This window comes from Scyliorhinus torazame, chromosome 24 (genome assembly GCF_047496885.1).
Source record: "Scyliorhinus torazame isolate Kashiwa2021f chromosome 24, sScyTor2.1, whole genome shotgun sequence".
Taxonomy (NCBI): domain Eukaryota; kingdom Metazoa; phylum Chordata; class Chondrichthyes; order Carcharhiniformes; family Scyliorhinidae; genus Scyliorhinus; species Scyliorhinus torazame.
Window position 1 is genome coordinate 48,229,390 of NC_092730.1, and position 72,089 is coordinate 48,301,478.

General features: G+C 46.4%; 8 non-coding genes across 8 annotated transcripts; 4 read left to right on the forward strand and 4 right to left on the reverse strand.

Moving 5' to 3' along the window:
• Positions 1-17,094: 17,094 nt before the first annotated feature.
• trnak-cuu (transfer RNA lysine (anticodon CUU)) lies at positions 17,095-17,167 on the reverse strand. Its single transcript has one exon. It is a non-coding gene; the product is annotated as a tRNA-Lys (tRNA).
• A 7,339-nt stretch (positions 17,168-24,506) lies between these two features.
• Positions 24,507-24,588, forward strand: trnas-gcu (transfer RNA serine (anticodon GCU)). Its single transcript has one exon. It is a non-coding gene; the product is annotated as a tRNA-Ser (tRNA).
• Positions 24,589-33,213: 8,625 nt separating this feature from the next.
• Positions 33,214-33,296, reverse strand: trnal-caa (transfer RNA leucine (anticodon CAA)). Its single transcript has one exon. It is a non-coding gene; the product is annotated as a tRNA-Leu (tRNA).
• A 3,991-nt stretch (positions 33,297-37,287) lies between these two features.
• Positions 37,288-37,359, reverse strand: trnag-ucc (transfer RNA glycine (anticodon UCC)). The gene has a single exon. It is a non-coding gene; the product is annotated as a tRNA-Gly (tRNA).
• Positions 37,360-42,439: 5,080 nt separating this feature from the next.
• Positions 42,440-42,528, reverse strand: trnar-ucg (transfer RNA arginine (anticodon UCG)). The gene is given in 2 exon segments: positions 42,440-42,475; positions 42,492-42,528. It is a non-coding gene; the product is annotated as a tRNA-Arg (tRNA).
• Positions 42,529-47,213: 4,685 nt separating this feature from the next.
• Positions 47,214-47,285, forward strand: trnag-ucc (transfer RNA glycine (anticodon UCC)). The gene has a single exon. It is a non-coding gene; the product is annotated as a tRNA-Gly (tRNA).
• Positions 47,286-47,717: 432 nt separating this feature from the next.
• trnaw-cca (transfer RNA tryptophan (anticodon CCA)) lies at positions 47,718-47,789 on the forward strand. The gene has a single exon. It is a non-coding gene; the product is annotated as a tRNA-Trp (tRNA).
• A 17,117-nt stretch (positions 47,790-64,906) lies between these two features.
• Positions 64,907-64,978, forward strand: trnag-ucc (transfer RNA glycine (anticodon UCC)). The gene has a single exon. It is a non-coding gene; the product is annotated as a tRNA-Gly (tRNA).
• The last annotated feature ends 7,111 nt before the right edge of the window (positions 64,979-72,089 follow it).

Genomic DNA, 72,089 nt, shown 5'->3' on the forward strand with positions numbered 1-72,089 from the left:
CACTAAGTCCAGTATGGCCTGTTCCCTCGCGGGCTCCATCACAAGCTGTTCCAAAAAGCCCTCCTGTAAACATTCAATGAATTCCCTTTCCTTGGGTCCACTGGCAGCATTATTTACCCAGTCCACCTGCATATTGAAGTCCCCCATGATCACTGTGACCTTGCCTTTCTGACATGCACTTTCGATTTCGTGGTGCATTTTGTGCCCCCGGTCCTGACCACTGTTTGGAGGCCTGTACATAACTCCCATCATGTTTTTTTGCCTTTGTGGTTCCTCAACTCTACCCACACAGACTCCACATCATCTGACCCTATGTCGTTTAGTGCTATTGATTTAATTTCATTCCTAATTAACAAGGCAACCCCGCCCCCTCTGCCCACCTCTCTGTCTTTTCGATAGGTTGTGAATCCCTGGATGTTTAAATGCCAGTCCTGAGCCCCCTGCAACCATGTCTCTGTGATGCCTACCACATCATACCTGCCAGTCATAACCTGGGCCACAAGCTCATCTACCTTGTTCCGTACACTGCGCGCATTTAAATATAGCACCTTTAATTCTCTATTGACCGTCCCTTTTTGTTTTCTTAGTGTGGTGGACCTTGGTTTACCGAGCCTTTCCATACACTGTGTCATATTTTGTGGGATGGGGACTATCGTAACCTCTCCTGAGCTTTGTCTTTTCGTGCTTTTTTGTATTCCTAAGCAGCTACGCTTCCCACTGATTACTTCACCTCTTGTTTCCGTGAGTTTCCCTTGCCCCCCAATCTTTAGTTTAAAGTCCTATTGACCACCCTATTTACTCTTTTCGCCAGAACACTGGTCCCAGCTCGGTTCAGGTGGAGACCATCCCAACGGTATAGGTCCCCCCTGTCCCAAAACTGATGCCAGTGTCCCATGAAAAGGAACCCCTCTTTCCCACACCACTCTTTCAGCCACGTGTTAACTTCCCTTATTCTTGCCTCCCTATGCCAATTTGCACGTGGCTCGGGCAGTAATCCGGAGATTATGACCCTTGAGGACCTGTTTTTTAATTTGAATCCTAGCTCTTTATAATCTCTAAACAGGTCCTGTTTCCTAGACTTGCCTATGTTGTTGGTACCGACATGGGCCACAACAACTGGATCCTCCCCCTCCCTCTCCAGTATCCTTTCAAGCCGGTCAGAAATACCAGGCAACGTACCATGCGGGACTCTTTATCATGCTCACAAAGGATACTATCTATCCCCCTGATAATCGAATCCCCTACAACTACAACTTGCCTATTTACTCCCTCCCCTTGAATGGCCTGCTGAACCACGGTGCCTTGGTCAGCGGACTCATCCTTCCTGCAGCCCTGTTCGCCATCCACACAGGGAGCAAGTGCCTCACACCTGTTGGACAGGGTCAAGTGCTGAGACTCCTGGCATCCTGACTGCTGGTTCCCTTTAACTGCCTGACCTGCAGTCACACCCTGCTGTCCCTGGCCACTGGCAGGATTTAAACTAGTTACTTTGACAGGTGTGACTGCCTCCTGAAACACAGTGTCCAGATAAGTCTCCCCCTCCCGGATGTGCCTCAGTGTTTGAAGCTCAGACTCCAGCTCATCAACTCTGAGCCGGAGCTCTTCGAGCAGCCAAAAATTACTGCAGATGTGGTCGCTGCAGCTCGCAATGGGATCTGCCAGCTCCCACATCAAGCAGCTCAAGCACATCACCTGACCAGCCATCACTGATTAATTAATTAGTTTAATTTAAGTTTACGAGTTAAGCTGTGTTTTGTTTTAAATGTGGTGCCGATTTGCTATCAACCACAATATGAAGGCACTTTCTGGAAAGTTTACCTTTCAACCAGCAATAGTCTCATCCTGCCACAATAATTTACCATTAATCTGCTCCAAGTATACTTTCACGTCTCGCTGAAAGAATATAATCCCTATTTCCTGGGGAATAAAGCCAGGCAGGAGTAGAAACCTGTAACTGAATGATCAGAAAATGTCCATCGTGAAATGTGTGTTCCGATGATCGACGGATTCCTCTGTGAAGCCGGGAGCGTTTGTTTTTGCTGTCAAATGCTGGTTGATTCCAGTCTTTCAGCGGGGGCCTTTCACACTGTGTGGAAACCTCTTGGAAATAATATTGAAGTGTTTCACATCAGTCCATTCATAAAAGTCCCTGAATGTGATGGGAATTCATTTTATTGAAAAACACTGCATTTCCAACATTGAACACGGGGCTGGAGTCAAAGATCATAGAATTTACAGTGCAGAAGGAGGCCATTCTGCCCTTCGAGTCTGCACCGGCTCTTGGAAAGAGCATCCTACCCAACGTCAACACCCCCACCCTATCCCCATAACCCACGAACCCCACCCAACACTAAGGGCAATTTTGGACACTAAGAGCAATTTATCATGGCCAATCCACCTAACCTGCACATCTTTGGACTCTGGGCGGATATTTTCCATCAGTTCATGGATGCAAAACGAATTAAGACGTTTCGACGCATGCACTTGTCGGTTGAGGTGGCCGAGTTGTGAAGGCGATGTACTGCTAGTCCATTGCGCTCCGTAACGGCGTTCGAATCCCATCCTCGTCGATTTTTCATACGCTGTTTTCTCGGAAGTGGGACTCATTTTCCGATGATGGATCTGCAATCACTGACGTGCAAATCCATTCCAGGTTGTGAGGCCGGATTGCATCGAGCTGTGTTGGAAAAACGAGAATTCAAAGTTCAGTCTTGTTCTGATTGAGATGAATTGATCGGGGAGGGAGAGAGGAACCACTTTGATTTGACTTACTGTCACATGTACTGAAGTACAGTGAAAAGTATTTTTCTGCTACCAAGGCACATACACATTACATACAGAGTGGGCAAAAAAAGAATAATCGACACAGTGCATTGACAAATGGTACATCGACAAACAGTGATTGGTTACAGTGCGGAACAAGTGGACAAACAAAGTAAATCCATGAGCAAGAGCAGCATAGGGCGTCGTGAATAGTGTTCTTACAGGGAACAGATCAGTCCGAGGGAGAGTTGTTGAGGAGTCTAGTAGCTGTGGGGAAGAAGCTGTTCCTATGTCTGGATGTGCGGGTCTTCAGACTTCAGTGCCTTCTGCCTGATGAAATAGTCTGTAAAAAGTCAAAACCTGGGTGGGAGGGTTTCTGATAATGTTGTCTGCTGTCCTGCGGCAGCGGGAGTTGTCGGCATAATCACTGTGCGGGTGGCATGCTTGTGTGATGGGTTGGGCTGAGTTCACCACATTGCAGTTTCTTGCGAAGTTGGACCGAGCAGTTGCCATACCAAGCTGTGATGCAGCCCGATAGGATGCTCTCTGTGGCGCATCTGTACAAGTTTGTGAGAGTCGAAGCAGACATGACGAATTTCTTGTCCTTCCTTCGGAGGTAGAAACGATGTTGGGCTTTCTAGCTTGTTGCATCAACGTGAGTGGACCAGGACAGACTGTTGGTGATGGTGACCCCCAGAGATGTAAAGCTATCGACCATCTCCACTTCGCACCCATTGATGCAGACGGGTGTGTGTGTTGTGCAACGCTTCCTGGCGTCGATGATCAGTTCCTTGGTCTTTCCGATATTTAGAGACAGGCTGTTTTAGGTACTGTTATGGACGAGGCGTTTTCCGAACCCCAAAATGTACCAGAAAGTTCTACCGATCTCTCCCTTTAATGGATTTGTTGCTTTTGCTAGCACATGGCTTTTTCCCTAGGTGTGGGATTACAATTATGGACACGTGGGTTTTTAAACACAAAATATTGTTTATTCCATGAACTCAACTGAACATCTTAAATAAACATTGGATCTCTTACCACAGCTTACTTCAAAGATAACTCAGAAAATATTGCAACAGTAAATAATTCCTTAAACTGTTCCTTCAAACTTCCAAGAGACTTAACACCTTGAAACAGAATCACATCAGGTTAAAGGCTTTACAATCATCAGTTTAAATCACCCAAATGATCCAAAGATGGTCTTTTGTGTCAGAGATCCAGCTCCCTGCTAACACAGACACTCCCAAGCTCTTTTCAAACTTGCAGCTCCCTGGAAACACACAGACACACACAAGGTGCTTTTTAAACTGAAAGTAAAAACCTGAAAAATGGCTGACCTAAAGCCCAGCTCCACCCACTCTCTGGCATCACTGTTTTCTTAAAGGTACATTGCTCAAACATCCATGTCTTAAAGGTACTCTTACATGACACCTCCACCCAAGAAAAAAAAACTTCAATTTCAAGATGGTTTCATTTTTCACTTTTGCACCATTCACTAAGAAATATACACAGTAAATATACACTTTCGCTTAAAAAAAAACAACACATGCAAACAGGTATAATAATATAGTCCATTTTTTCTTTGTTCTTCTTCCTCCAACCGAAATCCTTCTCGATTGACAGTCTCTTTGAACAAAATCTCTGCACGAGATCTCTGCACGGGGGCAGCACGGTAGCCTTGTGGATAGCACAATTGCTTCACAGCTCCAGGGTCCCAGGTTCGATTCTGGCTTGAGTCACTGTCTGTGCGGAGTCTGCACATCCTCCCCGTGTCTGCGTGGGTTTTCTCCGGGTGCTCTGGTTTCCTCCCACAGTCCAAAGATGTGCGGGCTAGGTGGAATGGCCATGATAAATTGTCCTGAGTGTCCAAAATTGCCCGTGGGGTTACTGGGTTATGGGGATAGGGTGGCGGTGTTGACCTTGGGTAGGGTGCTCTTTCCAAGAACCGGTGCAGACTCGATGGGCTGAATGGCCTCCTTCTGCTCTGTAAATTCTATGATAATGATCCATCCATTCCTCTACTACTCTGCATTTCTCTTTAGAATCAGATACTTTAGTTCAATCTGACCACATAGTCCCTTGCAATTCTCCAATACAGGGACATTGGTGATCACAGCTTTCAGGCAGTCAAATGCCTGTTGAAAGTACGCTGTCCATTGAATATTTTTACGTTTCTTCAGCAATTCCATCAGTGGAGTAATCACGCCACAAAACGTTTGCACTAAAGTTCGATTAAATCCACTCATTCTAAGAAATCGCATTATTTCCCTTCCTCTTGAGGATATCAGAAACTCCTCAAGGAAAGTGACTCGCGCTCCTGCAAATTCACTTTCGGCTAGTTTCATTACCAACCCCGCCACCTGAAGTCGATCGAAGAACTCCATACGATGCTTTAAATGTTCTTTCCATATCTGGAAGTTGGAAATAAAAGCAGATTGTCCTACTTTCTCAATGCAATCATTCAAACGTGGGATAGGGTAAGAGTCAGTTCTTGTAACTGCATTCACCTTTCTATCGTCCACATACAACCGTTGGGTACCGTCTGGTTTAGGTACCATCACTATGGGTGAGCTCCATTGGCTGCTACCCACTTCAATTATGCCATTTTAAGCATACTCTCAATCTCTTTGTTATCCTGTGCCAATTTTAAAGGATTAAGTCTATATGAATGTTGTTTGATAGGAACAGCATTTCCTACATCTACATCATGTATAGCCATTTTAATACTACCCAATTTATCACTACAAACTTGCCCATGTGATTTCAATGACTCTCTCTGGTCAGTTCGTTTTTCCTCTTGAAGGTAACTTAACAATTCATACCAAATTTTAAGAACATCCTCATTATCCAATTTAATTTGAGGATGTCAAATTCACAGTCATCTGGATTTGGTTCGTCACTTTGAGTTAGAATCATTAAAACCTCCTTTTTCTCTCCTTCCCTTTCAAAGTACCTTTTAAGCATATTCACATGACACACTCGGTGAGTCTTCCTTCTATCTGGTGTTTTTACCACTTAATTCACCTCATTTAATTTCCTTTCAATCTGATACTGTCCACAAAACCTAGCTTTTAAAGGCTCCCCTGCCACTGGTAACAACTTTATCCCCACTGGCAAAACTACGAACTTTGGATTTCTTGTCCGCTACCCGTTTCATTCCATTTTGTGCAACTTTCAAATGTTGTCTAGCCAATTCACCTGCTCTATTTAATCGTTTCCTAAAATTTGACACGTAATCCAATAGTGTAACTTCCGATTTCGCACCCACCAATTTTTCCTTAATCAATTTAAGCGGTCCTCTTACCTCATGACCAAAAACTAGTTCAAAAGGACTAAATTTGGTAGACTCATTAGGTGCATCCCTAATTGCAAACAATACGAATGGGATTCATTTATCCCAATCCTCTGGATAACCTTGACAGTACGGCCTCAACATTGGCGTTAATGTCTGTTGCAACCTTTCTGACGCTCTCTGCGATTCTGGATGGGACGCAGTTGATTTAAATTGCTTTATTCCTAAGCTATCCATAACTTCTTTGAATAACTTTGAAGTAAAATTAGTTCTTTGATCGGATTGAATTTCTGGTGGTAGTCTATATCTAGTAAAGAATTGAAGTAACTCCTCCACAATCCTTTTAGCTGTAATATTACGTACTGGAATGGCCTCTGGAAACCTAGTAGACACATCCATTACAGTCAAAAGATATTGATTCCCACTTTTTGTTTTAGGAAGAGGTCCTACACAATGGATTAGGATCCTTGTAAAAGGTTCCTTAAATGCTGGAATGGGTATTAAGGGCGCTGGTTTTGTCACTGCTTGAGAGTTCCCTATCATTTGACATGTGCGACATGATTTACAAAATTTAACTACATCTTAATGTAGTCCAGGCCAATAAAAAAATTCTGTATTTTAGCTGGTGTTTTCCCTATTCCCAAATGACCTCCCACTGGCACCTCATGTGCAACTTGCAACACCTCCTTTCTATACCCTACCGGCAATACTACTTGATGATCTTCTGCCCACTTTTCATCTGCCTGCATATGTACAGGTCTCAATTTTCTCATCAGGACATCATTTTTACGGTAATAACACACTGGTATACTCTCAGATTCCTCTTCTGTATCTGCTTTCTGATATATCCGTTTTATTTCTACATCTTTCTGTTATAACTCCGCCAATTTTCCTGAACTAAAAATATCCGCCTCATCCTCCACCTGTTCCTGTTCTTTTTCAACCATCTGATCAAACATTGTTGCTGATAATTGCACTTCAACTTCATCTTTACTCTTTGATTTCTCCTCTTGCCTTAACCTGTAACTTTGCGACCTTGTTACTACAAAATCCGGACAAATCCCAGGATATTCGTCCTTCAACACTTCAGTTGACTGATTTTCCATTGTCTTATCAACCACAGTAGGCATCACTCCCACCTGCGATGCAGCTATATCATTACCCAAGATAAACTGTATTCCTGGACAAGATAGTTTATCTATTACTCCTACTACCTCTGCACCATTCTTCACTGGACTTTCCAACCTCACCTTATACAATGGAACGCGACTCCTTTCATCCTGAATTCCACATATCACCACCTTTTCTGGCAACATTCTTCCCAAACTACATAATTCCTCATCTCTTACCATTAAAGATTGACTAGCCACTGTATCTCTTAACATTGTGACTTCTTCACCTGCGCCTCCTAATACACATAAGTAAAGTTTACCCACACAAGTAAATTCTTTAAATACATCAGGCACCTTCTTAACAATTGCTTCTTGAACAGGCTGTACAATTGTTTGCACCTCCTTCGCGTCCCTTGGGATTTCCTTTACCACTCTTACAAACCCCACCATCTTATCCTGTTTTACCACATCACCCTTCTCGGTGCTTTTCTTCAACCACCAACACTGTGACTTTACATGGCCTAGTTTATTGCAGTGAAAACATTTGAAACTTTTCATTTCTTTTCCACCCTCCTGGATTTCTTTTTCAATCAGAGGTACACTCCCTTTATTGTCTCCCATCATATCACCTTTACCTTTACCACTTGAGTATTTCTCATGTCCCCAGTTTCTATCCCTCATCGGCTGAAACTGATGTCGGAAAACAATCTTTGAATTATGAACTAATTCATAATCATCTGCCATTTCTGCTACTAATCTCGCAGTTTTAACCCCCTGTTCTTCCACATGAGATACAGTTTTAGTGTGAGTCATCCTGAAGTCTGTATAAAAGTCAGACAGAAAGCGCACATTAGTAAGCATTGCGCAGGTCAAGGAGACACAGCCTGAGTGAGAGAGAGACCGAGTGAGAATTTGGTAATTTGGTGCAGTGAGGTAACCAGGAAAGGTAAGTGGTTCATCTAATTTTGCTGTTTTTCAGTTAAAAGTGCAGTGTAGATTAGTGTCTGATTGGCTGAAGCTGCCCCCACCCTAATTGCTGAGAGGCAGTTATCTGGCAGTCACCTGAGGCCTGTTAAGGGGCACATAGGTACACATTGTATTCTTCTCTTTGAAGTTTTAGTGTGAGTCATCCTAAAGTCTGTATAAAAGACAGACAGAAAGCGCACATTAGTAAGCATTGCGCAGGTCAAGGAGACACAGCCTGAGTGAGAGAGATACAGACCGAATGAGAATTTGGTAAGTACTGCTTAACAACTTCCTTACCTTGCAGGTCAGCTGTTAGTTTCGGGAAATCAGTTTCGGGAGCAGGCCTATTGGCTGACTAAATCAGGAAGGATACAAAGGGTGTGGCTGAAGTGCCTATAGAAACAGAGTGCTGGAGGCAAACAGAGTGTATCTGAGTTTGGGTAAGGCTGAGTTCGGGTAAGAGGTGAGTGAGGGCTGTGTTTTTTTGGAGTTTGGTGTTTGGGGTTGAGTTTCAAAAAAAAAATCCAATTAATTAAGTAAATTAATTAACTAGTTAAGGGAATTTGGTGCTCATCTTAAGGAGGTGCAGAGAAGCAGACCTGTGAGGGAGTCTCGGGAGCAATTACATCACAGCCAGCAGGTAAGTGATTGGCTTGTGACTGGTAAGTGATTTCTCTCTCTTTGACTTTCTCTTAGCTGTGTAGTGTAGTTCAAATTTAACTTCAGGTTTAAGTCATGGCAGGAGAGCTCAGACCCGTGTCATGCTCCTCTTGTGAGTTGTGGCAAGTCAGGGACCCTTCTGGTGTCCCTGACTCCTTCATCTGCAAGAAGTGTGTCCAACTGCAGCTCCTGTTAGACCGCTTGACGGCTCTGGAGCTGCGGATGGACTCACTTTGGAGCATCCGCGATGCTGAGGAAGTTGTGGATAGCACATTCAGTGAGTTGGTCACACCGCAGATTAAGATTACTGAGGCAGATAGGGAATGGGTGACCAACAGACAGAGGAAGAGTAGGAAGGCAGTGCAGGGATCCCCTGCGGTCATCTCACTCCAAAACAGATTTACCGTTTTGGAAACTGTTGGGGGAGATGGCTCACCAGGGGAAGGTGGCAGCAGCCAGGTTCATGGCACCGTGGCTGGCTCTGCTGCACAGAAGGGCGGGAAAAAGAGTGGCAGAGCTATAGAGATAGGGGATTCAATTGTAAGGGGAATAGACAGGCGTTTCTGCGGACGCAAACGAGAATCCAGGTTGGTATGTTGCCTCCCTGGTGCAAGGGTCAAGAATGTCTCGGAGCGGCTGCAGGGCATTCTGGAGGGGGAGGGTGAACAGCCAGCTGTCGTGGTGCATATAGGCACCAACGATATTGGTAAAAAACGGGATGAGGTCCTACAAGCTGAATTTAGGGAGTTAGGAGTTAAACTAAAAAGTACGAAGGCAGTGCAGGGATTGGCCGGGGCATTGAGTATAAGAATTGGCAAGTCATGTTGCAGCTGTATAGAACCTTAGTTAGGCCACACTTGGAGTATAGTGTTCAATTCTGGTCGCCACACTACCAGAAGGATGTGGAGGCTTTAGTGAGGGTGCAGAAGAGATTTACCAGAATGTTGCCTGGTATGGAGGGCATAAGCTATGAGGAGCGATTGAATAAACTCGGTTTGTTCTCACTGGAACGAAGGAGGTTGAGGGGCGACCTGATAGAGGTATACAAAATTATGAGGGGCATAGACAGAGTGGATAGTCAGAGGCTTTTCCCCAGGGTAGAGGGGTCAATTACTAGGGGGCATAGGTTTAAGGTGAGAGGGGCAAGGTTTAGAGTAGATGTACGAGGCAAGTTTTTTACGCAGAGGGTAGTGGGTGCCTGGAACTCACTACCGGAGGAGGTAGTGGAAGCAGGGATGATAGGGACATTTAAGGGGCATCTTGACAAATATATGAATAGGATGGGAATAGAAGGATACGGACCCAGGAAGTGTAGAAGATTGTAGTTTAGTCGGGCAGTATGGTCGGCACGGGCTTGGAGGGCCGAAGGGCCTGTTCCTGTGCTGTACATTTCTTTGTTTGTTCTTTAGGACCTCAAAGGTAGTAATCTCAGGATTGCTACCAGTGCCACGTGATAGCCAGAGTAGGAATGACAGGATAGCTAGGATGAATACGTGGCGTGAGAGATGGTGCAAGAGGGAGGGTTTCAAATTCCTGGGACATTGGGACCGGTTCTGGGGGAGGTGGGACCTGTACAAATCGGACGGTCTGCATCTGGGTGGGACCGGAACCAATGTTCTCGGGGGTGTGTTTGCTAGTGCAGTTGGGGAGGGTTTAAACTAATGTGGCAGGGGGATGGGAACCGATGTAGGAAGTCAGTGGGGACAGAAACAAAAGGCAGGAAGGGAGAGTGTGTAAAGCATGACCAGAGAAAGCAGGGCAGAGAGCAAGGAAAGTCTACATTAAACTGCATTTATTTCAATGCAAGGGGCCTGACGGGCAAAGCGAATGAACTCAGGGCATGGATGGGCACATGGGACTGGGATATTATAGCTATGACTGAAACATGGCTAAGGGAGGGGCAGGACTGGCAGCTCAATGTTCCGGGGTACAGATGCTATAGAAAGGATAGAACAGGAGGTAAGAGAGGAGGGGGAGTGGCGTTTTTGATTAGGGAGAACATCACGGCAGTACTTAGAGGGGATATGTCCGAGGGTTCGCCCACTGAGTCTATATGGGTGGAAATGAAAAATAAGAATGGAGAGATCACCTTGGGAGGACTGTACTACAGGCCCCCAAATAGTCAGCGGGAAATTGAGGAGCAAGTATGTAAGGCGATTACAGATAGCTGCAAGAATAATAGGGTGGTAGTAGTAGGGGACTTTAACTTTCCCAACATTGACTGGGACAGCCATAGCATTAGGGGCGTGGATGGAGGGAAATTTGTTGAGTGTATTCAGGAGGAATTTCTCATTCAGTATGTGGATGGACCGACTAGAGAGGGGGCAAAACTTGACCTCGTCTTGGGAAATAAGGAAGGGCAAGTGACAGAAGTGCTAGTGAGGGATCACTTTGGGACAAGTGACCATAACTCCATTAGTTTTAAGATAGCTATGGAGAATGATAGGTCTGGCCCAAGAGTTAAAATTCTTAATTGGGGCAAGGCCAATTTTGTTGGTATCAGACAGGAACTTGCAGAGGTAGATTGGGGCAGACTGTTGGCAGGCAAAGGGACGGCTGGTAAATGGGAGGCTTTTAAAAATGTGTTAACCAGGGTGCAGGGTACGCACATTCCCTTTACAGTGAAGGGCAAGGCTGGTAGAAGTAGGGAACCCTGGATGACTCGAGATATTGAGACTCTGGTCAAAAAGAAGAAGGAGGCATATGACGTACATAAGCAACTGGGATCAAGTGGATCGCTTGAAGAGTATAGAGATTGTCGAAATAGAGTTAAGAGGGAAATCAGGAGGGGAAAAAGGGGACATGAAATTGCTTTGGCAAATAATGCAAGGGAGAATCCAAAGAGATTCTACAGATACATAAAGGGGAAAAGAGTAACTCGGGACAGAGTCGGGCCTCTTAAGGATCAACAAGGACATCTATGTGCAGAGCCACAAGAGTTGGTGAGATCCTGAATGAATATTTCTCATCGGTATTCACGGTGGAGAAAGGCATGGATGTTAGGAAACTAAGGGAAATAAATAGTGATGTCTTGAGAAGTGTGCATATTACAGAGGAAGAGGTGCTGGAAGTCTTAAAGCGCATCAAGGTAGATAAATCCCCGGGACCTGATGAAATGTATCCCAGGATGTTGTGGGAGGCTAGGGAGGAAATTGCGGGTCCCCTAACAGAGATATTTGAATCATCGGCAGCCACAGGTGAGGTGCCTGAAGATTGGAGAGTGGCGAATGTTGTGCCCTTGTTTAAGAAGGGCAGCAGGGAAAAGCCTGGGAACTACAGACCGGTGAGCCTAACGTCTGTAGTAGGTAAGTTGCGAGAAGGTATTCTGAGAGACAGGATCTACAAGCATTTAGAGAGGCAAGGACTGATTCGGAGCAGTCAGCATGGCTTTGTGCGTGGAAAATCATGTCTCACAAATTTGATTGAGTTTTTTGAGGGGGTGACCAAGAAGGTAGATGAGGGCAGTGCAGTAGACGTTGTCTACATGGACTTTAGCAAAGCCTTTGACAAGGTACCGCATGGTAGGTTGTTGCAGAAGGTTAACGCTCACGGGATCCAGGGTGAGGTTGCCAATTGGATTCAAAATTGGCTGGACGACAGAAGGCAGAGAGTGGTTGTAGAAGGTTGTTTTTCAAACTGGAGGCCTGTGACCAGTGGTGTGCCTCAGGGATCGGTGCTGGGTCCACTGTTATTTGTGATTTATATTAATGATTTGGATGAGAACGTAGGAGGCATGGTTAGTAAGTTTGCAGATGACACCAAGATTGGTGGCACAGTGGATAGTGAAGAAGGTTATCTAGGATTGCAACGGGATCTTGATCAATTAGGCCAGTGGGCCGACGAATGGCCTTTTGGCAGATCGAATCAGGCCAGGACCTACTCAGTTAATGGTATGGCGTTGGGGAGAGTTATAGAACAAAGAGATCTAGGAGTACAGGTTCATAGCTCCTTGAAGGTGGAGTCGCAGGTGGACAGGGTGGTGAAGAAGGCATTCGGCATGCTTGGTTTCATTGGTCAGAACATTGAATACAGGAGTTGGGACGCCTTGTTGAAGTTGTACAAGACATTGGTACGGCCACACTTGGAATACTGTGTGCAGTTCTGGTCACCCTATTATAGAAAGGATATTATTAAACTAGAAAGAGTGCAGAAAAGATTTACTAGGATGTTGCCGGGACTTGATGGTTTGAGTTATAAGGAGGGGCTGGATAGACTGGGACTTTTTTCCCTGGAGCGTAGGAGGCTTAGGGGTGATCTTATAGAGGTATATAAAATAATGAGGGGCATAGATAAGGTAGATAGTCAACATCTTTTCCCAAAGGTAGGGGAGTCTAAAACTAGAGGGCATAGGTTTAAGGTGAGAGGGGAGAGATTCAGAAGGGCCCAGAGGGGCAATTTCTTCACTCAGAGGGTAGTGAATGTCTGGAATGGGCTGCCAGAGGTAGTAGTAGAGGCGGGTACAATTGTGTCTTTTAAAAAGCATTTGGATAGTTACATGGGTAAGATGGGTATAGAGGGTTATGGGCCAAGTGCGGGCAACTGGGGCTAGCTTAATGGTAAAAACTGGGCGGCATGGACTGGTTGGGCCGAAGGGCCTGTTTCCATGGTGTAAACTTCTATGATTCTATGAGTTCACACTACATCAGGAAATGAATTTTTAAACTCCTCCAAAAGTATAATTTTCTGAGAACTTCATACGTTTGGTCTATTTTCAAAGCCCTTATCCACCTATCAAAATTACTCTGTTTCAGCCTTTCAAACTCCATGTATGTTTGACCAAATTCTTTCCTTAAATGTCTAAACCTTAGTCTGTAAGCTTCAGGCACTCGCTCATATTCACTTCAGATGGATTTCTTCACCTGCTCATACGTTCCAGATTCCACCTCCGGTCGTGATGCAAACACTTCACTAGCTCTACCTACCAGCTTTGTTTGAATCTGTAACACCCACAAGTCCTGTGGCCATTTCATTTGTTTAGCTACCTTCTGAAATGAAATGAAAAAGGCTTCCACTTCCTTCTCGTCAAACCGTGGCAATGCTTGGACATATTTAAATAGATTCCCACCAAGCCTTCGACTATGACGCGCTTTCTCACTATCCTCATCACTATCATCCAACTGTACGTTTCCCTTTACGTCTGCCAATTTTAACTGATTGTCATGTTTCATGGCCATTTTCTGAAGTTCAAACTCGCTCTCTTTATCTTTTTCCCTAATCTGTGTTTCCCTTTCTTTTTCTTTTTTTCTCCTAGGACTATTCTTTCTTTTCTCCTTTCTGCTCTCTCCTTTTCTTTTTCCTCTCTCTCTCTTTCTCTTTCTTTTTCCTCTCTCTCCCTCTCGTATTCAAGCCGCTTTCATTCTTTCTCATGTTCCATTTGTTTAATTTGCAACTGAATTTTTGCCATTTCCAATGAGTCAAACTCTATCGCATGCAACTTTAAATGCTTAACCACCGCCATAATTACTTCATCTTTTCGCATTTTGTCAGGTAAGGTTAACTGCAATGTTCTTGCCAAATCTAACAGTCTGCTTTTCGTTTCTGCCCGTAAAGTACTACGTGTGACATTCTCCACCACCAAAAACTTCTGAGCCTCTGAAAGAGACATTGTTCACAACACTCTCCCCACGTAAACTAAAATACCACACCGGAAAAGCAACAATCCTTCACTGTCTTTAAGTTCACAAAAGCCAATACAATAGATAGACTTTTATCCCGGATGAGCCCCCAATTTTTATGGGTGAGGCGTTTTCAGAACCCCAAAATGTATCATGGAGTTCAACCAACCTCTCCCTTTAATGGATTTGTTGCTTTTCCTAGCACACGGCTTTTTCCCTAGGTGTATTGTTATTATACAATTATGGACACGTGGGCTTTTAAACACAAAACACTGTTTATTCCATGAACTCAACTTCACATCTTAAATAAACATAGGATCTCTTAACACCCCTTACTTCAAAGATAACTCAGAAAATATTGCAACAGTAAATAATTCCTTAAAATGTTCCTTCAAACTTCCAAGAGACTTAACACCTTTAAACAGAATCACATCAGGTTAAAGGTTTTATAATTATCAGTTTAAATCACCCAAATGATCCAGAGATGGTCTTTTATGCCAGAGATCCAGCTCCCTGCAAACGAAGACACTCCCAATCTCTTTTCAAACTTGCAGCTCTCTGGAAACACACAGACACACACAAGGTGCTTTTTAAACTGAAAGTAAAAATCTGCAAAATGGCTGACCTAAAGCCGAGCTCCACCCACTCTCTGACCTCACTGTTTTCTTAAATGTACATTGCTTAAACAGCTAGGTCTTAAAGGTACAATCACATGACAGTGCACTATGCAACCATGTGATTTATCTACGTCCTGTATCTGATTCGTCATTGTTTGCGATACGACCTACCGCAGTGGTATCATCCACAAACTTATAGATTGAGTTGGAGCTAAATCCTGCCACACAGGATATGCCTCCATATTCAGCGGGTCCGTCCATGATAAGACTGAAGAACGATCACTCGTCTATCCAATCAGTGAGGTTTGCCTCACTGTGAGACAAGATTAGCAGAAGGAAAACCAAATTAATTAGATTCAGATCACACGGTTATACTCGACCTGAAACATGAAAACCCCGCCATCTCACAATTCCCGTTCCAGCCTCCCCGAACCGGAGCCGGGATGTGGCGACTCGGGGCTTTTCACAGAACCTCGATTGAAGCCTACTTGTGACAATAAGAGATTATTAGTATTATTATTATTGCTCCTCGCCTGAAGTATGGTGATCCTCAGGTTAAATCACCACCAGTCAGATCTTACCCTCAAAGGGCCTATGGTCATCAGGGACTAGAGTGACTTAATTTACTTTAGAACTGGATCAATGTATGACATTTCCAGGATGTGACTTCACTCAAGACTGGCCAAATGACTGACAGCCGGGACATTAACGACCATTGAGGAGTTACCGCTACCTGAGGCTTGGTGGGATTGCTGGTTTTAAAGGTTCATCATGAAATCTAGAGATAAAAAGCCGGGAAAGTGGACATGAGGATTATCATGAGATCATTAAAATGTAAAAGGAGGCCATTCTGCCAATGGACTCTGCAACGATATTCTGAAAGAGTTTCTGTGTCCCCACCACATCCCTGTAACACCACCCAACTTTCTGAACACTAAGGGGCAATTTAGCATGGACAGTCCACCTAACCCGCACACATTTGGACTGTGCGAGGAAATCGCAGCATCCGGAGGAAACCCACACAGACACGGAGAGAAAGTGCAAACTCCACACAGTCCGTGGCTAAAGGCTGGAAATGAACCCGGATCGCGGGCGCTGTGAGGTAGCCACTGTGACAACGTGCCACCGTATGAGGTCATAACACGTCAAATATCAGATCAAGCATGATCTCATTGCAATACGGAGCATATTCGATGGGCTGAATGGCCTGCTTCTGCTCCTACGTCTTATACCCTGATATTGTGTAAATCTGTTCCTGTTCTTGGGCAAAACTCTTGTTAAACCAACACAGGCGCCGCATGTCGTCTGCATCTGATTATCTGGCGCAGAGAAGGTGATTGTGGAATACATGTCGTACCCATCAAACTCTGCTACTCACCTGACTGAGATTTGTTCTGTATCTGTAAATCACAGGTAGTATTCGCGAGTGGAGGGAACACTCTGCACCTCAGTCTCTGGAACAGTTTGTGAGAGCAGGATTTCTTCATTATGAGTCAATGTCTGGGACTGTATGTGAGGGTGGGTTTCAGTCTCTATCAGACATTGGTACTGAATGTCAGTGTGGAATCTTCCTGTATCTATCAATCACAATTACCGTTTGGGAAAAGTGAGATTAATACACAACAGCAGCACTGCTGTAACAGACAGAGAAAGAGACACAAAAAATCAGAAAGAGACGATCAGGACACACACAATGACACACAGAAAAGGTGCCGAGATGGAGAAACTGTTTTTTTCGGAAAATGTTGTTTTCTGCTGCACACAGAGGGGCCCTGTTTGTAAAATTATATCTTGCTGTGTAACTGAGCTCTCTGTAACCGTGACACTGCCGGTGACAGATCTGTACTGTGTTTGTGCCAAATCATTACTTGTTGTGTAATGTGGTCCCAGTTGTGGAAATAAGATGCATCGGAAGCGGAACCGTTACTGAGACGACATTTTAATTCCATATTTATTAAATTTTGTCACGAAATGTTCGTTTAGACCTCTGGATTCCCAGTCATAACCTTGCGTTCTTGTTACGAAGAAAGTTCATTCTGCATCAATATTTTCAGATAATAACACAGAAGCGCCCAACGTGGGGCTCGAACCCACGACCCTGGGATTAAGAGTCCAATGCTCTACCGACTGAGCTAGCCGGGCTGCTGGTGCACTATTTATTAAGCGTCTTCTTGAAGAGAGCTGATGCGGTGAAGTCCTTCTGCCATACTTCCCACTCCTGACACCATGTAGAAATGCTCGTCTCTCAATGGCTGGCGACCAATGACATGTAATAAAAAATAACTGACTTAATAATTGAGCAGCTCCTCCTGGCTTGTGCTCTGACCGCGATCCGGGGAACTGCCGGAATCCCGACACGTGACCATTTTAGTTGCGTCATCAGGTGACCGTTCGGCCTGCACAGGTCTCCCTCTGTGCTGTAATTTCTAAATTTCATCATTTAAATTTTCCTCCAGACTGTAAAGTGTGGTCCTGTTCCATTTGAATTTCTAATATATTTCCAATGTAACTGATGTTGTTCCACAAACTATTTAATCGGTGGAATTGTGCGTTTAGGGAGCTGAGGTTTTCGAGTCTCTCAAGGCCTCTCTCCAAATCCAATGGTCATTTTCCACGAAGATTCAACCCCTCCTCACATAAACACCGGGGCCCCGTTGATCGTTTGAATGCAATAACTTCCTGGAGTGATTCCAGGCTGGTTTTAGAATGTATTCCATCGACCAAATTACTAATGAATGACAGCTGAATGTATTTCTGTGTAAAAAGATCGTGGCAGAAATGGAACATATTTTATCTCTCTATCTGTTTCTTTGTTTATTTCTCTCTCCCTCACTCACTGTTTTTGTGCTTCTCCGGGGACTGATTGGATTCACAGTGAAACTCAGCCCCATCTCACCCCAACTCTTTTGGACGAATACGTCCTGGTGATGGACGGTCCTGAATCAGTGGAAGAATCGACAAACTATTCCATTCTTGGCTCTGTGAGAAGTTCCACCCCTGGTTGTGAGGTGGCTCTGAGATAAAGGGATCGAGAGAGAACGAGGTGACTGCAGTCTGGCTCTTACTCTGAAAACCAGCTTTGTACAGCGCCCTTGTAGAAAGTGGATGTGTCTGAGAACAGGAGGAAAGCAGATCATGGGCCTGTGATTGATTTTATTGAGCCGGACCTTGAAAAGTGAAGCAAACTTCTAACCAGTCGGTGCCTGTCTGAGAACTGGTAAGGAATTACGGCTGACATTGAGACAGTTCATCTTTAATTAGTTACAGCAAATCGATTCTTTCAGAGGTGTTGGTGTGTTGTTTTCAGAGTCACTGTCATAGTTTCTTAAAATATGATTTGTGCTTGTTTTTGTTTTGTTCAGTAATTTGGAAATCTATTTGGAGCGGGTGCAGTTGGTCAGTATCTGTGCCTCTTGCTTGGCAGCTCCCCAGGAAGCAGCAGCTCCATTCCTATCCAGATCTGTGGACACAATCAGGAGATCCAAACTATTGCGCACGGCTGCCATCTCCTGGCTGAAAGCAAGTTGTGCAACAAGGTAACGATGTATTCGTGACACGTTTCAATTGGAGCAAAATAACATTAACATGGTTAAATATTATCATTGTAGTAATCGCATTTAAATCCCCAGATATCTGATTTTTGACTGAGCGACCAGTTCATCCCGATTTATCGGAAAATGAAGGATTCCCATTCCAGCCATATTGGTTACAGGAATATCCAATCTCTGATTTAATACATTCTCTCGCTTCATTGTTTGTGTATTCGTTTTATATATGGAGGCAAAGTCTGAAGAACTCAGTAACAGGTTGATCAATGTACCCGGAGAGGTGAAACTGCCGCCCCGAACTTCCTTCTATAAAGGTGATTCCAGTCACTCCCCACTTTCCCATCAGAACTACGTCACAGAAGAAATCACACCAGCTTCACAGAACAATCATTCAGCACGAAAGTAAATTATCTGAACTATGCTGACCAGAATCAGTGTGCTCAAACATGTGTTCTTGTTGAAAGAAAAAATGAGGAAGTGAATAGCTGTGTGGCTACCGCAGGGCAGTAATGTTGTAGCTCCTGGTTTAAGGAGCAGAGTGCCGCAGCGGAAGCGTGCTTGGCCATTAGCCCGAGGTCGAGGAATCGAGGCTATTCTCTGCTATTTACATCCCTGACACGAAAAGTAAACATAACGCACGTTCCTGTTTGCTTTGCAGCAAATACCTATCAGAAAATTTCTTGCAGTCTCATCCCGACATTAAACCCAGGAATGAAGCAGACAGCATGACACATTACAACATTGTAAAGCTCACACAGAGGGAACCACAGAGAAAATGCTTTAAAGTCTCAGCAGGTCTGACCAGATCTGTAGGGAGAGAAAGAGCTAACGTTTCGAGTCCAGATGACACTTTGTCAAAGCTGGACCGGACACGTTATCCAGTAGTACCCCACAAAGGGGCAATATAGATATATAACGATATCCAGTAATAACTCACAGGGGGCATATAAGGAAATAAAGCTTTATCGAGCAACAAATCACAATAGAAACCAAGTTCCCATCTTCCCCTCTCGGACGGATGTGAACAATCGAACCTGCCGGACTATTTACAAGAGAAGACGAATTTTACCCGGAGTCCTGGGATCAATATTAATTCCTCAACCAAAGTCACTGAAGCAGATTATCGAGTCATTAACTGCGCTTTTGCCTGTGTGGTCTCGCTGTGCGTATCTGAGCAGGAATCTCATGTCCTGAGACCAACGCTTTTCCATTGAAAGGAAGGTATTGGACAATCGTGAGGTTGAAAATCTCCTTGGAGAAATTTAACCTCGTGGGGGAAAGGTCAATATCAGGAGTGGGATTCGTATCCACGCTTCCATAAGAGACTGCGACCTGAACTTCAGCGCCTTTGACCGCTCGGTCACCCTGATGCGTTGTCGCCGAAACTAAGATCCGTGCACAAATCGACTCAAATTCTATGTTCATCATCATTTCATTTCAAACAAGATATGCTTATCCTACTTTTGAACACCAGCCATAATCCTGTATCTGAGTGCCATCCTTGTCCAAGCCGCTGGGGGTTAAGGAGCTTCTCATTGCTGCACTGATCAGTTTGCTCCAATCAACCAGGACCGAATTCCCGCTCTACCTGTTCCTCACTCGAAGATATTGAGAGCCTAAGTCCTGAGCGACGTGAAGTATCCAATTGGAGAGTTGCATTCCGGCGAATGGAATCTCTCTCCACAGCTGCTTCCGGTGCTGTTTTCACCGACAAGTAGCCGAAGAATGCCTCCTGTGTCCAAACAGGAGAACGTTCGTCCAGGAGAGGCGCCAGAAGAGTGTTCTGGGAGAAGTCAACTTAGTCACCTCGACTATACTGTGGGTAGCTGAAGAACAGGTGTCAAAGAGCGGATCAGATTGTAAGCTAAACGTTGATACTGATAAAGAAAAAGGTAGATGTGCTGCTGACAAACAGCGACTTGTTTCCGTTTGGTGTGAGTGAGAATATTAATAGCAGAGAATGGTTTCGATCCATCGACTTCTGTGTTAGGGGTCCAGCATACGTCCGCTGCGCCACTTTGCTCGTAGTTGATTTTCTCTGGGGTCGGACTTGAAGCAAAGCTTGAAGAAATCAGTAAGAGCGTGATCAATCTTCCCAGAGAGGTGAAACTGCCGTCCCGAACTTCATTCTATGAAGGTGATTCCAGTCATTCCCCACTTTCTCATCAGAACAACGTCACATAATAAATCACATCCCCTTCACAGAACAACCATTCAGCACGAAAGTAAATTATCTGAAATTTGCTGACCAGAATCAGTGAGCTCAAACGTTTGTTCTAGTTGAAACAAAAAAATGAGGAAGTGAATAGCTGTGTGGCTGCCGCAGGGCAGTAAAATCGTAGCTCCTGGTTTAAGGAGCAGAGTGTCGCAGCGGAAGCGTGCTGGGCCATTAGCCCGACGTCAGGGAATCCTGGCTATTCTCTGCTATTTACATTCTCCCTGACACGAAAAGAAAACATAACTCACGTTCCTGTTTGTTTTGCAGCAAATACCTTTCAGAATCCTTCTTGCAGTCTCGTCCCAGGAATGAAGGAGACAGCATGACACAGTACAACGTTGCAAAGCTCACACAGAGGGAAGCACAGATAAAATGCTTTAAAGTCTCTGCTCAATTGATCCTCAAGATAAACACTTCCAAATTCCACCAATTCCATTGGGAAATGCATGAATATCGATTGTTTAAATTTTACATACTTCTAACACCTCTCCGTCCACCCGGTCACATTCTATCACCGACAGTTCATGTGAATCTCCCCCGCTCTGTTGCGGTTCTGTGTCGTGGCCAGTAGATGTCAACACACTCTGGTAGAGCGTAGTTCACAGATTAGAGTGAGACACAACTGATAAAAATTGTTTTATTATATTAAAGTTGGGACGGCGGGATTTCGAAGAAGATAATATGTGGTGATGATCTATTCTTATATTTTGGTTGTGTTGAAGCCGTCAACATGTTGTATGTGGGAGTGAGGTGCATTCTCTCTGCACTTCTCTGGTCCCGTTTGTAAATGGGGGATTCCTGTTACTCTCAGGTAATGTGTGAGAGTGTAAGAGACATTCTGAACCTGTCAGTCTTCGTCACTATATGTGCCTGTGGATACGTTGTCAGTGGAACCGCACCGTGACACCAGTTCTTCAGCGACCCACAGTACAGTTGAGGTTACCGGGATGACGTCTCCCATAATTCTCTTCAGCCACCTCTCCAGGATGAACCTCCTCCTGTTTGTAGACTGGAGGGGTTCTTTGGCTACTTGCCTGTAATAAGATCGCATATAAAAATTCCATTGAAGTAAATGAGTTGTATCATGTGGTTAAGGAGACGCACAATAACCCATTGTACTCTGCACACGTGGGTTCAAATCCCATCCTCGTCTGTCATGTGTCTGTTGTGTCTCTGGTCCACTTCATGAGCATGAAGTACAAATGCTGTGATTTTTTGCTTTGGTTCACGGGCTTGGCGGGTGGTGAATTCGGCGAACACTGTCTGTGTTGAAAGCACATTATAAAAAGGTGAGAAAGTTACTTATTTCACTCCCTGACTTAATTGCGCATACATTCTGAGTTGGAAACTGTTTCTTCATCTCAGTTTGAAACTCACAAAGTCGCGCAAAAGGTAAGTTCATAAAATAAAGAAGCAGACTTCAGCCATTAGACCCATCGAGTCTGCCCAGCCATTCTATCGTGGCTGATATCTTCCCCATCTGCGACCTACAATGTTACAGATGAAGAGGTCGATTGCGATATCAGCAGGAACACCTTCTCCCTAGAACGCATGATCTCGGAGCGGGAGTAGGCAATTTAGCCTCCTGAGCCTAACACCTTCCATGTGATGTTGGCTGATCCCATCCTGGCCTCAACTCCACCGTCTTCCCGTTCTCCGTATCCCTTCAACTCCTTACCAATAAAACTCTCTCTACAACCTCCTTAAATTTACTCACTCTCCCTGCATCCAACGCAATCTGGGGTACCGAATTCCACAGAATCATAAACCCTTTGGAATAAGTATTTTTCCCTCAAATCTTTTTTCACATTGCAATCTCTTATTCTAAGATCATGACCTCCTCTTTTAGAATGCCCCACAAGAGGAAGCAACAGCTCCACGTCAACTTTTTCCATACCTTTTGGCATCTGATACACCTCAATTAGATAATGACGCATACATTCTGAGTGTGAAACTGTTGGCCAGTCTTCCTCAGTTTGAAACTCACGATGTTGCACGATAACATCCGATTCAATGGCCGGGAATCGAACAGGGACAACTGCTTGGAAGAAAACTTTGCTCACCACTCTCCCACCGTCGCTGCATTTCCAATTTTGAACACCAGGTGGAATAGAAGGAGGCAGATACATTCAATCAGTTCATGGATGCAAAACGAATTAAGGTATATTGCCGTGCGTACTTGTGGGACGAAGTGGCCGAGTGGTTAAGGCGATGGACTACAATCCATTGTGCCCTACACACGTGTGTTCGAGTTCCATGCTCGTTGATTTTAAATCCACTTTTCTCGGAAGTAGGCCTCCTTTTTCCAAGATGGATATGCAATCACTGATGTGACAATCTATTCCAAGTTATCAGGCCAGATTGCATCGAGTTGGGTTAGAGGACGGTGGAACGGAGGCAGACGTGTTTGGGGCTTAACCGCTCTTTGACACCAGTTCTTCTTCGGCTACCCACAGTACAGTCGAGGATACCGGGTTGACTTCTCCCATAATTACCTTCTGCCACCTCTCCTGGATGGACATCCTCCTGTTTGTGTACTGGAGGGTTGCTTCGGTCACTTGTCTGTGAGAAGGTCAGATATTAAAGTTCCATGAAGTAAAGGAGTTGTACCACGTGGTTAAGAGGATGCACAAGAAACCTTTGTGCTCTGCGCACTTGAGTTCGAATCCAATCCTCGTCTGTAACGTATCTGTTGTGTCTCTGTTTGATCCACTTCATGAGGGTGACGGAAAAATGCTGTGATTTTTAGTGTTTGGGGCTTGGGGTTGTGAATAATCGAACACTTTCCATATTGAAACCACTTTAGAAAATGACGAGAAAGTTACTTAATTCACTCCCCCCTCCCATAATTGCGCACACATTCTGAGTTGGAAACTATTTCTTTCCCTCAGTTTGAAAGTTATGAAGCCGCGCAAACGATAGATTCATCAGATAGATGAGCAGTATTACGCCATTCGACCCATCGAGTCTGCCCGCCATTCGATCATGACTGAAATGTTCATCATCTGCTACCTGAAATGTTACGGAACAAGAGATCGATTGAGATATCAGCCAGAACACCTCCTCCCGAGAACACATAACATTGGAGCTGGGATATGGAATTTAGCCTCTTGGGCGTAAAACCTTCCATGTGATCTTGCCTGATCAAACATAATGGCCTCAACACCACCGTCCTGCCCGTTCTCCAGAACCCTTCAACTCATTACCAATAAAAGTCTCTCTAAGTCCTCCTTAACTTTCTCACTGTCCCTGCATCCACCACACTCTGAGGAAGTGAATTCCACAGAATTACAAGCCTTTGGGAGAAGTCGTTTTTCTTTTTTAAATTTGCAGCCTCATATTCTAAGATGATGACCTCTCGTTTTAGACTACCGCACAACAGGTAACATCAACTCCACGTCTACAATATCTACACCTTTTCGCATCTTAAACACCTCACTTAGATAATCCGCATAAATTCTGAATGAGAAACAGTTGACCAGTCTTCCTCAGTTTGAAACTCAGGATGTCGCGCAAAAACATCCGATTCAACTATTACTGCGATGGCCAGGAATCGAACCGGAGTCAATGGTTTCAAAAGCAGCGATGCTCACCACTATACAACCACCACTGCATTGCCCCCGTCGAATACCTGGTTGAATAGAAAGAGGCAAATAATTGCCATCAGTTCATGGATGCAAAACGAATTAAGACGTATTGACGCGCCAAGTTGTGCGACGAGGTGGCCGAGTGGTTAAGGCGATGGACTGCTAATCCATTGTGCTCTGCACACGTGGGTTCGAATCCCATCCTCGTCGATTTTTCGCCCATTGTTTCTCGGAAGTGGAATTCATTTTTACACGATGGATCTGCAATCACTGATGTGACAAACTATTCCAAGTTGTCAGGCCACTTGCATCGAGTTGCGTTAGAGGAGGGACGAACGGAGGCACGAACGGCGGCAGACGTGTTTGGGGCTTAACTCCACATTGCCACAATTCTTCTTCGGCTACCAACTGTGCAGTCGAGGTTACCGGGTTCACTTCTTCCATTATTACCTTCTGCCACCTCTCGTGGATGAACGTCCTCCTGATTGTACATTGGTGGGGTGCTTCGGCTACTTGTCTGTGACAAGATCAGGTATTAAAGTTCCATGAACTAAAGGGGTTGTACCACGTGGTTAAGGTGAGGCACAATAATCCATTGTACTCTGCACACGTTGATTCAAATCCCATTCTTGTCTGTAACGTGTCTGTTGTGTCTCTGTTTTGTCCACTTCATGAGGATATAGAAAAAAGGCTGTGATTTTTAGCTTTTGTTTCAGGGCTTGGCGGGCGGTGAATAGTCGAACACTGTCCATGGTGAAGCCAAATAATAAAAAGCTGAGAAAGTTACTTTTCACTCCCTGCCCTAATTGCGCATAAATTCTGAGTTGGAAAATGTTCCTTCCCCTCAGTTTGAAACTCACGAAGTCGCGCAAAAGATAAGTTCATAAAATATAGGAGCAGAATTAAGCCATTAGACCCATCGAGTCTGCCCCGCCATTCTATCGCGGTTGATTGTGCCAGTTAGAAACTTCTAATATTCTAACAATTATTTGGGAACTAGAATCGTCTAATATTCCATTCCCTGTGTAGGTTAGAAACTTCTAATATTCAAACCTCCACCTGCTTAACTAGAAACTTCTAATATTCTAGCATCGCTTTACCCAGAAACTTCTAATATTCTAGCCCTCCACGTTGCGCGCCATGAAGTTAAAACCTCACCACTATTCTTAGAATTCCCCCTGTACCAGAAAAGGGTCAAGATATTCTAAATGATGAACAGGGATTCTCACTCCCTGACTCCTATGCAGACTTAGGTGGGCGCTATTCGGGTCAAACCAGTGTTTCATGTTATCCCACGGCATAACCCATGTCTTCAGAGAAGATTCTGTTTACTTTCCACTCAGGTGCTTCACTCACGGGTCCGGCTTTTCTAAGTAGAGTAAAGTAAACTTTCTAATAAACACTCTTTCAGGTTATCAATTTAAGTTCGTTTTAATTTCAAATTAAAAGATGTAATCACTGTTTTTACAGAAAAGTAATAAGATATTTTCTTTGCATCTTCCTGGTCAGTTGTTAGACCTTCAAGTCTGCCTTGACAATTTTCTCCTGTAACTTTTGTTTTTTTCCTGATGGATTCGCTGTTCTGCTCGGCTTCCGTGTTCAGTCCTTCCCATGACCGAGGGCAGCTATGAGAGCTGGCTGCTGAATTATTAGGTATTATATAGCCCTTTGCGCAGCCTTAGTTTCTACATGGCATTTATTGAAATGTAACTGTTGCTTGCTGACTGTAGCTAATGCAAGCTCCCTGTCGTTGAACGAGCTGATTCTGCTTGACATGTAATACTTTTGTTTGGCAGGTAATACATTTATTTGTTGCTTCGTCAGCAACTTTCCTGATATCTGCCTTTAGTGATGTTTTTTCTCAGTCTAAATACTGGATATGAACTCGTGTTCAACGAAGCAGTTCGCCTCTGCACTTCTACTGGTCAGCTGGTGTCAACGGCAGGTCGCCCCCTATATTTCTAACCTTATCTGGCTTGGATCTATACCCTATGACCTGATTATTTGCTAAAAGATTTTTAACGTCAAAAATGTGTAAATTATGGGATAAACGTGCCACCTCATGTGTTTCTTAGCTGGAAAGCAGTTGTCTCATATTTAAGTGGCGTCAGCAAGGTTTCCCGCTTAACCTTCTCCCCCAATTTAAACCTAAGATTCTGGTTGTTCCTTTTTTAATTGTTCAGTAAAATAATGCACTTCTCGGGAAGTGTGAAATACTGTTCCCGTTTATATAACTTAAGATTTTAAATTGATTGAATGTCTTTTTAACTTTAAAACCATGTTGAGTTGTCCATATCTGTTTTCTTTAACGCCTGCGAAGCTATCTGTATTTTAAACAACCAGCGGCTGTTAACCCTTTGTGGGACCTTTCCCTTTCATTTAAAATCTCTGTCTTTTCCAGGTTCACATTCATGGTTCAAATGATATATTTTTTCATTATAACCTGTTCCTCACACGAAGGTATTGAGAGACGAAGATCTGAGCGACGTGAAGTATCCAATTGGAGAGATGCATCATGGCGACTGGAATCTCTCTCCACAGCTGCTTCCGGTGCTGCTTTCACAGCCGACGAACCCCTCCAGTGTCCAAACAGGTGAAAGTTCATCCAGTAGAGGCGGCAGAAGGGAGTTCTGGGAGAAGGCAACTTAGTCACCTCGACTATACTGTGGGTAGCTGAAGAACAGGTGTCAAGGAGCAGATCATACTGAAAGGAAAATGTTGATACTAATAAAGAAAAAGGCAGATGTGCTGCTGGGTGATAGCGACTTGTTTGCTTTTGGTGTGAGTGCGAATACAAATAGCAGACGATGGTTTTGGTCCATCGACTGCTGGGCTATGGGCCCACCACGCTTCCGCTGCGCCACTCCGCACGTGGTTGAGCTACTCGCGGTCGAGGTCGAGGAATCGACTCACAGGGGGCCAATAAGGAAATAAAGCTTTATCGAGCAATGAATCACAATAGAAACCGAGTCCCCAACTTCCCCTCTTGGACGGATGTGAACAATCCAACCTGCCAGACTATTTACAAGAGAAGACGAATTTTACCCTTCTCTTGGGATCAATATTAATTCCTCAACCAGACTCACCGAAGCAGATTATCGAGTCATGAGCTGGGCGTTTGCCGGTGGGGTCTTGCTGTGCGTATTTAAGCTGGAATTTCATGTCCTGAGACCAACGCTTTTCTATTGAAAGGGAGGTAATGGATCTTCCTGAGGTTGAAAATCTTGCTGGAGAAATTTAACCTCGTGGAGGAAAAGGCAATATCAGGAGTCGGATTCGAGCCATCGCCTCCAGAAGAAACTGCGACCTGAACGCAGCGCCTCAGACCGCTCGGCCATCCTGATGCGTTGTCGCCGAAACTAAGATCCGTGCACAAATCGACTTAAAGACTATCTTCATCGTTATTTCATTTCAAACAAGATATGCTTTTCCTACTTTTGAACCCCTTCCAGAGTCCTGTGTCTGAGTGCCATCCTTGTCCAAACCGCTGGTGTTTAAGGAGCTTCTCATTGCTGCATTGATCAGTTTGCTCTAATCAACAAGGTCCGAATTCCCGCTCTACCTGTTCCTCACACGAAGGTATTGAAAGTCTACGATCTGAGCGACGTGAAGTATCTAATTGGAGAGTTGCATTCTGGCGACTGCAATATCTCTCCACAGCTGCTTCCGGTGCTGCTTTCACAGACAAGTAGCCGAAGAACCCCTCCAGTGTCCAATCAGGTGAACGTTAATCCAGTAGAGGCGGCAGAAGAGTGTTCTGGGAGAAGTCAACTTAGTCACCGCGACTGTACTGTGGTTAGCTGAAGAACAGGTGTGAAAGAGCGGATCAGACTGAAAGCAAAACTTTGATACGAATAAAGCAGATGTGCTGCTGACAAACAGCAACTTGTTTCAGTTTGGTGTGAATGAGAATACGAATAGCAGAGAATGGTTTCGATCCATCGACTTCTGGGTTATGGGCCCAGCACGCTTCCGCTGCGCCACTCTGCTCGGTGCTCTTTATTTCCGTGGTCGGACTTGAGGCAAAGTATGAAGAAGTCTGTAACAGCGTGATCAATGTTTCCAGAGAGATGAAACTGCCGCCCCGAACTTCATTTTATAAAGGTGATTCCAGTCACTCCCCACTTTCCCATCAGAACAACGTCACAGAAGAAATCACATCGCCTTCACAGAACAACCATTCAGCACGAAAGTAAAGTATCTGAACTATGCTGACCAGAATCAGTGAGCTCAAACGTCTGTTCTTGTTGAAAGAAAAAAATGAGGCAGTGAATAGTTGTGTGGCTACCGCAGGGCAGTAATGTTGTAGCTCCTGGTTTAAGGAGCAGAGTGCGCAGCGGAAGCGTGCAGGGCTATTAGCCCGAGGTCGAGGAATCGAGGGTATTCTCTGCTATTTACATTCTCTCTCACGCCAAAAGTAAACATAACACACGTTCCTATTTGCTTTGCAGCAAATAGCTATCAGAAACCTTCTTGCAGTCTCATCCCGACATTAGTCCCAAGAATGAAGGAGACAGCATGACACATTACAACATTGTAAAGCTCACACATAGGGAACCACAGAGAAAATGCTTTAAAGTCTCAGCAGATCTGACAGCATCTGGAGGGAGAGAAATGAGCTGACGTTTCGTGTCCAGGTCACCCTTAGCCAAAGCTGCTCGGGAAACGTTATCCAGTAGTACCCCACAGAGGGGCAATATAGATATATAACGGTATCCAGTAATAACTCACAGGGGGCCAATAAGGAAATAAAGCTTTATCGAGCAATGAATCACAATAGAAACCGAGTCCCCAACTTCCCCTCTTGGACGGATGTGAACAATCCAACCTGCCAGACTATTTAGAAGAGAAGACGAATTTTACCCTTCTCTGGGGATCAATATTAATTCCTCAACCTGGGTCACTGAAGCAGATTATCGAGACATGAAATTGCCGGTGGGGTCTTGCTGTGCGTATTTAAGCGGGAATCTCATGTCCTGAGACCAACGCTTTTCCATTGAAAGGGAGGTATTGGATGTTCCTGAGATGAAAATCTTGCTGGAGAAATTTAACCTCGTGGAGTAAAAGGCAATATCAGGAGTGGGATTTAAACCCACGCTTCCAGAAGAGACTGCGAACTGAACGCAGCGCCACAGACCGCTCGGCCATCCAGATGCATTGACGCAGGAATTAAGATCCGTGCACAAATCGAATAAAGTCTGTTTTCATCTTTATTTCATTTCAAACAAGATATGCTTTTCCTACTTTTGAACCCCAGCCAGAGTCCTGTATCTGAGTGCCATTCTTGTCCAAACTGCTGGTGTTTAAGGAGCTTCTCATTGCTGCATTGATCAGTTTTCTCTAATCAACAAGGCCCGATTTTCCGCTCTCTCTGTTCCTCAGACGAAGGTATTGAAAGTCTAAGATCTGAGGACGTGAAGTACCCAATTGGAGAGTTGCGTTCTGGAAACTGCAATCTCTCTCCACAGCTGCTTCCGGTGCTGCTTTCACAGACAAGTAGCCGAAGAACCCCTCCAGTGTCCAATCAGGTGAACGTTCATCCAGTGGAGGCGGCAGAAGAGTGTTCTGGGAGAATTCAACTCAGTCACCTCGACTGTACTGTGGCTAGCTGAAGAACAGGTGTCAAAGAGCGGATAAGACTGAAAGCAAAACTTTGGTACTAATAAAGAAAAAGGCAGATGTGCTGCTGACAAATAGCAACTTGTTTCCGTTTGTTGTGATTGAGAATATGAATAGCAGAGAATGGTTTCGATCCATCGACATCTGCGTTATCGGCCCAGCACGCTTCAGCTGCGCCACTCTGCTCGGTGCTCATCATTTTTGTGGTCGGATTTGAGGCAAAGTTTGAGGAAGTCTGTAACTGCGTGATCAATGTTCCCAGAGAGATGAAACTGCCGCCCCGAACTTCATTTTATAAAGGTGATTCCAGTCACTCCCCACTTTCCCATCAGAACAACGTCACAGAAGAAATCACATCACCTTCACAGAACAACCATTCAGCACGAAACTGAATTATCTGAACTATGCTGACCAGAATCAGTGTGCTCAAACGTGTGTTCTTGTTGAAAGAAAAAAATGAGGCAGTGAATAGTTGTGTGGTTACCGCAGGGCAGTAATGTTGTAGCTCCTGGTTTAAGGAGCAGAGTGCCGCAGCGGAAGCGTGCTGGGCCATTAGACCGAGGTCGAGGAATCGAGGGTATTCTCTGCTATTTACATTCTCCCTCACGCCAAAAATAAACATAACACACGTTCCTGTTTGCTTTGCAGCAAATACCTATCAGAAACCTTCTTGCAGTCTCATCCCGACATTAGTCCCAAGAATGAAAGAGACAGCATGACACATTACAACATTGTAAAGCTCACACACAGGGAACCATAGAGAAAATGCTTCAAAGTCTCAGCATATCTGACAGCATCTGGAGGGAGAGAAATGAGCTAACGTTTCGAGTCCAGATGACCCTTAGTCAAAGCTGCTCGGGAAACGTTATCCAGCAGTACCCCATAGAGGGGCAACATAGATATATAACGATATCCAGTAATAACTCACAGGGGGCCAATAAGGAAATAAAGCTTTATCGAGCAATGAATCACAATAGAAACCGAGTCCCCAACTTCCCCACTTGGACGGATGTGAACAATCCAACCTGCCAGACTATTTACAAGAGAAGACGAATTATCTTCCATGTGGCATATAAGGAAAGTAGGAAGGAACTTAAGCAAGGAGTCAGGAGGGCTAGAAGGGGTCACGAAAAGTCATTGGCAAATAGGGTTAAGGAAAATCCCAAGGCTTTTTACACGTACATAAAAAGCAAGAGGGTAGCCAGGGAAAGGGTTGGCCCACTGAAGGATAGGCAAGGGAATCTATCTGTGGAGCCAGAGGAAATGGACGAGGTACTAAATGAATATTTTGCATCAGTATTCACCAAAGAGAAGGAATTGGTAGATGTTGAGTCTGGAGAAGGGGGTGTAGATAGCCTGGGTCACATTGTGATCCAAAAAGACGAGGTGTTGGGTGTCTTAAAAAATATTAAGGTAGATAAGTCCCCAGGGCTAGATGGGATCTACCCCAGAATGCTGAAGGAGGCTGGAGAGGAAATTGCTGAGGCCTTGACAGAAATCTTTGGATCCTCGCTGTCTTCAGGGGATGTCCCGGAGGACTGCAGAATAGCCAATGTTGTTCCTCTGTTTAAGAAGGGTAGCAAGGATAATCCCGGGAACTACAGGCCGGTGAGCCTTACATCAGTGGTAGGGAAATTACTGGAGAGAATTCTTCGAGACAGGATCTACTCCCATTTGGAAGCAAATGGACGTATTCGTGAGAGGCAGCACGGTTTTGTGAAGGGGAGGTCGTGTCTCACTAACTTGATAGAGTTTTTCGAGGAGGTCACTAAGATGATTGATGCAGGTAGGGCAGTAGATGTTGTCTATATGGACTTCAGTAAGGCCTTTGACAAGGTCCCTCATGGTAGACTAGTACAAAAGGTGAAGTCACACGGGATCAGGGGTGAGCTGGCAAGGTGGACACAGAACTGGCTAGGCCATAGAAGGCAGAGAGTAGCAATGGAGGGATTCTTTTCTAATTGGAGGGCTGTGACCAGTGGTGTTCCACAGGGATCACTGCTGGTACCTTTGCTCTTTGTAGTATATATAAATGATTTGGAGGAAAATGTAACTGGTCTGATTAGTAAGTTTGCAGACGACACAAAGGTTGGTGGAATTGCGGATAGTGATGAGGACTGTCTGAGGATACAGCAGGATTTAGATTGTCTGGAGACTTGGGCGGAGAGATGGCAGATGGAGTTTAATCCGGACAAATGTGAGGTCATGCATTTTGGAAGGTCTAATGCAGGTAGGGAATATACAGTGAATGGTAGAACCCTCAAGAGTATTGAAAGTCAAAGAGATCTAGGAGTCCACAGGTCATTGAAAGGGGCAACACAGGTGGAGAAGGTAGTCAAGAAGGCATACGGCATGCTTGCCTTCATTGGCCGGGGCATTGAGTATAAGAATTTGCAAGTCATGTTGCAGCTGTATAGAACCTTAGTTAGGCCACACTTGGAGTATAGTGTTCAATTCTGGTCGCCACACTACCAGAAGGATGTGGAGGCTTTAGAGAGGATGCAGAAGAGGTTTACCAGAATGTTGCCTGGTATGGAGGGCATTAGCTATGAGGAGCGATTGAATAAACTCGGTTTGTTCTCACTGGAACGAAGTAGGTTGAGGGGCGACCTGATAGAGGTATACAAAATTATGAGGGGCATAGACAGAGTGGATAGTCAGAGGCTTTTCTCCAGGGTAGAGCGGTCAATTACTAGGGGGCATAGGTTTACGATGAGAGGGGCAATGTTTAGAGTAGATGTACGAGGCAAGTTTTTTACGCAGAGGGTAGTGGGTGCCTGGAACTCGCTACCGGAGGAGGTGGTGGAAGCAGGGACGATAGGGACATTTAAGGGGCATCTTGACAAATATATGAATAGGATGGGAATAGAAGGATACGGACCCAGGAAGTGTAGAAGATTGTAGGTTAGTCGGGCAGCATGGTCGGCACGGGCTTGGAGGGCCGAAAGGCCTGTTCCTGTGCTGTACATTTCTTGTTCTTTGTTCTTTGTTGAATTTTACCCTTCTCTTGGCATCAATATTAATTCCTCAACCAGAGTCACTGAAGCAGATTATCGAGTCATGAACTGGGCTTTTGCCGGTGGGGTCTTGCTGTGCATATTTAAGCAGAAATCTCATGTCCTGAGACCAACGCTTTTCCATTGATAGGGAGGTATTGGATCTTCCTGAGGTTGAAAATCTGGCTGGAGAAATTTAACCTCGTGGAGGAAAAGGCAACATCAGGAATGAGATTCGAACCCACGCCTCCAGGAAAGACTGCGTTTTGAACGCAGCGCCTTAGACCGCTCGGCCATCCTGATGCGACGTCGTCGAATCTAAGATCCGTGCACAAATCGACTTAAAGTCTATCTTCATCGTTATTTCATTTCAAACAAGATATGCTCTTCCTACTTTTGAACCCCAGCCAGAGTCCTGTATCTGAGTGCCATCTTTGTCCAAACCGCTGGTGGTTCAGGAGCTTCTCATTGCTGCATTGATCAGTTTGCTCTAATCAACAAGTTCCGATTTCCCGCTCCACCTGTTCCTCAGACGAAGGTATTGAAAGTCTCAGATCTGAACGGCGTGATGTGTCAATTTGGAGAGTTGCATTCTGGCGACTGCAATCTCTCTCCACAGTTGCTTCCCGTACTGCTTTCACAGACAAGTTCACAGACTGTACTGTGGTTAGCTGAAAAACAAGGAGCGGTTCAGACAGAAAGCAAAACTTTGCTACTAATAAAGAAGAAGGCAGGTGTGCTGCTGACACATAGCGACTTGTTTCCGTTTGGTGTGAGTGAGAATATAAATAGGCTTGCAACTTGCTGGCGAGGCCGTCGCCGGTGATGATGACGTGGCGTGGACTCGCTGAACCAGGTTCAGGAGCTCGAGCACCGAGCAGGGACGCTCTGTCAGGCCCGACGATTTCAAACCACAGTGTTGCCTTGATCGCCTTGTTGGATACCCCTCGTTGACAGGAACCAGTGGCAGCTATGGCATTGCCATTGTAGTCAAGGAACTGGCAGGCCGGTGGAAGAATGCTTGGTCTGGCGCGCATGGTGTCGAGGCCGGATTTTGAGATGAGGTTCGCTGATGCGCCGGTGTGAAGTTTGAATTGGATGCAAGTCTTGTCTCATTTCATTTCATTTCGTTTTCATTTCATTAATTGTGTGGACAGCACACCACTCGTCGATCCACACTGAGGTTCGAGAGGCGTGTCTCGTTGTGGTGGAAGGCAGCGCATGTGTAGTTATGATGCCCACCCGGTATGGGGACCTGACGCACTCAGCATCAGGGTCTGTTGGGCTGTCGGGATCGGAATCTGGCATGCCTTGTTGTATTGAGCGGACACTTCTGCGCCGCAGCTGGGATCGCTGGCTGCTGAGCGGTGGAGCAGATCTGCAAAGGGCTGCATAGTGGCCAAGCTTGCCACACTGTAGACACCGGCGTCCTTTTGCCGGACATTTCCGCTTTAAGTGGGTGGAGCCACAATTCGGAGATGTCATGACGCCGATGGCAGGGCATTCCGTGCGCCATCGCGCATGCGCAGTACGGTCGGTCGACGTACGCACCTGTGCAGTCGTGTTTTCGGCCTCGTCGTCCACTCGGTCATGGCGCACCTGTGCAGGGACCTGGGAAAAGCGCACAAAGTGACCACTCTCCTCGATGCTCAGGCCCTGCATTTGAACAATGGCCTGCACCCGTTCCGCCTCGTGGGAGGCCAGTTTTGCAGTTTCTGCCGCCCTGATGCGGGGGTAACGATTCTTAGCATGCTCATGGATAACGCATGTCTCGATAGCAACTGAGAGGGTCAACTGTTTGAATTTCAGGAGCTGCTGCCGAAGGGAATCGGAGTGGACCCCGAAAACGATCTGATCCCGGATCATGGAATCAACCGTCGAGTCATAGTTACATGACTGCGCTAGGATGCAGAGATGGGTCACGAAGGACTGAAAAGGTTCATTCTTACCCTGAAGCCTCTGCTGGAAAAAGTACCATTCAAAGCTCTCATTCACCTCAGTGTCGCAGTGGCTGTCAAACTTCAGCAGGACTGTTTTGAATTTTGTTTTGTCTTCGCCAGCAGCGAACGTAAGGGAGTTGTAGATGTGGATGACATGGTCCCCCGCGGTGGAGACAAATAATGTGATCTTCCAGGCATCCGATGCTGCTTCGAGGTCGGATGCCTCGATGTACAGGAGGAACTTTTGCTTGAAGATTTTCCAATTGGCGCCAAGGTTGCCGGAGATGCGGAGCTGCGGAGGAGGCTGGTGTTTTCCATTTCACCGGATGGCTGCTTCCTACAGCTCCCCACCTGGAAGTCGGACCGGCCATACACTGCCCTCGAGGGGGACAGTCGCCTCAACCACTTCCTTAGGGTTCAGTATCACAAATGGGATCTCGGTCTTCCAAAAAGAGATGGACCAAGTGGTCGACCAGTACGGTTTGTGGGCCACCTTTCCGTACTTATAAAATGTCACCATCTGCGGCCATGACCAGCAGGACCACGATGCCAACCTCGATAAATTCCTCCGCACTGCCACCCTTCTCAACCTGACCTACAACAAAGAGAAGTGTGTGTTCAGCATGACCCGGTTAGCCATTCTCGGCTATGTAGTCCAAAATGGTCTTCTCTGGCCCGACCCCGAGCGCATGCGCCCCTTCATGGAACTTCCCCAAGGCCCTCAAACACTGCCAGGGCTTCTTTTCCTACCACGCTCAGTGGGTCCCAAACTATGCCGACAAGGCCCGCCCACTCATTCAGTCCATCCAATTCCCCGTTGCGGCCGAGATTCAACATGCTTTCGTCCGCATCAGAGCAGACATCGCCAAGGCTGGGTTGCGCGCAGTGGATGAGTCACTGCTTTTCCAAGTAGAAAGCGACGCTTCAGACGTCGCCCTGGCTGCCACCCTTAACCAGGCAGGCAGACCCGTGGCATTCTTTCCCCGCACCCTTCATGTCTCTGAAATTCGACACTCATCCGTCGAGAAGGAGGCTCAAGCTATCGTTGAAGCTGTTTGAAGCGGCATTGGAGGCATTACCTGGCAGGTAAGAGATTCACTCTCCTTACGGACCAACGGTCGGTAGCCTTATTGTTCAATAACACACAGCGGGGCAAGATCAAAAATGATAAAATCTTGCGGTGGAGAATCGAGCTCTCCACCTATAATTACGAGATCTTGTATCGCCCCGGTAAACTCAACGAGCCTCCAGACGCCCTCTCCCGAGGTACATGTGCCAGCGCACATGAGGACCAACTCTGGGCCCTACACAACAGCCTTTGTCACCCGGAGGTCACCCGATTGTACCATCTGGTCAAAGCTCACAATCTGCCCTACTCCGTCGAGGAAGTAAGGACTGTGACCAGGGTCTGCCAGGTCTGTGCGGAGTGCAAGCCACACTTCTACCGGCCAGACCGTGCACGCCTGGTGAAGGCTCCCCACTCATTTGAACACCTCAGGGTGGAGTTCAAAGGGCCCCTCCCCTCCACCGACCATAACACCATATTCTCAGTGTGGTCGATGCGTACTCCAGATTCCCCTTCACCATCCCATGCCCCGATATGACGTCTGCCACCGTCATCAAGGCCCTCAGCACCATCTTCGCTGTTCGGTTTCCCTGCCTACATCCACAGTGACAGGGGATCCTCATTCATGAGCGATGAGCTGCGTCACGTCCTGCTCAGCAGGGGTATAGCCTCCGGTAGGATGACCAGCTACAACCCCCGGGGAAACGGGCAAGTAGAACGGGTGAATGGGACAGTTTGAGGGCCGTCCCGCTGGCCCTATGGTCCAGGAACCTCCCAGCCTCTCGCTGGCAGGAGGTCCTCTTTGACACTCTGCACTCCATCCGGTCACTATTGTGCACCACCACTAATAACACACCCCATGAACGTGTTTTTACCTTCCCCAGGAAGTCCACATCTGGTGTGTCGCACCCTACTTGGCTCGCTGCTCCAGGACCGGTCCTTCTCCGTAGGCACCTCCGACTCCACAAGGCGGACCCCTTGGTGGACAGGGTTCACCTGCTTCACGCCAACCCTCAATATGCCGACGTTGAGTTTCCCGACGGCCGCCAAGATACTGTCTCACTCAGTATCTCTGCGGTTATTTTTAACTTTTGTTTGAAGGCTGGCGCGGGGGGGGGGGGGGGGGGGGCGGGGGGATAGTCAAACACTGTCCACATTGAAACCACGTTAAAAAACGACAAGTACTTATTTCATTCCCCGCTGTATTTGTGTATAAATTCTGAGTGAGAAACTTTCTCTTCCTCAGTTTGAAACTCAGCAAGAGGCGCAAAAATTCCCAATTTATTATTGCGATGGCCGGGAATCAAACCCGGGTCAACTGCTTGGAAGGCAACTACGCTCACCACTATACCACCATCGCTCACTGACTGGAGACGTGTCCTTTTGGTTCTTTAGATCAGTTTGATTAACTGTTTGGTATCAAGTACTTACTTTGCGTAAGTTATTTCACTCCAATTTAAAATGCTCCTGAATGAAAGTGTCCGTGTCGCACGGCTCCTGTTCAGCCAGGAGATGGCACCAGTCCACAATAAATGTACATTCTATGTGTCATTACATAGGACACTTACTCTGGCCTGAGACCTTAACTCGTACCTGTGTCCTGATGCTGTCATTTTCACCCTGTTTAAGTAATCATAGAATGCCTCCAGTGCAGAAGGAGGGCATTCGGCCCATGGAACCGGTACCGACCCTCGGAAAGAGCACCCGATTTCGGCCCAAACGCACCTAACCTTTCAAATACGTCAGGATGGCCGAGTTCAGGTCGCAGTCTCCAGGGGCCAGGGCTCGAATCCCACTCCTGAAAGTGACTTTTCCTCCGCGAGGCACCATCCAAACCTGGAACCCCTCCCGAACAGCACTGTGTGTGTACATACACCAGATGGACTTCCAGCGGTTCCAGAATCCCCTCACCGCCCATTCTCACGGTCAATTAATGATAGATTGTAAATGTTTTGCCGAATCAGCGACAATCAAAGCCAGAGAAACCGTCAATAACCCTCAGAGCAGGAAAGGCAACTCAATGTCCTTTGGCCCAAAAGCAAAATACTGCGGATGCTGCAAATCTGAAACAAAGACAGAAAATGCTGCAAATATTCAGTTGATCCGGCAGCTTCTGTGGAGAGAGAAACAGGTCGTTCCAACGAAATGTCAGGATCTAAAATGGTAACTATTTCGCTTTTCACAGATACTACAGATCCGTACAGTATTTCCAGCATTCCCTTGTGATTAGCTGAACATCCTCAGACTCTGTAGCTTAATCCGTTAAAGTGTCTGTTCCCTAAAGAAAAATCTGGACTCAAATCCCAGCCCAGCCTTATTCCGTTTGACCACCTGGGCGATTGAGAACTTCCTCCACAACAGGGGGAAATGTGTTGGATTTCTAGTCGGAAAATATGCCTTTTGCAGGGTTAAATTCAGTAGAATATCTACAGAGATTGTAACGCAATGACTGATTTCAGCTGCCATCATCCAGTTGTTAAATCTTTCCACTAGAAACCCACTGGATTTTCCCCTTTGACTTGAGTCCTGCTCCCAGAGGATCAGTTCAGTATTTTCAATAATATAATATTTTGAATGCTCTGTGTCCAGAGAATTGTGACGCTGAAATTGCTCACACTTCTCTCCATTGTTATCTACCCTGCAGGTATTGACTGCACCGTCTAATGGAGACATGCTCACAGGGCTGTGAGAGGGGCTTTCTTTCAGGCGTGAGGCCTCTTTTGGTTCATCAACAGCAACCGGATGCTGCAGAGAAACTCGGAATACCGAGCACCTCTTCTCAGGATGAACTTAATCAGGGACAAGATGTTGTTTGAAGAGCGAATCAAAGGTCTGAAGAATTGGTCTGAGATTCCTGGCGTTTTGTGAAGAGAACAAGGTGGTGGAGCAATGTGACACTAGCAGGATACGAGTTTGGGATATTATCCAGTCTGTGCTGGGAGAGCTGCGGGAAGGACGTTGTCTTGTCTGCCCACCCAAGCTGAATGTTGGGATTGAGGTGGTGATCAGATTCCGAGAGGAGGGTGAAATCCTTTCACTGAGTTTCAAGCTCAGAGTGCGGTTGAGTGTCTTGAGTTACAGGAAGATACAGACGGGATGGTCAAATGGGCAGAAAAGTGGCTCATGGAATTTAACGCTGCAAACTTAGATGTGATCATTTGGTAGGGGGTTTTCACAGTAACTTCATTGCAGTGTTAATATAATCCTACTTTTGACAATAAAGAATATAATATTATTATTAAAGGATTAATGTCAATGGCCTGACACTGGGAAGTCCTGAGGAACAAAGGGACCTTGGAGTGTTTGTCCATAGATCTCTGAAGGCAGACGGGCAGATTAATAGGGTGGTGGGAAAGACATTTGATATATTTGTCTTTATCAATCGGGGCATGGATTACAAATGCAGAGAGGTCATGGTGGAGTTGTATAGAATGTTGGTGAGGCCACAGCTGGAGTACCGTGTGCAATTCTGGTCACCACATTATAGGAAATATGTGACTGCACTGGATGTGGTGCAGAGGTGATTCAGCAGGATGTTGCTTGGGATGGAAAAGTTAGGATATGAAGAGAGGTTGGATAGGCTTGTTTTCTCTCTCACGCAGGGACAGAGATGACTGAGGGGTGATCACTTCGAGGTGTACAAGATTATGATAGGTATAGGCAGGGCGGATAGGGAGCACCTGTTCCCCTCAGTCACAAGGGGACACTGTATTATTCTGTGATTCTGTTACTGATCAGATCTTGGAGGTATCGCTGCTGTATTCCCAGGAGGCGGTGGTCTGATTCGGAGAGCAAAAGCTTCCATCGAGGACGGGGTTCTCAATAAGAACAAACTGGAGGTGTGGGATGTTAGAATCTGCTCAGCACTGATTCATTTTTATTCATTGTTGTGTCCGAGAATAAACACGTGGATTGTAGCTGTCCATTAAAAGCAAAAATAGAATTCGGAAATTTCTGGCCAGTAACTTCACCATGTCCACGTTACATCACTCAGCACCCGCAGCTGCATCACATCTGGTCCACGTTTCCTCAGCAGAGAGCAGTTTCACAGCAGAGAGTACATTTCGACTGGAGAGATTGCAGTTTCTCAGCAGAGCGCACAGTTCACGGCAGAGAACACAGTCCCACAGCAGAGAACACAGTCCCACAGCAGAGAGCACAGTCCCACAGCAGAGAGCACAGTTTCACAGCAGAGAACACAGTAACACAGCAGAGAACACATTTCCACAGGAGAGGTCTCTCTCTGATACAGTCTGTGAGTTCTCCCTCAATGCTCTCACCTTCTGACCTATTGCTCACGTGCCCACTCCAATGGTGTTGAAGTGTTTCCCATCAGTCCGTTCAGAACAATCCTTCAGCTGATATGTTGGAAATGTAATTTGCTGACAGAGACTATATTTCCAATATTTCACAACTGGCTGCACATCTGGACCAATGGACAAATACAACCTTCTTCCGTTAGTTGTTGCAGATGTTAAAGGTCCATGAGGTGGTTTGGTGAAGTCAGGTCATTTGGCGAGTTGGCCGAGAGGTGACGGTGATGCGCTGCTAATCCATTGTGCTTTGCATCTGCGGGTTTCTATCCATCCTCCTCGATGATCAATGTCCTGCGTCTCCGCGTTGGGCCACTTATTGAGGGTGACCTGATGATTCATTCAGTGTATCCGGAACTAGGATGGAGTTTAGATTCGGAGTTCAACAGGCCTGAGGAGTGAATCTTTTTGCACCAATCTCTATACCGATATTCCTAATCCTCTGTCTGATAATCGATTTAAATCACGACACCAGCTTTGGGCAGGAGTTTGGCACCATGAAAACTTGCGGCTTCAGAAGCTCCAAAACAGACGCCAGCTTCATCTGGGGCACTGCTGGCAGATTTTGTCTTTCCGGAACCGGCCGCCCAGCCGTGAAAACAAGTCCATCAGGTGACCTCATTACACTGTAAGACGGAGGAGCAGAAGTGGCCCATTCGGCCCATCCTGTCTGCTCCACCATTCAAAGAGGTTATGATTGACCTGATATAATCTTCAAACCCACTTTCCCGCCTTATCCCCATAATCCTTGATTCCCTTACTGATTTAATCTTGCGCATATTAACTTCCCCAGCCTCGACAAGTATTCGCTTAGAAACAATGTTTCCACAGATACACTATACTCTGAGAGAACAAATTACTCATCATTTCTGATTTAATTGGGCGGCCCCTTACTCTGAGATCATTCCCTCTGGTCCTAGGCTCTCCCACATGGAGAAACAACCTCTCAGCATTCACCCTTTCAACGCCTCTGAAAATCTATTGAATCAGTGAATTTGAATGGTGAGATTTATTCCCTGTCCCAAAGAGTATTTCAGGCCTCTGGATTCCCAATCCAGTGAGATAATCTTTCATCCCTCTGAACAAAAAACAGTTGATTCAGCTCATTATTAAACATCTTGGGCCAGTGGGCCGATGAATGGCAGATGGAGTTTAATTTGGATAAATGTGAGGTGATGTATTTTGGTAGCTCAAATCAGTGATTGACCTAATCAGTCACTAGTAGCGAGTTGGGGAGAATTACAGAACAAACAGATCTAGGAGTACAGGTTCACCGCTCCTTGAAGGTAGTGTCGCAGGTGGATAGGGTGGTGAAGAAGGCATTCGGAATGCGAGGTTTTAAGCTCAAAATGTTGAATACAAGAGTTGGGACGTCTTGTTCAAGTTGCACAAGACATTGGTAAGACCACACATGGAATATTGTGTTCAGTTCTGGTCACCCTGTTTTCCGAAGGATATTGTTAAACTAGAAAGAGTGCAGAAGTGGTTTACAAGGGTGCTACCAGGACTTGATGGTCTGAGTGAAAGGTAGAGGCTGGATAGGCTGGGACTTTTTTTCCTGGAGCGTAGGAGGCGTATGGGTAATGTCATAGAGGTCTATGAAATAATTAGGAGCATAAATAAGGTACTGAGGAGCATCTGGAACGGGCTGCCAGAGGCAGTGGTGGAGGCGGGTATCATTTTGTCTTTTAAAAATCAGTTAGACAGTTACATGGGCAGGGTGGGTATAGAGGGATATGGGCCAAATGCGGACAAGTTTGTCTCGCTTAGTGAAAGAAACTGGGCGGCATTGACAAGCTGGGCCGAAGGGCTTTTTCCATGCTGCCAACTTCTATGACTCAATCACTCTGTCTGTCTTCGTGACGACATTAGAATTTCCACCACAGATTTGTATTGAACCGATTGATACATAATATTTTATTCTGTACTTGATCCAAGTCAAACAGATACTGTGGATTCATCAGGGGATAAACAAAATACTAGGATGAGAGCGAATTGAATGAAAACAATGTTAGAAGGAATTATATACCATAAAAAGCCCTGCAATGCTTGGATGGAAAGGTGGAACTATGAGCTGAGGAGGGAAAACTCGGCTGTCAGCAAGTTCCACCGGATTTCTGTATAAAACGACCGCGACAGGACACGAACCTGCAATCTTCTGATATCATCATTAGATTCATCGAAGTCAGACGCCTTATCCATTAGGCCACGCGGCCACCGCCAGTGACGTGCGAGCCAATGCTTATCCCATGTGAATAAATACTGTGATCATATCTGTTTCCGTAGAAACCAGTAAAATGCAGAAGGAGGCTATTCGGCCCATCGAGTCTGCACTGACCCTCCAATCCTGCATCCACTCATGAGAGGGGATGGACGGATTTCAGGGGTTGGAATGGGGGCCAGAGTTGCTCCATCGGACCCAATATTCCAGTAGAGGGCAGGTGAGTGAGCTTTCGGAGGGTCAGTACATACTCGTTGTGCCGAATGGTCTTCATTTGCACAATAGGGATTCTCTGATTCTATGACAGCAGCGGGTTTAGGTGGCGAAGCCCTTGTGCCATACTGCCCACTCCTGACACCATGGAGAAATTCTGATCTCTCAAAGACTGGCGACCAAGGACGTGTAACAAAAAATAATTTATTTACTGTTTGAGCAGCTGCTCCAGGCTTGTGCTCTGAGCGCGATCCGGGGAGAACACCTGATCATTTTAGATGCGGGACACGTAATCACGTGACCATTCGGTCTGCACAGGCCTCCTTCTGTGCTGCCAGTTTCTGTGATTGAATTGCTTTAATTTGGATCTGGACTGGGAAGTTCGGTGCTGTTCCATGTAAAGCAAAAATGAACTTCTAGGATATTTCCAATGTAACTGATTTTCTTCCGCAAACAATTGAATCAGTGGAATTGTGCGTTTCGGGAACTGGGAGTTTCGAGTCTCTCAAGGCTTCTCTCCAAATCCAATGGTCAATTGTAAGGTAGATTCAACCGCTCCTCACATAAACACCGGGGCACCGTTCATCGCAGGAATGGAAGAACTTCCTGGAGTGATTCCTGGCCGGTTTTATAATGTTTTGTACGTTTTATAATGTTTAATGAATGACCTATTGAACCGAGCTGCGATGGTCGAGTGGTTAAGGTGTTGGACTTCCCCAGCAGGTTCGAGCCCTGCTCCCAGCGACTGTGGCCGAAGAATTAATCGGAATTTTAGTAAACGGTTTGACACAAGGTTCGCTGCTTAGCAAATTCTAATCTCCTCAGGAAGAGGGTTAATAATATTTTTAACAGCAGCCCGGTTAGCTCAGTCGGCAGAGCATCGGACATTTAATCCCACGGTCGTGGGTTTGCCAGGATGTTGCCTGGTATGGAGGGCATTAGCTATGAGGAGCAGTTCAATAAATTTGGTTTGTTTTCACTGGAACGACGGAGGTTGAGGGGTGACCTGAAAGTGGTCTACAAAATTATGAGGGGCATAGACAGAGTGGATAGTCAGAGGCTTTTTCCCAGGGTAGAGGGGTCAATTACTGGGGGGGCATAGGTTCAAGGTGTGAGGGGCAAGGTTTACAGGAGATGTGTGAGGCAAGTTTTTTTACACAGAGGGTAGTGGGTGCCTGGAACTCGCTGCCAGATGAGGTGGTGGAAGCAGGGACGATAGTGACATTTAAGGGCATCTTGACAAATACATGAATAGGATGGGAATATAGGGATACGGACCCAGGAAGACGACAAGATTTTAGCTCAGATGGACAGCATGGTCGGCTCAGGCTTGGAGGGCCGAAGGGCCTGTTCCTCTGCTGTACTTTTCTTTGTCTTTGTTCTTTGTTGTAAAATCTCCCCTCTTTCCTCTTGTGTAACTGTGTTATCTGCATCTTCACTCTGTTATTGAAAGGTCTTCCCTGATGTTAATTAAACTGCTTTCCGATATTTAAGTATATTCTCTCCCGCTGAACTGTGATTTCTACTGTGCAACCGAGATCTCTACTGTGTAACTGCTCTCTGCTGTGGAATGTGATCTCTGCTGTGAACTGTGCCTCTGCTGGGAAACGGCGACCTCTCCTGTGGAAATGTGCTCTCTGCCGTGAACTGTGCGCTCTGCCGTGAAACTGTGCTCTCTGCTGTGAAACTGTGTTCTCTGCTGTGGGACTGTGTTCTCTGCCGTGAACTGTGCGCTCTTCTGAGAAACTACGATCTCTCCAGTGGAAATGTACTCTCTGCTGTGAAACTGTGCGCTCTGCTAGGGAAACGTGGACCAGATGTGATGCAGCTGAGGATGCTGAGTAATGTAACGTGGACATGGTGAAGTTACTGGCCAGACATTTCCGAATTCTATTTTTGTTTTGAATGGACAGCTACAATCCACGTGTTTATTCTAGGACACAACAATGAATAAAAATGAATCAGTGCTGAGCAGATTCTAACATCCCACACCTCCAGTTTGTTCTTATTGAGAACCCCGTCCTCGATGGAAGCTTTTGCTCTCCGAATCAGACCACCACCTCATGGGAATACAGCAGCGATACCTCCAAGATCTGATCTGTAACAGAATCACAGAATAATAGTGTCCCCTCGTGACTGAGGGGAACAGGTGCTCCCTATCCGCCCTGTCTATACTTATAATCTTGTACACCTCGATGAGTTCACCCCTCAGTCATCTCTTTTCCTGCGTGATAGAGAAAACAAGCCTATCCACCTCTCTTCATATCCTAAATGTTCCATCCCAAGCACCATCCTGCTGAATCACCTCTGCAACCCATCCAGTGCAGTCACATATTTGCTAGAATGTGGTGACCAGAATTGCACACGGTACTCCAGCTGTGACCTCCCCAACATTCTATACAACTCCACCATGACCTCTCTGCATTTGTAATCCATGCCCCGATTGATAAAGACAAATATCTCAAATGTCTTTTCCACCACCCTATTAACCTGCCCTTCTGCCTTCAGAGATCTCTGGACAAACACTCCAAGGTCCGTTTGTTCCTCAGGACTTCCCAGTGTCAGGCCATTCACATTAATCCAATAATAATAATATTATATTCTTTATTGTCACAAATAGGCTTATATTAACACTGCAATGAAGTTACTGCGAAAATCCCTACCAAAAGGATCACATCTAATTTTGCAGCGTGAAATTCCATCAGCCACTTTTCTGCCCATTTGACCATTCCGTCTGTATCTTCCTGTAACTCAAGACACTCAACCGCACTGTGAGCTTGAAACTCAGTGAAAGGATTTCACCCTCCTCTCGGAATCTGATCACCACCTCAATCCCAACATTCAGCTTGGGTGGGCAGACAAGACAACGTCCTTCACGCAGCTCCCCAGCACAAACTGGATAATATCCCAAACTCGTATCCTGCTATTGTCACATTGCTCCACCACCTTGTTCTCTTCACAAAACGCCAGGAATCTCAGACCAATTCTCCAGACCTTTGATTCTCTCTTCAAACAACATCTTGTCCCTGATTAAGTCCATCTTGAGAAGAGGGGCTCGGTATTCTGAGTTTCTCTGCAGACATCCGGCTGCTGTTGATGGACCAAAAGAGGCCTCGCGCCTGAAAGCAAGCCTCTCTCACAGCCCTGTCAGCATGTCTCCATTAGACGGTGCAGTCAACACCTGCAGAGTAGATAACAATGGAGAGAAGTGTGAGCAATTTCAGCGTCACAATTCTCTGGACATAGAATTCAAAATATAATATTACTGAAAATACTGAACTGATCCTCTGGGAGCAGGACTCAAGTCAAAGGGGAAAATCCAGTGGATTTTTAGTGGAAAGATTTAACAACTGGATGATGGCAGCTGAAATCAGTCATTGCGTTACAATCTCTGTAGATATTCTACTGAATTTAAACCTGCAAAAGGCATATTTTCCGACTAGAAATCCAACACATTTCCCCCTGTTGTGGAGGAAGTTCTCAATCGCACAGGTGGTCAAACGGAATAAGGCTGGGCTGGGATTTGAGTCCAGATTTGTCTTTAGGGAACAGACACTTTACCGGACGAAGCTACAGAGTCTGATGATGTTCAGCTAATCACAAGGGAATGCTGGAAATACGGTACGGATCTGTAGTATCTGTGAAAAGTGAAATAGTTAACATTTCACAACCTGACCTTTCATTGGAACGATCTGTTTCTCTCTCCACAGAAGCTGCCGGATCAACTGAATATTTCCAGCATTTTCTGTCTTTGTTTCAGATTTGCAGCATCCACAGTATTTTGCTTTTGGGTCAAAGGACAATGAGTTGCCTTTCCTGCTCTGAGGGTTATTGCAGGTCCCTCTGGCTGTGATTATCGCTGATTCGGCCAAACATTTACAATCTATCATTAATTGACCGCGAGAATGGGCGGTGAGGGGATTCTGGAACCGCTGCATGTCCATATGGTGTATGTACACACACAGTGCTGTTCGGGAGGGGTTCCAGGTTTGGATGGTGCCTCGCGGAGGAAAAGTCAATTTCTGGAGTGGGATTCGAGCCCTGACCTCCAGAGGAGACTGCGACCTGCGCTCGGCCAACCTGACGTAGTCGAAAGGTTAGGTGCGTTTGGGCCGAAATCGGGTGCTCTTTCCGAGGGTCGGTGCCGACTCGATGGGCCGAATGGCCTCCTTCTGCACTGGAGGTATTCTATGATTACTGAAATAGGATGAAAATGGCAGCATCCAGGACACAAGGACAAGTTAAGGTCTCAGGCCAGAGTAAGTGTCCTGTGTAATGACACATAGAATGTACATTTATTGTGGACTGGTGGCATCTCCTGGCTGAACAGGAGCCGTGCGACACGGACACTTTCATTCAGGAGCATTTTAAATTGGAGTGAAATAACTTACGCAAATTAAGTATTTGTTACGAAACAGTTAATCAAACTGATCTAAAGAACCAAAAGGACACGTCTCCAATCAGTGAGCGATGGTGGTATAGTGGTGAGCATAGCTGCCTTCCAAGCAGTTGACCCGGGTTCGATTCCCGGCCATCGCAATAATAAATTGGAATCTTTGCAGCTCTTTGTGAGTTTCAAACTGAGGAAGAGAAAGTTTCGCAGTCAGAATTTAGTGGCAAGTACAGCGAGGAGTGAAATAAGTAACTTTCTCATCATTTTTAATGTGGTTTCAATATGGACAGTGTTCCACTATTCACTGCCCAAGCCCTCCGACAAAACTAAAAATCACACCAATTTCACTTCAGCCTCACGAAGGGGACACAACAGACACGTTACAGACGAGGATGGGATATGAAGCTACGTGTACAGAGCACAATGGATTATTGTGCATCACCTTAACCACGTGGTACAGCTGCTTTACTTCAGGGTCCTTTCATATCCCTCAATCTGACTTCTCTGCGTTTATTTCGCACAGTTGGGTGTAAATAAAACATAAATCTATGAGGAGAAACACATACCGGTCCGCACTTGGGCTTGTGGCGCAACGGTAGCGCGTCTGACTCCAGATCAGAAGGTTGCGTGTTCAAATCACGTCAGGCTCAGGATGTTTTTCTGCCGCTGGTTCCAGGAATTTCTCTCTGTGGGAATGTTCCCGAAATGACTCCGTTCAAAGCCGCAATGCTGGTAAATCTTTCCGGATATTTCAGATTTACCCGCTCAGTTTATATTTTTGAGCAGTTTCATCAAACATTCGGATAGCTCAGTCGGTAGAGCATGGGAGTCTACCTCCCAGGGTCGAGGGTTCGAGCCGCACGTTGGCCGCTTCCATATTATTATCTGAGAATATTGAACCAACTGTGCTAACCGTTGTGCTACCGTGCTGCCCAACCAGTTGGTTCAATCTCACTGCTCGTGGGTGAGACCAGAACTACTGGGCAGTTAAAAACAAGGATGTCGCTGTTTTTCGGACGGAGATGAGGAGATTTCTCCCTCTCAGAGAGTTGTGCGACTTTGGAACTCTGCCTCAGAAGGCCGCGGAAGCGGGACATTGATTATGTTCAAGGTGGAGATGGGGAAATTCTTGTTCAGCAAATAAATCAAAGGTTTATCGGGGTTGCATACAACCATTGCATTCAGCCAGTTACCTGGGTGCACGAGCGTGCGGTTTTTTATTTGATATATCAGTTCCACACCATGGTGAAACGGTGTTAAAATGTCGTTTTCATTTCTTCACGTGTTCTCCACTGATATATTCGCTGCAATAACTTCTCTGGGCACAAAGCACAGTAGCACAAGTGGCTAGCACTGTGGCTTCACAGCGCCAGGGTACCAGGTTCGATTCACTGCCTGTCCGCGGAGTCCTCACGTTCTGCCCCTGTCTGCGTGGGTTTCCTCCGGGTGCTCCGGATATCTCCCACAGTGCAAAGTCGTGGATTAGGTGTATTGGCCGTCCTAAATTGCACTAAGTGCCCATACGTTACATACGGGACAATCTTCATAAATAGAAGCGTCATCCGGGCCCTGGGTCACTGCCCCTCTGGAGTTTGCTCATTCTTCCCATGTGTGCGTGGGTTTCACCCCCCACAACCCAAGATGTGCAAGGTATGTGGATTGGCCACGCAAAATTGGCCCTTAATCGGAAAAAAAAAAAATTGGGTACTCTAAATTTACACAGAACTATATAAATAAATAGAAACGCCGAGCACAAAGGCAAGGCCGCTATGGAGATTCTTCATAAAATGCTGCAACAGAAATAGACAATGTTGGATAACTCGGCTGGTCTGGCAGCATCTGTGGAGAGAGAAACAGAGTTACAGTTTCCAGTCCAGTCTGACCCTGCTTCCCATTCTCTGTTTCCCGCTCCACAGATGCTGCCAGGTCTGCTGAGATTTTCCAGCTCTGGGCGACTGACCGGGACACGGTGGGCGGAATGGCCGCACCCTGTGCTGGAACCATTCTATGATTCTATAATTCTAGTAAGAAGTCTTACAACACCAGGTTAAAGTCCAACAGGTTTGTTTCGATTTCACGAGCTTTCGGAGAGCTGCTCCTTCCTCAGGTGAATGAAGAGGTATGGTCCACAAACATATATGTAGACAGATTCAAAGATGCCCGACAATGCTTGGAATGCGAGCATTAGCAGGTGATTAAATCTTTACAGATCCAGAGATGGGGTAACCCCATGTTAAAGAGGTGTGAATTGTGTCAAGCCATCATCTATAATTCTAAACTGTCCTCGTAATTGAAACCTTCTATGCCTGTATCATTCTGTGGAGTTTAACCTGGGGTTACCCCATCTCTGGATCTGTAAAGATTTAATCACCTGCTAATGCTCGCATTCCTAGCATTGTTTGGTATCTTTGAATTTGTCTATATATGTGTTTCTGGAACAGACCTCTTCATTCACCTGAGGAAGGAGCAGCGCTCCGAAAGCTAGTGACATCGAAACAAACCTGTTGGACTTTAACCTGGTGTTGTAAGACTTCGTACTGTACCATTCTGATGTGGACATGCCGGCGTTGGACTGAGGTTAAAGAGGTGTGAATTGTGTCAAGCCAGGACAGTTGGTAGGATTTCGCAGGCCAGATGGTGGGGGATGAATGTAATGCGACATGAATCCCAGGTCCCGGTTGAGGCCGCACTCATGTGTGCGGAACTTGGCTATAAGCTTCTGCTCAGCGATTCTGCGTTGTTGCGCATCCTGAAGGCTGCCTTGGAGAACGCTTACCCGGAGATCAGAGGCTGAATGCCCTTGACTGCTGAAGTGTTCCCGACTGGAAGGGAACATACCTGCCTGGTGATTGTCGCACGATGTCCGTTCATTCGTTGTCGCAGCGTCTGCATGGTCTCGCCAATGTATCACGCTTCGGGACACCGTTTCCTGCAGCGTATGAGGTAGACATCATTGGCCGAGTCGCACGAGTATGTACCGCGTACCTGGTGGGTGGTGTTCTCATGTGTAATGGTGGTATCCATGTTGATGATCTGACACATCTTGCAGAGATTGCCATGACAGGGTTGTGTGGTGTCGTGGTCACTGTTCTGAAGGCTGGGTAGTTTGCTGCAAACAATGGTTTGTTTGAGGTTGCGCGGTTGTTTGAAGGCAAGTAGTGGGGGTGTGGGGATGACCTTGGCAAGATGTTCATCTTCATCGATGATGTGTTGAAGGCTGTGAAGAAGATGTCGTAGTTTCTCCGCTCCGGGAAAGTACTGGACGACGAAGGGTATTCTGTCGGTTGTGTCCCATGTTTGTCTTCTGAGGAGGTCAGTGCGTTTTTTTGCTGTGGCGCGTTGGAACTGTCGATCGATGAGTCGAGCGCCATATCCCGTTCATACGAAGGCATCTTTCAACGTCTGTAGATGCCTGTTACGCTCCTCCTCATCTGAGCAGATCCTGTGTATACGGAGAGCTTGTCCATTGGGGATGGCTTCTATAATGTGTTTAGGGTGGAAGCTGGAGAAGTGTGAGGTTATCCGTGGGTTTGCGGTAAAGCGAAGTGCTGAGGTGTCCGTCCTCGATGGAGACGAGTGTGTCCAAGAATGCAACTGATTTTGGAGAGTAGTCCATGGTGAGTCTGATGGTTGGATGGAACTTATGGATGTCATCGTGTAGTCGTTTCAGTGATTCTTCGCCGTGGGTCCAAAGGAAAAAAAATGTCATCGATGTATAACGTTGGTTGAAGGTCCTGTGCGGTTAGTAGGTCCTGTTCAAACCTCTGCCTGAAGATGTTGGCGTATTGGGTGCGAATTTGGTCCCCATGGCTGGATGAAGAACTTGTTGTCGAAGGTGAAGACGTTGTGATCCAGAATGAAGCGGATGAGTTGCAGAATTGCATCTGGAGATTGGCAGTTGTCGGTGTTGAGTACTGAGGCTGTTGCAGCAATGCCGTCGTCATGGGGGATGCTGGTATACAGTGCCGAGACATCCATTGTGACGAGGAATGTTCTTAGTTCAACTGGTCCATGGGTGCTGCATTGCCGCCACTACATTAAAGTTCTGAATACATTTTTGGACTCCCCTCATTCCCTCCTCCAGCAGATTTTTGCCGGGTAAATATCCTGATTCCCTAAACTCCTCATTCTCTCGGACAATGAAATGTCGCTTGGCTTTGACACGACCCAACAGACAGAGTGGTTCCGAACTCACTACCCGATCAATGCATCTCAATCGGAACAAGACTGAATTTTCAATTCTCGCTCTTCCAACACAACTCGATGCAATCCGGCCTCACAACTTGGACTGGATTGTCACATCAGTGATTGCAGATCCATCTTGGAAAAATGCCCACTTGGGAGAAAGCAGGATGGAAAATCGACAATGATGGGTTTCGAACCCAAGCACGGAGAGCTCAATGGATTAGCAGTCCGGCCCCTTAACCACTCGGCCACCTCATCCCGTAAACGCGTTGGTCAAATCAAAGGCTTATCAGGTACAAACAACCATTGTATTCAGCCAGCTGCGTGGATGCTGTTTTTACTTGAGGATAAATTCAGAATCCCACACCATGATCAAACGACCTTTAAATACCCTTTCCGTTTTTTTCACGTGGTCTGCACTGATATATTCGCTGCAATAACTTCCCTGGAGCTCAAACCTCCTCCCGATTTCAGTCAATGACACCATCCGGTCTCGTCCGTATTTTTGAACCCGGGACCTCTGGCATTTTATCGCAGCTGAGAATCAGTGGCAATGTCAGGAGTGGGATTGAACCCTCGTCTCCAGAGGAGACTGACACCTGATGAATCCAAACGGTTCTAGGGGATTGGGACGTGTTGGGGTGCTCTTTACGAGGGTCAGTGCAGACAGGATGGGCCGAATGGTCTCCTTCTGTACTGGAGGGATTCTATGGTTACTTAACCAGGGTGCAAACGGCAGCATCAGGCCACAAGGGCAGCACGGCAGCATTGTGGGTAGCACAATTGCTTCACAGCTCCAGGGTCCCAGGTTCGATTCCGGCTTGGGTCACTGTCTGTGCGGAGTCTGCACATTCTCCCCGTGTCTGCGTGGGTTTCCTCCAGGTGCTCCGGTTTCCTCCCACAGTCCAAAGATGTGCAGGTTAGGTGGATTGGCCATGATAAATTGCCCTTAGTGTCCAAAATTGCCCTTAGTGTTGGGTTGGGTTACTGGGATAGGGTGGAGGTGTGGACCTTGGGTAGGGTGCTCTTTCTAAGAGCCGGTGCAGACTCGATGGGCTGAATGGCCTCCTTCTGCATCGTAAATTCAGTAAATTCTAAGGACAAGGTGAGGTCTCAGGCCAGAGCAAGAGTCCTATGTAATAACACACAGAACATCAGAAGTAAAAACATTTATTGTGGACTGGTGCCATCTCCTGGCTGAACGGGAGCAGTGCGACACGGACACTTTCATTCAGGAGCATTTTAAATTGGAGTGAAATAACAGAAACATAGTAAGACGTTGTTTACGAAACAAAGCAAAGCATCAAAAGGACTCAACATTCGGCAGTAAGTGATGGGGGGATACTGGGGAGCATCGCTGCCTTCCAAGCAGTTGATCCGGGGTCGATTCCCGGCCATCGCAATAATAATTTGGTCGGAGGCGTTTGCGTGATTTTGTGTGTTTCGAACTGAGGAAGAGAGCTGGAGAAAGTGAGGTGGCTGGAGGCAGGAATCTCCGCTTGTTCGAAATAGTCTGGTTGGAATGTTCACATCCGTCCGAGTGGCGAAACTGGGATCTCGGTTTCTGTAGTGATTTATTATTGGATTTTGTTATATATAGAATTGACAATGCAAATGGAGGCCATTCGGACCATCGAGTCTGCACCGGCTCTTGGAAAGAGCACCCTACCCAAGCCCTCACCACCCTATCCCCATAACCCAATAACCCCACTCAACCAACACGAAGGGCAATTTAGCATGGCCAATCCACCTAACCTGCACATCTTTGGACTGTGGGAGGAAACCGGAGCACCCGGAGGAAATGCACTCACACACGGGGAGAATGTGCAGACTCCGCACAGACAGTGACCCAGCCGGGAATCGAACCTGGGACCCTGGAACTGTGAAGCTGATGAATGTGATATAAAATAGTTAGTTTAAATGTATTAGTTACAGTAATGTAGATGTAGGCCAGTCTAATTCTAGTGAGTTCACAGACAAAGGATTTCAGAAAACATGGCACGAAAGGGGGAGGTGTGTCTGGTGGAGGAGGAGAAAAGGATGCTGGGTAACAAGAGGTCCAGGGTTAAGGAATGAGAAGTGAGCCAATTAGGATGTATGGCCAGGTCAGGAGGGGTATAGGATGACCTATGGGAATCTGTATGTGAAACTTGATGTCATTTGAATGTATTTGTAGAGATTCCTTTGTCTCCAATGGCACTCGATTCGGAAGACCCAGGAGGCAGCTTGTGTTCTGGGTTTGTGTGATGCGATTCAGACTTGCAAGTTGGTTAAAAATAAATAATGCAATGCCTGCAAATGCATCTCGAGTTTTATTGAGGCCAGACTAACGGGTAAAGAATTCAATGTTTTGTCATTTGGTGCTGGAAACCAGGGATTTCTCCAGACGGTTAGCGACCAACTGCGAAATCAGAATTAGACTGATTTTTGACAAGGAAAGTGGAAACGGGCCCACAATGTGTGTAGCTGTAAAATGACCCACATTGGTTTTCCCCTCTTCTCATGGTCTGATTGGTCTGGTCACTCGCGGTTGGTACGGAAAGATCGTCTCGATGAAATCAAAGGTCAGTCTGGGGATTAGAAAATTGATCTGATGGGACATCTGGCAAGATGGTTTAGTTCCACGAGAGTGTTTTGGAAACTATTGTTGATTAAGCGAAAATTGTATCCTTAGACTGTAGTGGCGAGAAAAGATACATTTTAAGAGAAACTGGATGCTGCATGTTAGTTAAAGCAGAAGCCTCTCAAAGGTTTAACAGCAGCTTGAGATAGCAGGCAGCTTGTGGTGTAATTGAATACCTTTCATTCGAGTCACTGAAACCCCAGCAAAGTTGCAGCTTGTGGTGGAATTGGATACCTTTCTTTCGAGTCAGTGAAACTCCAGCAAAGTTGCAGCTTGTGGTGGAATTGGATACCTTTCTTTCGAGTCAGTGAAACTCCAGCAAAGTTACGTTTTGAAGTAAGTAAAAGGTAAAGGAAACCAGTGGATTTCTCCACCTCTTTGATAAAAGTTAATTATTTTAGCAAGCAATTGATTGAAATTGCCAGAATCTTAAGTTTGAATTACTTGAAATAATGTTTATCTCATTTTATTTGTGAATTAATAGAAACTTAAAGAAACTCACTGACACCATTTTAAAAAGTGTAAATCTGGAGATGACAGTTGATTTTGCTCCGATATAAATCACCACAGCTAACTGCTCCCTCATTGATAGCAGCCAACATTTTTGTGAATGTAAGAAAAACTTGTTGAAAGAAAAATTGTTAAGATAAAGAATTAATTAAGTTGTAAAAGTTATACAAGTTTGTGTTAAGCAAATCGTAAATTCAGTTCTGAGTTGAGATCAGAGCTAAGCTTGCAGGTTGCAGTAATTCAATTTGAATTTTCAAACATTTTAAGTTTTAAAAGAACACTGTTAAAACCTTTTAAATAATTTTGCCAAGTAGCAGAAATTGCCATTGGTCATAAATAGGCAAATACATTTTTTAAAAAAGATAGCCAAAGTATGAAAGCTAAAGAGTTAATTAGATTATGGAGACAAAATTGTCAACATGAGAGGGATAAGATCATGTTATTAAATTGGCAAGAAAATGCCCTTAAAATGGGGATTCCAATAAGTGAAAGGGGGAACCAGAAAACTCTGGAGGTCTTGAAAAAGGTGTGTGCATTCAAAAGACGCGCAAGTAAAGAGAGGGTGGACTCGAGAAAAAAAAAGAGCAACGTAGTTCAATAACTGACCTTGCATTGTCAGAAGCAGATGAGCACCTAGAAAATCGGACCATGTCGGGTAGAGTCCCGACTGCACCAGTAGCATTGTCTGCACTAATTCAGGAACCAGCAGGGTATGATAATTTATATCCAGTCACTGCACCCCAGATTCAAATCATGCCAGCCTCTCCAGCCCCTTCGGTTGATAGCTTGCGTCCTAATTCAGCATCTTCACCGTCTGTTAGAGAAGGGGAGCTCTGTTCAACAAACCCAGTTAGCTCTAGGACCCGATCTCGGACAATGAGAGAGGGGCCTGATCATATCCAGAAACAATCACGCATACCACCTAGATCCCTTCAGACCGATATGGTAGGACAGAAAAGTATGAGAACAAAGAAAGAGGATGGGAATGGTTCTGAGAAGCTGGAGCTCCCCCTAGTCGCAGGGAAGGGCGTCGAAGTCTTTGAAGAGCCAGGGGAATACGCTAGAGCGCCCCCTAGTGAGACTCTGAGACAGTTGCCGATTGGGAAAATACCAAACCCTGATGCTGTAACGGCGGCCGCCCAGCCCACGATAGACGTTTATTTCCCATGGAGACCCAGTGAGATGATGGCTATTCTGGCTGCAATCCCAGACAGGAAGAAATCTCCTGCTGCTTTCGTGGATTACCTGAGAACTACAATCTCAGTTTATCAAGCTGATTCTAGGGACATCTGGGCCCTAGTCCAGCAGGTTTTAACCCCAGCAGAGTACAGCAATCATCTCAATCACTTGCATTATGCTAGGCACGCCGCACTTCAGCAAGCCCATGCTTTGGACGATGATAGACGGGCACAAATCCTGAATGCGGTGAATGTCACATTACAAAAGCCCATAAACATTTCTGCTATCTTAGACCTCAAACCTAAAAAGACTGAAGTGCCAGAGGAATTTCTGGAACGTTTTAATGAAATCTACCGTGGGCAGTCAGGCGACTTGCAGTACCAAAATGGTCAGAGTTCCCTTCAATATTGTGCTATGTTAATGCATTGCCTAGCACCTTCCGTGGCTGCTGCCGTGAACTGTAATAACATGAATTAGTCAGAGAACGACCCTTCTCTGATGGCCAGGGCAGTCAGATTTTATTGGAAGGAGTGTGTAGGCCAGGAAGGAGGCTCAGTTACAAAGATTAAGACTGAGTATGTAATGAAAAAGGATGATCTGAGGCCCCAACCAGCGGCAGATACGGTGGCTGAGCAGCTGGAACCCCAATATTGTGACCTTGGGTGGGTGGATCAACATGGGGTAGGATATCAAACCCACCCAAATGGACCCTCAGCTCCTCTTTATGGCCCACCGTATGCACCAACAGCTTCACAACTCCCCTTTCCTGCACTTCTTTCCAAGAGCCGCTGCAGACTCGATGGGCCGAACGGCCTCCTTCTGCACTTGAAATTCTATCCCCATAACCCAATAACCCCACTCAACCAACACTAAGGGCAATTTAGCATGGCCAATCCACCTAACCTGCCCATCTTTGAACTTTGGGAGGAAACCGGATCACCCGGAGGAAACCCACTCACACACGGGGAGAATGTGCAGACTCCGCACAGACAGTGACCCAGCCGGGAATCGAACAGGGACCCTGGAACTGTGAAGCTGATGAATGTGATATAAAATAGTTAGTTTAAATATATTAGTTACAGTAATGTAGATGTGTAGGCCAGTCCAATTCTAGTGAGTCCACAGACAAAGGATTTCAGACAGCATGGCAAGGAAGGGGGGGAGGGGTATCTGGTGGAGGAAGAGAAAAGGATGCTAGGTAACAAGAGGCCCAGGGTTAAGGAATGAGAAGTGAGCCAATTAGGATGTATGGCCAGGTCAGGAGGTGTATAGGATGGCCTACGGGAATCGTGTATGTGAAACTTGATGCCATTTGAATGTATTTGTAGAGATACCTTTGTCTCCAATGACACTCGATGCGGGAAACCCAGGAGGCAGCTTCTGTTCTGGGTTCTTGTGAAGCGAGTTAGACTTGCAAGTTGGTTAAAAATAAATAATACTATGCCTAAAAATCCATCTCGAGTTTTATTGAGGGCAGACTGACGGGTATAGAATTCAATGTTTTGTCAAAGCAATTCCACTATGCTACCGTGCTGCCCTTACCTTGTCCTTATTACCCCACTGTGGGGTATTCCTGGAAGTTATTATATAAACTTTTCCCCTTCGCTCTGTTAAAGGAATTGGAAACATTGAAAAACTCCTGGTTCTATCTTTATCAAATGATATGACTGTGTTAATAAAACATAACCCATTCCAGTCAGTGGAGATGTGGTATTGGCACCAGTAAAACTCACACACCACAGCAGATGTTGTCTGTTTCCCTCAGAGAGAGTCAATTGAAGAGCTTCCCGATTTCGTTACTTTGAGCTTCACAGTGATGTGAAATGATAAATGTCCGGATCACACTGGAAGCAACACTTTGATACTAATTTACTGAAAAGAAAAGGCGGATGCACGGTGATAGCGACATGTTTACTTTTGGTGTGAGTGAGAATATAAATAGCAGAGGTTGGTTTATGGGTTATGGGCCCAGCACGCTTCCGCTGCGCCACTCCGCTCCTTAGGTCCGCCGTGTTCGCAATTACTGCTCTGAGGCAGCCAGATAACTTTTTTTTTAAACGAGAACCCAAGTGTTGTGAAGCTCACTTTGGCTGGACAATAACATGGAACTTCAGCACGGCTGTAACAGACAGAGGAAGACACACAGAAAAGCAGGAAGAGACTATCAGGACACACACACACAATGACACACAGAAGAGGTGCAGTGCAAACCAGCAAGATACTGAGATGGACAAACTGGTTATTTAGGAAAACAGGGTTTTCTGTTGTACAAAGATAGGCAATTAAATGTATTTCTGCTGAGTAACTGAGCTCTCTGCTGTGTAACTGTGCTCTCTGCTGAGTAACTGCGCTCTCTGCTGTATAATTGTGCTCTCTGCTGTGTAACCTTGCTCTCTGCTGAGTAACTGCGCTCTCTGCTGTATAATGGTGCTCTCTGCTGTGTAACTGAGCTCTCTACTCTGTAACTGTGCTCTCTGCTGTGTAACCGTGCTCCCTGCTGTATAACTGAGCTCTCTGCTGTGTAACTGAGCTCTCTGCTGAGTAACTGCGCTCTCTGCTGTATAATTGTGCTCTCTGCTGTGTAACTGAGCTTTCTGCTGTGTAACTGAGCTCCCTGCTGTATTACTGTGCTCTCTGCTGTGTAACTGTTTTCTCTGTCCTGGAACCGTGACTGTGCCGGTGACAGATCTTCACTGTGTTTGGGTCTAAACATTCCCTGTTGTGTAAATATGTTCCCAGTTGTGGAAATGTGATCCGTCTGAATCAGAACCTTTCTCCGCCATTACTGAGACGAAATTTCAATTCCAGATTTATCAAATCTTGTCATGAAAGATTAGTTCAGGCCTGTGGATTCCCAGTCCCGGGACAGAACTGTATTCCTGTTATCAAAACAGTTCGGTCAGCTCAACATTCTCAGATGGAAACGCCCAATATGGGACTGGAACCCAATAAGAAACAGTATAGGGCTTGAATCCACGACCGTGGGATTAAATGTCCGATGCTCTGCCGACTGAGCTAACCGGGCTGCTGTCAAAAATATTATTAACCCTCTTCCTGAGGAGATTAGAATTTGCTAAGCAGCGAACCTTGTGTCAAACCGTTTACTAAAATTCCGATTAATTCTTCGGCCACAGTCGCTGGGAGCAGGGCTCGAACCTGCTGGGGAAGTCCAACACCTTAACCACTCGACCATCGCAGCTCGGTTCAATAGGTCATTCATTAAACATTATAAAACGTACAAAACATTATAAAACCGGCCAGGAATAACTCCACGAAGTTCTTGCATTCCTGCGATGAACGGTGCCCCGGTGTTTATGTGAGGAGCGGTTGAATCTACCTTACAATTGACCATTGGATTTGGAGAGAAGCCTTGAGAGACTCGAAACTCCCAGTTCCCGAAACGCACAATTCCACTGATTCAATTGTTTGCGGAAGAAAATCAGTTACATTGGAAATATCCTAGAAGTTCATTTTTGCTTTACATGGAACAGCACCGAACTTCCCAGTCCAGCTCCAAATTAAAGCAATTCAATCACAGAAACTGGCAGCACAGAAGGAGGCCTGTGCAGACCGAATGGTCACGTGATTACGTGTCCCGCATCTAAAATGATCAGGTGTTCTCCCCGGATCGCGCTCAGAGCACAAGCCTGGAGCAGCTGCTCAAACAGTAAATAAATTATTTTTTGTTACACGTCCTTGGTCGCCAGTCTTTGAGAGATCAGAATTTCTCCATGGTGTCAGGAGTGGGCAGTATGGCACAAGGGCTTCGCCACCTAAACCCGCTGCTGTCATAGAATCAGAGAATCCCTATTGTGCAAATGAAGACCATTCGGCACAACGAGTATGTACTGACCCTCCGAAAGCTCACTCACCTGCCCTCTACTGGAATATTGGGTCCGATGGAGCAACTCTGGCCCCCATTCCAACCCCTGAAATCCGTCCATCCCCTCTCATGAGTGGGTGCAGGATTGGAGGGTCAGTGCAGACTCGATGGGCCGAATAGCGTCCTTCTGCATTTTACTGGTTTCTACGGAAACAGATATGATCACAGTATTTATTCACATGGGATAAGCATTGGCTCGCACGTCACTGGCGGTGGCCGCGTGGCCTAATGGATAAGGCGTCTGACTTCGATGAATCTAATGATGATATCAGAAGATTGCAGGTTCGTGTCCTATCGCGGTCGTTTTATACAGAAATCCGGTGGAACTTGCTGACAGCCGAGTTTTCCCTCCTCAGCTCATAGTTCCACCTTTCCATCCAAGCATTGCAGGGCTTTTTATGGTATATAATTCCTTCTAACATTGTTTTCATTCAATTCGCTCTCATCCTAGTATTTTGTTTATCCCCTGATGAATCCACAGTATCTGTTTGACTTGGATCAAGTATAGAATAAAATATTATGTATAAATCGGTTCAATACAATTCTGTGGAGGAAATTCTAATGTCGTCACGAAGACAGACAGAGTGATTGAGTCATAGAAGTTGGCAGCATGGAAAAAGCCCTTCGGCCCAGCTTGTCAATGCCGCCCAGTTTCTTTCACTAAGCGAGACAAACTTGTCCGCATTTGGCCCATATCCCTCTATACCCACCCTGCCCATGTAACTGTCTAACTGATTTTTAAAAGACAAAATGATACCCGCCTCCACCACTGCCTCTGGCAGCCCGTTCCAGATGCTCCTCAGTACCTTATTTATGCTCCTAATTATTTCATAGACCTCTATGACATTACCCATACGCCTCCTACGCTCCAGGAAAAAAAGTCCCAGCCTATCCAGCCTCTACCTTTCACTCAGACCATCAAGTCCTGGTAGCACCCTTGTAAACCACTTCTGCACTCTTTCTAGTTTAACAATATCCTTCGGAAAATAGGGTGACCAGAACTGAACACAATATTCCATGTGTGGTCTTACCAATGTCTTGTGCAACTTGAACAAGACGTCCCAACTCTTGTATTCAACATTTTGAGCTTAAAACCTCGCATTCCGAATGCCTTCTTCACCACCCTATCCACCTGCGACACTACCTTCAAGGAGCTGTGAACCTGTACTCCTAGATCTGTTTGTTCTGTAATTCTCCCCAACTCGCTACTAGTAACTGATTAGGTCAATCCCTGATTTGAGCTACCAAAATACATCACCTCACATTTATCCAAATTGAACTCCATCTGCCATTCATCGGCCCACTGGCCCAAGATGTTTAATAATGAGCTGAATCAACTGTTTTTTTGTTCAGAGGGATGAAAGATTATCTCACTGGATTGGGAATCCAGAGGCCTGAAATACTCTTTGGGACAGGGAATAAATCTCACCATTCAAATTCACTGATTCAATAGATTTTCAGAGGCGTTGAAAGGGTGGATGCTGAGAGGTTGTTTCTCCATGTGGGAGAGACTAGGACCAGAGGGAATGATCTCAGAGTAAGGGGCCGCCCAATTAAATCAGAAATGATGAGTAATTTGTTCTCTCAGAGTATAGTGTATCTGTGGAAACATTGTTTCTAAGCGAATACTTGTCGAGGCTGGGGAAGTTAATATGCGCAAGATTAAATCAGTAAGGGAATCAAGGATTATGGGGATAAGGCGGGAAAGTGGGTTTGAAGATTATATCAGGTCAATCATAATCTCTTTGAATGGTGGAGCAGACAGGATGGGCCGAATGGGCCACTTCTGCTCCTCCGTCTTACAGTGTAATGAGGTCACCTGATGGACTTGTTTTTACGGCTGGGCGGCCGGTTCCGGAAAGACAAAATCTGCCAGCAGTGCCCCAGATGAAGCTGGCGTCTGTTTTGGAGCTTCTGAAGCCGCAAGTTTTCATGGTGCCAAACTCCTGCCCAAAGCTGGTGTCGTGATTTAAATCGATTATCAGACAGAGGATTAGGAATATCGGTATAGAGATTGGTGCAAGAAGATTCACTCCTCAGGCCTGTTGAACTCCGAATCTAAACTCCATCCTAGTTCCGGATACACTGAATGAATCATCAGGTCACCCTCAATAAGTGGCCCAACGCGGAGACGCAGGAAATTGATCATCGAGGAGGATGGATACAAACCCGCAGATGCAAAGCACAATGGATTAGCAGCGCATCACCGTCACCTCTCGGCCAACTCGCCAAATGACCTGACTTCACCAAACCACCTCATGGACCTTTAACATCTGCAACAACTAACGGAAGAAGGTTGTATTTGTCCATTGGTCCAGATGTGCAGCCAGTTGTGAAATGTTGGAAATATAGTCTCTGTCAGCAAATTACATTTCCAACATATCAGCTGAAGGATTGTTCTGAACGGACTGATGGGAAACACTTCAACACCATTGGAGTGGGCACGTGAGCAATAGGTCAGAAGGTGAGAGCATTGAGGGAGAACTCACAGACTGTATCAGAGAGAGACCTCTCCTGTGGAAATGTGTTCTCTGCTGTGTTACTGTGTTCTCTGCTGTGAAACTGTGCTCTCTGCTGTGGGACTGTGCTCTCTGCTGTGGGACTGTGTTCTCTGCTGTGGGACTGTGTTCTCTGCCGTGAACTGTGCGCTCTGCTGAGAAACTGCGATCTCTCCAGTGGAAATGTACTCTCTGCTGTGAAACTGCTCTCTGCTGAGGAAACGTGGATCAGATGTGACGCAGCTGAGGATGCTGAGTGATGTAACGTGGACATGGTGAAGTTACTGGCCAGAAATTTCCGAATTCTATTTTTGCTTTTAATGGACCGCTACAATCCACGTGTTTATTCTCGGACACAACAATGAATAAAAATGAATCAGTGCTGAGCAGATTCTAACATCCCACACCTCCAGTTTGTTCTTATTGAGAACCCCGTCCTCGATGGAAGCTTTTGCTCTCCGAATCAGACCACCGCCTCCTGGGAATACAGCAGCGATACCTCCAAGATCTGATCAGTAACAGAATCACAGAATAATACAGTGTCCCCTTGTGACTGAGGGGAACAGGTGCTCCCTATCCGCCCTGCCTATACCTATCATAATCTTGTACACCTCGATGAGATCACCCCTCAGTCATCTCTGTCCCTGCGTGAGAGAGAAAACAAGCCTATCCAACCTCTCTTCATATCCTAACTGTTCCATCCCAAGCAACATCCTGCTGAATCACCTCTGCACCCCATCCAGTGCAGTCACATATTTCCTATAATGTGGTGACCAGAATTGCACACGGTACTCCAGCTGTGGCCTCACCAACATTCTATGCAACTCCACCATGACCTCTCTGCTTTTGTAATCCATGCCCCGATTGATAAAGACAAATATCTCAAATGTCTTATCCACCACCCTATTAACCTGCCCGTCTGCCTTCAGAGATCTATGGACAAACACTCCAAGGTCCCTTTGTTCCTCAGGACTTCCCAGTGTCAGGCCATTGACATTAATCCTATAATAATAATATTATATTCTTTATTGTCACAAGTAGGATTATATTAACACTGCAATGAAGTTACTGTGAAACCCCCCTACCAAATGATCACATCTAAGTTTTCAGCGTTAAAATCCATCAGCCACTTTTCTGCCCATTTGACCATCCCGTATGTATCTTCCTGTAACTCAAGACACTCAACCGCACTCTGAGCTTGAAACTCAGTGAAAGGATTTCACCCTCCTCTCGGAATCTGATCACCACCTCAATCCCAACATTCAGCTTGGGTGGGCAGACAAGACAACGTCCTTCCCGCAGCTCTCCCAGCACAGACTGGATAATATCCCAAACTCGTATCCTGCTAGTGTCACATTGCTCCACCACCTTGTTCTCTTCACAAAACGCCAGGAATCTCAGACCAATTCTTCAGACCTTTGATTCGCTCTTCAAACAACATCTTGTCCCTGATTAAGTTCATCCTGGGAAGAGGTGCTCGGTATTCCGAGTTTCTCTGCAGCATCCGGTTGCTGTTGATGAACCAAAAGAGGCCTCACGCCTGAAAGAAAGCCTCTCTCACAGCCCTGTGAGCATGTCTCCATTCGACGGTGCAGTCAATACCTGCAGGGTAGATAACAATGGAGAGAAGTGTGAGCAATTTCAGCGTCACAATTCTCTGGACACAGAGCATTCAAAATATTATATTATTGAAAATACTGAACTGATCCTCTGGGAGCAGGACTCAAGTCAAAGGGGAAAATCCAGTGGGTTTCTAGTGGAAAGATTTAACAACTGGATGATGGCAGCTGAAATCAGTACTTGCGTTACAATCTCTGTAGATATTCTACTGAATTTAAACCTGCAAAAGGCATATTTTCCGACTAGAAATCCAACACATTTCCCCCTGTTGTGGAGGAAGTTCTCAATCGCACAGGTGGTCAAACGGAATAAGGCTGGGCTGGGATTTGAGTCCAGATTTTTCTTTAGGGAACAGACACTTTAACGGATTAAGCTACAGAGTCTGAGGATGTTCAGCTAATCACAAGGGAATGCTGGAAATACTTTACGGATCTGTAGTATCTGTGAAAAGAGAAATAGTTACCATTTCAGATCCTGACCTTTCATTGGAACGACCTGTTCCTCTCTCCACAGAAGCTGCCGGATCAACTGAATATTTCCAGCATTTTCTGTTTTTGTTTCAGATTTGCAGCATCCGCAGTATTTTGCTTTTGGGCCAAAGGACAATGAGTTGCCTTTCCTGCTCTGAGAGTTATTGAAGGTTTCTCTGGCTGTGATTGTCGCTGATTCGGCAAAACATTTACAATCTATCATTAATTGACCGTGAGAATGGGCGGTGAGGGGATTCTGGAACCGCTGGAAGTCCATATGGTGTATGTACACACACAGTGCTGTTAGGGAGGGGTTCCAGGTTTGGATGGTGCCTCGCGGAGGAAAAGTCACTTTCAGGAGTGGGATTCGAGCCCTGGCCTCCAGAGGAGACTGCGACCTGAACTCGGCCATCCTGACGTATTTGAAAGGTTAGGTGCGTTTGGGCCGAAATCGGGTGCTCTTTCCGAGGGTCGGTACCGGTTCCATGGGCCGAATGGCCTCCTTCTGCACTGGAGGCAATCTATGATTACTTAAACAGGGTGAAAATGACAGCATCAGGACACAGGTACGAGTTAAGGTCTCAGGCCAGAGTAAGTGTCCTATGTAATGACACATAGAATGTACATTTATTGTGGACTGGTGCCATCTCCTGGCTGACCAGGAGCCGTGCGACACGGACACTTTCATTCAGGAGCATTTTAAATTGGAGTGAAATAACTTACGCAAAGTAAGTACTTGATACCAAACAGTTAATCAAACTGATCTAAAGAACCAAAAGGACACGTCTCCAGTCAGTGAGCGATGGTGGTATAGTGGTGAGCATAGTTGCCTTCCAAGCAGTTGACCCGGGTTTGATTCCCGGCCATCGCAATAATAAATTGGGAATTTTTGCGCCTCTTGCTGAGTTTCAAACTGAGGAAGAGAAAGTTTCTCACTCAGAATTTATACGCAAATACAGCGGGGAATGAAATAAGTACTTATCGTTTTTTAACGTGGTTTCAATGTCGACACTGTTTGACTTTCCCCCCGCCCCCCCCCCCCCCCGCCCCCCGCGCCAGCCTTCAAACAAAAGTTAAAAATAACAGCATTTTTACTTCATCTTTGATGCACGATCAATTGCACAAATACTAAAGTTGTGGACAACTGTGGCTTTATTACAGTCAGATGCGAGGCCTCCTGCTGCATCTGGCGAAATGGCAGGGCACTGGAGGGCATGCATATTTATACAGTTCTCACTGGGCGGAGCCAGTCGGCAGGTCCTATCTTACATCTCCTATTACAGTGGATCACCACATTCACCCTCTGTTAAAAATGAGTCCGGCGGGGGTGACATGAAACTTTTTACAATTATTGGAATTATGTACAGTGGTAGGGAAAGAAAAGTCCATGTTGACGGTCCGGAGTCCGTCAAAGGTTCAGCCGGTCCGGTGCTTTGGTGCTTCGTTGGGATCGGCGTAATGGTGGCGACGAAGTCGGTGCTGGCGGAGGTAAAGGTGGCGCCGATGGCGGTGCTGATGCTGGCCAGTCATCGGGGAACTCCGGGAGCGTGCAGAAGTCCTCTTCGTCCTCTTGTGCGGAAAAGGTGAGGGGGTCTGGTGGGTCAATATTGGCGGCGCGGTGAGAGGTGGGGGGGGGGGCGGGGAGGTGCATTGGTGGGGGGGGGGGGGTGTTGGGGTGGAACTTGACGGTGCCAGGTCCCTGAGTGAGACAGTATCTTGGCGGCCGTCGGGAAACTCAACGTCGGCATATTGAGGGTTGGCGTGAAGCAGGTGAACCCTGTCCACCAAGGGGTCCGCCTTGTGGAGTCGGAGGTGCCTACGTAGAAGGACCGGTCCTGGAGCAGCGAGCCAAGTAGGGTGCGACACACCAGATGTGGACTTCCTGGGGAAGGTAAAAACACGTTCATGGGGTGTGTTATTAGTGGTGGTGCACAATAGTGACCGGATGGAGTGCAGAGTGTCAAAGAGGACCTCCTGCCAGCGAGAGGCTGGGAAGTTCCTGGACCATAGGGCCAGCGGGACTTCCCTCAAACTGTCCCATTCACCCGTTCTACTTGCCCGTTTCCCCGGGGGTTGTAGCTGGTCATCCTACCGGAGGCTATACCCCTGCTGAGCAGGACGTGACGCAGCTCATCGCTCATGAATGAGGATCCCCTGTCACTGTGGATGTAGGCAGGGAAACCGAACAGCGAAGATGGTGCTGAGGGCCTTGATGACGGTGGCAGACGTCATATCGGGGCATGGGATGGTGAAGGGGAATCTGGAGTACGCATCGACCACACTGAGAATATGGTGTTATGGTCGGTGGAGGGGAGGGGCCCTTTGAAATCCACCCTGAGGCGTTCAAATGAGTGGGAAGCCTTCACCAGGCGTGCACGGTCTGGCCGGTAGAAGTGCAGCTTGCACTCCGCACAGACCTGGCAGACCCTGGTCACTGTCCTTACTTCCTCGACGGAGTAGGGCAGATTGTGAGCTTTGACCAGATGGTACAATCGGGTGACCTCCGGGTGACAAAGGCTGTTGTGTAGGGCCCAGAGTTGGTTCTCATGTGCGCTGGCACATGTACCTCGGGAGAGGGCATCTGGAGGCTCGTTGAGTTTACCGAGGCGATACAAGATCTCGTAATTATAGGTGGAGAGCTCGATTCTCCACCGCAAGATTTTATCATTTTTGATCTTGCCCCGCTGTGTGTTATTGAACAATAAGGCTACCGACCGTTGGTCCGTAAGGAGAGTGAATCTCTTACCTGCCAGGTAATGCCTCCAATGCCGCACAGCTTCAACGATAGCTTGAGCCTCCTTCTCGACGGATGAGTGTCGAATTTCAGAGACATGAAGGGTGCGGGGAAAGAATGCCACGGGTCTGCCTGCCTGGTTAAGGGTGGCAGCCAGGGCGACGTCTGAAGCGTCGCTTTCTACTTGGAAAAGCAGTGACTCATCCACTGCGCGCAACCCAGCCTTGGCGATGTCTGCTCTGATGCGGACGAAAGCATGTTGTGTCTCGGCCGCAACGGGGAATTGGATGGACTGAATGAGTCGGCGGGCCTTGTCGGCATAGTTTGGGACCCACTGAGCGTGGTAGGAAAAGAAGCCCTGGCAGTGTTTGAGGGCCTTGGGGAAGTTCCATGAAGGGGCGCATGCGCTCGGGGTCGGGCCAGAGAAGACCATTTTGGACTACATAGCCGAGAATGGCTAACCGGGTCATGCTGAACACACACTTCTCTTTGTTGTAGGTCAGGTTGAGAAGGGTGGCAGTGCGGAGGAATTTATCGAGGTTGGCATCGTGGTCCTGCTGGTCATGGACGCAGATGGTGACATTTTATAAGTACGGAAAGGTGGCCCACAAACCGTACTGGTCGACCACTTGGTCCATCTCTTTTTGGAAGACCGAGATCCCATTTGTGATACTGAACCCTAAGGAAGTGGTTGAGGCGACTGTCCCCCTCGAGGGCAGTGTATGGCCGGTCCGACTTCCAGGTGGGGAGCTGTAGGAAGCAGCCATCCGGTGAAATGGAAAACACCAGCCTCCTCCGCAGCTCCGCATCTCCGGCAACCTTGGCGCCAATTGGAAAATCTTCAAGCAAAAGTTCCTCCTGTACATCGAGGCATCCGACCTCGAAGCAGCATCGGATGCCAGGAAGATCACATTATTTGTCTCCACCGCGGGGGACCATGTCATCCACATCTACAACTCCCTTACGTTCGCTGCCGGCGAAGACAAAACAAAATTCAAAACAGTCCTGCTGAAGTTTGACAGCCACTGCGACACTGAGGTGAATGAGAGCTTTGAATGGTACTTTTTCCAGCAGAGGCTTCAGGGTAAGAATGAACCTTTTCAGTCCTTCGTGACCCATCTCTGCATCCTAGCGCAGTCATGTAACTATGACTCGACGGTTGATTCCATGATCCGGGATCAGATCGTTTTCGGGGTCCACTCCGATTCCATTCGGCAGCAGCTCCTGAAAGTCAAACAGTTGACCCTCTCAGTTGCTATCGAGACATGCGTTATCCATGAGCATGCTAAGAATCGTTACTCCCACGTCAGGGCGGCAGAAACTGCAAAACTGGCCTCCCACGAGGCGGAACGGGTGCAGGCCATTGTTCAAATGCAGGGCCTGAGCATCGAGGAGAGTGGTCACTTTGTGCGCTTTTCCCAGGTCCCTGCGCAGGTGCGCCATGACCGAGTGGACGGCGAGGCCGAAAACACGACTGCACAGGTGCGTACGTCGACCGACCGTACTGCGCATGCGCGATGGCGCACGGAATGCCCTGCCATCGGCGTCATGACATCTCCGAATTGTGGCTCCACCCACTTAAAGCGGAAATGTCCGGCAAAAGGACGCCGGTGTCTACAGTGTGGCAAGCTTGGCCACTATGCAGCCCTTTGCAGATCTGCTCCACCGCTCAGCAGCCAGCGATCCCAGCTGCGGCGCAGAAGTGTCCGCTCGATACAACAAGGCATGCCAGATTCCGATCCCGACAGCCCAACAGACCCTGATGCTGAGTGCGTCAGGTCCCCATACCGGGTGGGCATCATAACTACACATGCGCTGCCTTCCACCACAACGAGAAACGCCTCTCGATCCTCAGTGTGGATCGACGGGTGGTGTGCTGTCCACACAATTAATGAAATGAAAACGAAATGAAATGAAATGAGACAAGGCTTGCATCCGATTCAAACTTCACACCGGCGCATCAGCGAACCTCATCTCAAAATCCGGCCTCGACACCATGCGTGCCAGACCAAGCATTCTTCCACCGGCCTGCCAGTTCAATGACTACAATGGCAATGCCATAGCTGCCACTGGTTCCTGTCAACTAGGGGTATCCAACAAGGCGATCAAGGCAACACTGTGGTTTGAAATCGTCGGGCCTGACAGAGCGTCCCTGCTCGGTGCTCGAGCTCCTGAACCTGGTTCAGCGAGTCCACGCCACGTCATCATCACCGGCGACGGCCTCGCCAGCAAGTTACAAGCCTATTTATATTCTCACTCACACCAAACGGAAACAAGTCGCTATTTGTCAGCAGCACACCTGCCTTCTTCTTTATTAGTAGCAAAGTTTTGCTTTCTGTCTGATCCGCTCCTTGTTTTTCAGCTAACCACAGTACAGTCAGTGAACTTGTCTGTGAAAGCAGTACGGGAAGCAACTGTGGAGAGAGATTGCAGTCGCCAGAATGCAACTCTCCAAATGGACACATCACGCAGTTCAGATCTTAGACTTTCAATACCTTCGTCTGAGGAACAGGTGGAGCGGGAAATCGGACCTTGTTGATGAGAGCAAACTGATCAATGCAGCAATGAGAAGCTCCTGAACCACCAGCGGTTTGGACAAAGATGGCACTCAGATACAGGACTCTGGCTGGGGTTCAAAAGTAGGAAGAGCATATCTTGTTTGAAATGAAATAACGATGAAGATAGACTTTAAGTCGATTTGTGCACGGATCTTAGATTCGACGACGACGCATCAGGATGACGGAGCGGTCTAAGGCGCTGCGTTGAAAACGCAGTCTTTTCTGGAGGCGTGGGTTCGAATCTCATTCCTGATGTTGCCTTTTACTCCACGAGGTTAAATTTCTCCAGCCAGATTTTCAACCTCAGGAAGATCCAATACCTCCCTATCAATGGAAAAGCGTTGGTCTCAGGACATGAGATTTCTGCTTAAATATGCACAGCAAGACCCCACCGGCAAAAGCCCAGTTCATGACTGGATAATCTGCTTCAGTGACTCTGGTTGAGGAATTAATATTGATGCCAAGAGAAGGGTAAAATTCAACAAAGAACAAAGAACAAAGAAATGTACAGCACAGGAACAGGCCTTTCGGCCCTCCAAGCCCGTGCCGACCATGCTGCCCGACTAAACTACAATCTTCTACACTTCCTGGGTCCGTATCCTTCTATTCCCATCCTATTCATATATTTGTCAAGATGCCCCTTAAATGTCCCTATCGTCCCTGCTTCCACCACCTCCTCCGGTAGCGAGTTCCAGGCACCCACTACCCTCTGCGTAAAAAACTTGCCTCGTACATCTACTCTAAACCTTGCCTCTCTCACCGTAAACCTATGCCCCCTAGTAATTGACCCCTCTACCCTGGAGAAAAGCCTCTGACTATCCACTCTGTCTATGCCCCTCATAATTTTGTATACCTCTATCAGGTCGCCCCTCAACCTCCTTCGTTCCAGTGAGAACAAACCGAGTTTATTCAATCGCTCCTCATAGCTAATGCCCTCCATACCAGGCAACATTCTGGTAAACCTCTTCTGCACCCTCTCTAAAGCCTCCACATCCTTCTGGTAGTGTGGCGACCAGAATTGAACACTATACTCCAAGTGTGGCCTAACTAAGGTTCTATACAGCTGCAACATGACTTGCCAATTCTTATACTCAATGCCCCGGCCAATGAAGGCAAGCATGCCGTATGCCTTCTTGACTACCTTCTCCACCTGTGTTGCCCCTTTCAATGACCTGTGGACCTGTACTCCTAGATCTCTTTGACTTTCAATACTCTTGAGGGTTCTACCATTCACTGTATATTCCCTACCTGCATTAGACCTTCCAAAATGCATTACCTCACATTTGTCCGGATTAAACTCCATCTGCCATCTCTCCGCCCAAGTCTCCAGACAATCTAAATCCTGCTGTATCCTCAGACAGTCCTCATCGCTATCCGCAATTCCACCAACCTTTGTGTCGTCTGCAAACTTACTAATCAGACCAGTTACATTTTCCTCCAAATCATTTATATATACTACAAAGAGCAAAGGTACCAGCAGTGATCCCTGTGGAACACCACTGGTCACAGCCCTCCAATTAGAAAAGAATCCCTCCATTGCTACTCTCTGCCTTCTATGGCCTAGCCAGTTCTGTGTCCACCTTGCCAGCTCACCCCTGATCCCGTGTGACTTCACCTTTTGTACTAGTCTACCATGAGGGACCTTGTCAAAGGCCTTACTGAAGTCCATATAGACAACATCTACTGCCCTACCTGCATCAATCATCTTAGTGACCTCCTCGAAAAACTCTATCAAGTTAGTGAGACACGACCTCCCCTTCACAAAACCGTGCTGCCTCTCACTAATACGTCCATTTGCTTCCAAATGGGAGTAGATCCTGTCTCGAAGAATTCTCTCCAGTAATTTCCCTACCCCTGAAGTAAGGCTCACCGGCCTGTAGTTCCCGGGATTATCCTTGCTACCCTTCTTAAACAGAGGAACAACATTGGCTATTCTGCAGTCCTCCGGGACATCCCCTGAAGACAGCGAGGATCCAAAGATTTCTGTCAAGGCCTCAGCAATTTCCTCTCCAGCCTCCTTCAGCATTCTGGGGTAGATCCCATCTAGCCCTGGGGACTTATCTACCTTAATATTTTTTAAGACACCCAACACCTCGTCTTTTTGGATCACAATGTGACCCAGGCTATCTACACCCCCTTCTCCAGACTCAACATCTACCAATTCCTTCTCTTTGGTGAATACTGATGCAAAGTATTCATTTAGTACCTCGCCCATTTCCTCTGGCTCCACAGATAGATTCCCTTGCCTATCCTTCAGTGGGCCAACCCTTTCCCTGGCTACCCTCTTGCTTTTTATGTACGTGTAAAAAGCCTTGGGATTTTCCTTAACCCTATTTGCCAATGACTTTTCGTGACCCCTTCTAGCCCTCCTGACTCCTTGCTTAAGTTCCTTCCTACTTTCCTTATATGCCACATAGAAGATAATTCGTCTTCTCTTGTAAATAGTCTGGCAGGTTGGATTGTTCACATCCGTCCAAGTGGGGAAGTTGGGGACTCGGTTTCTATTGTGATTCATTGCTCGATAAAGCTTTATTTCCTCATTGGCCCCCTGTGAGTTATTACTGGATATCGTTATATATCTATATTGCCCCTCTATGGGGTACTGCTGGATAACGATTCCCGAGCAGCTTTGACTAAGGGTCATCTGGACTCGAAACGTAAGCTCATTTCTCTCCCTCCAGATGCTGTCA